The sequence below is a fragment of the Electrophorus electricus genome, chromosome 22 (assembly GCF_013358815.1).
Source record: "Electrophorus electricus isolate fEleEle1 chromosome 22, fEleEle1.pri, whole genome shotgun sequence".
Classification (NCBI taxonomy): Eukaryota; Metazoa; Chordata; class Actinopteri; order Gymnotiformes; family Gymnotidae; genus Electrophorus; species Electrophorus electricus.
Genome location: NC_049556.1, coordinates 714,268 through 785,021, shown reverse-complemented (window position 1 = coordinate 785,021; position 70,754 = coordinate 714,268). Strand labels below are relative to the sequence as shown.

The 70,754-nt window shown below is 41.9% G+C and overlaps 3 protein-coding genes, 1 long non-coding RNA gene and 1 other non-coding gene across 5 annotated transcripts; 2 read left to right on the top strand and 3 right to left on the bottom strand.

The window, feature by feature from the left end:
• Nucleotides 1-14,140: 14,140 nt before the first annotated feature.
• LOC113568811 (basement membrane-specific heparan sulfate proteoglycan core protein-like) lies at nt 14,141-21,893 on the top strand (the record flags this gene model as incomplete). Its single annotated transcript, XM_035521508.1, has 11 exons — nt 14,141-14,411; nt 14,515-14,853; nt 15,144-15,422; nt 15,811-16,059; nt 17,600-17,878; nt 18,802-18,924; nt 19,030-19,104; nt 19,411-19,473; nt 20,647-20,724; nt 20,939-21,033; nt 21,522-21,893. Coding segments are annotated over 11 exons (1,953 nt in total), but the record flags the coding sequence as incomplete, so codon positions are not given.
• A 13,274-nt stretch (nt 21,894-35,167) lies between these two features.
• On the bottom strand, nt 35,168-37,525 carry LOC113568329. The gene is made up of 3 exons (XR_003409578.2): nt 37,244-37,525; nt 35,892-35,955; nt 35,168-35,300 (listed from the first exon to the last, which is right to left on the bottom strand). It is a non-coding gene; the product is annotated as an uncharacterized LOC113568329 (long non-coding RNA).
• A 501-nt stretch (nt 37,526-38,026) lies between these two features.
• Nucleotides 38,027-44,651, bottom strand: nars1 (asparaginyl-tRNA synthetase 1). The gene is made up of 15 exons (XM_026996518.2): nt 44,478-44,651; nt 43,954-44,036; nt 43,694-43,759; nt 43,410-43,502; nt 43,231-43,320; nt 42,706-42,784; nt 42,354-42,424; nt 42,015-42,101; nt 40,574-40,795; nt 40,059-40,258; nt 39,663-39,798; nt 39,414-39,527; nt 39,005-39,136; nt 38,534-38,665; nt 38,027-38,371 (listed from the first exon to the last, which is right to left on the bottom strand). The coding sequence occupies exons 1-15, from the start codon at nt 44,518-44,520 to the stop codon at nt 38,240-38,242; spliced, it is 1,680 nt and encodes a 559-aa protein (XP_026852319.1). The 5' UTR covers nt 44,521-44,651; the 3' UTR covers nt 38,027-38,239.
• Nucleotides 44,652-58,959: 14,308 nt separating this feature from the next.
• trnaa-ugc lies at nt 58,960-59,031 on the bottom strand. Its single transcript has one exon. It is a non-coding gene; the product is annotated as a tRNA-Ala (tRNA).
• A 3,579-nt stretch (nt 59,032-62,610) lies between these two features.
• On the top strand, nt 62,611-67,237 carry LOC118240594. The gene is made up of 5 exons (XM_035521506.1): nt 62,611-62,669; nt 65,186-65,221; nt 65,536-65,811; nt 65,915-66,202; nt 66,858-67,237. The coding sequence occupies exons 1-5, from the start codon at nt 62,639-62,641 to the stop codon at nt 67,004-67,006; spliced, it is 780 nt and encodes a 259-aa protein (XP_035377399.1). The 5' UTR covers nt 62,611-62,638; the 3' UTR covers nt 67,007-67,237.
• Nucleotides 67,238-70,754: the final 3,517 nt, after the last annotated feature.

Sequence of the window (70,754 nt, the reverse complement as noted above, 5' to 3'; positions counted from 1 at the left end):
GTTGGAAGGTTGCTGGTTCAAGCCCTGCCAAGTTGCTGCTGTTGGGCTCCTGAGCAAGACTAACTCCCTGCTCTCAATTGCCCAGTTGTACATAATTGTAAGTTGCTTTGGATAAAAGTGTCAGGTAAATGAAAGACTGTTGGTATTTACATCACCAAAACACATCTGCTTTTTAAACACCTATAATTGTTGATTGTAACCAATAATATCAATTTTACAGTCTCATTGGAAATGTGCTAGCTACCTAAACGATGACCTTCGCTTGTGTTGTTTAATGTTAACAATTATCTGTTTATTCGACTCCAGATACCACATGAATAATCTTACTTTCATTTATCAATAACAGCAGGTGAAATAAAGTATGTGAATCACCGTCTGTACGCTAATACACCATTCGATGTTCAACACATAATCCACCCCTCCCCCACTGAATCTCCATAGTCAGACATACAGTGAACTCCCCATAACTCCACACAAATATTAGTGACAGTAACACTACATACACCAGGAGAGGGCGCTGTTGCTGCTCATTCAAGAATTTATTTACATCAGTGATTCTCAAACTGTGGCACCTCAAACCTTGAAGAATTGCTGTATGCAGGTACTGAGAAAACAAAACAACAACAAATGAAACATTACAAATAATAAAAATATATGTTTTATCTTTAAAAGTGTTATGTTAAATGTTCTACCCTGGTCTTGGTGAAGAGGAGACTGAATTCAGGGTCTGGGCTGAAGGGTTGGGAGGAGAGTTGGAGTGGAGCTGGAGCAGAGCTGGTGGACTGAGGTTGGAGAAACCTCTCCCTGGGGCTGTCCCTCTACCTCTCTCTCTCTCTCTCTGTTTATTTGTTGAGCAGTGGTAGCTTGGTGGTTAATGTACTTGACTTGTAATGGGAAGGTTACTGGTTTAAGCCCCCCTATCAAATTTCCACTGTTGTGCTCAAGGTCCTTAACCCGTAAGTTGCTTTGGATAAAAGCATCCGCTAAATAATTTTAATGTAAACCTGCTGGGTGGAACACATGTGAAATAGAAAATGATAGCAGAACACAAACATATACAAGCCCACAGCAAGGTGGCAGTTACAGAAGCAGCACACAGAGAGCACAAGACACTGTCAGGACAATGACCAACAAAGGAGATGTTTAACCCAGGGATTTAAATACAAGCAAGAGGCAGGTGTGTGTACATGGAAGCACATGACACCTCAAACACAGGAACAACAACACAGCCACATGGTGGGCTGTACCATCTAGAGGAGAGTGGAGCAGACCATTACAGCTGAGTGGTAAACCTCTGACAGAGCAGGTGTCTTAGCATTAACAAACTTTATAAAGGTAATTACACATATTCTCATGACACTGGGCTACACAATAGAATTTACTATAATACCTTTGTAATAGTAATTTGTAGTCAGATACATGTATTAAATTTTACACACTTTACACACATTAATGAGACATAGAGTGATAATGTCAGTGTGTGTAAGAGAAAGATATACACTTACAGTGTGTGTGTGTGTGTGTGTGTGTGTGTGAGGGACAGAGAGAAAGAAGTGTGTGATAGGTTTTTATGGTGTATTTGATGGTCACTGCCTGTAGTCAATGGAAAGGCAGTACAAAAACACTTAAGAAGCACTTTAGGATTAATGAGTGGGTCTGCTAACACCTTAAATAGTGATTAGGGCACATGATATATTAATTACAAAGGGGTCTATGTAATGGCTCGAGTACCACAAGGTGAGAAGCAGGACACACAGGCTCGCTTGACATAGACAGACATTTATTATACATACACGAAGGATGAATATATTGGCACTGACAGAAAACCAGGTAGGTGAACATGTACAACAGGTTACAAACATAACACACAATACTACCGTGACCTGAATAAAGACAATTCTGCACTCTCCTGCAACAGTGTAAATACATACAGACATTATGTATGCCGGTGCAGGTGTGCAAACATGGGTGTGGTTACAAACGTGGTTACATACAACGTGACCAGTGAGACTGGGAGCAGTCTGTGACAGTTCAGGAAACACTTACAAATTAACAAATGACTTTACAATAGAGTTAATGATGTGCTGATCCCAGCACAGTAATATGTCTATGAATGAATATACTCACTCAGATTTTCTGGATGCTGTGACCACTCGCAGCAGTCTCAGTAGACATTCCTCTGATGGGTCATATTTATCCAGGTCAAACACATCCAGCTCCTCTTCTGAGTTCAGCAGTACAAACACCAGAGCTGACCACTGAGCAGGCGAGAGCCTGACTCCATCTAGATGACAGTAACCTCCTCTGATCATATACATTTGGACTTCATGCACTAGGGAATGATCATTCATTTCATTCAGACAGTGGAAAAGATTGATGGATTTCTCTGGAGAGGGATTCTTCCTGATCTTCTTCTTGATGTACTTGACTGTTTTCTCTTTGCTGTGAGAGCTGCTTCCTGTCTGTGTCAGTAGGCACAGAGTCTGTGCCTGTAAAAGAGTCTGACTGGACTCCAGTGAGAGACCCAGAAGGAAGTGGAGGAAAAGGTCCAGGTGTCCATTCTTTCTCTGTAAGGCCTTGTCCACTGTATTCATAAGGAATACAGACATTGTTGATCTTTTCAAGATTTATTTTTCTGGTCCAACACATTTGTGTTGTTGGAGATGAAGGAGAGAAATGTGTATAAAGCATCCAGAAACTCCTGAAAGCTCAGATGCACAAAGCTAAACATTTTCCCCAGGTGCAGCCCAGACTCCTTTCTGAAGATTTGGGTACACACTCCTGAGTACACTGACACCTCTGTAACTTCAATGCCACACTCTCTCAGGTCTTCCTCATGGAAGATCAGGTTGCCCTTTTCCAGTTGTTGGAAAGCCAGTTTTCCCAGTGCCAGAACAATATTTCTAGTCTGCAGAAAATCAGTGTCAGTTTTGCCATGGTACTTTCTGTCCTTGTGTTTGATCTGAAAGATCAAGAATTTTATGAACATTTGAGTCTTGGGGATCTCTACACTCTCTGCATCACACATCATTGTCTCTAGAACAGTGGCTGCAATCCAACAGAAGAATGTGGCACAAGATGTAGAGGCTTCTTGATGACTTCATTTGTGTGATGATTCTATTGGCCAGGCTCTGATCACTGATTCTCTTCCTGAAGTACTCCTCTTTCTGAGGGTCACTGAACCCTTGTACCTCTGTTACCTTTTCAACACACTCAGGAGGGATCTGACTGTTTGCTGCTGGTTGAGAGGTTATCCAAAGGAGAGCAGAAGGAAGCAGATTCCCCTCGATGAGGTTTGTTAGTAACACATCCACTGAGGTCGACTCTGTTACATCCGATAAGCTCACATGGTTGTGGAAGTCTAGAGGAGTTTCACACTCATCCACACCATCAAAGATGAAAATGACTTTGTAAGCATCACAGTCTATTAACTGTAATTGTGTATGTTTCTGGGAAAACGTCATGAAGCAGATCCATCAGACTGAACTTTTTCTCCTTCATCAAATTCAGCTCTCTAAAAGGAAGTGGAAATATAAAGACGACATCCTGATTTGCTCTTCCTTCAGCCCAGTCCAGAATGAATTTCTGCACAGACACGGTTTTTCCAATTGCAGCAACTCTCTTAGTCAGCACTCTTCTGATGGGTTTGTCTTTAAAGAGGCTTTATCATGTCCTGGTAAGGGTCTAAAGAGGTCGTTGCATTTGATGGGTGTCTCCTGTGGTGCTGGTCTCCTGGATGCTGTCTCAATCTGTCTCACCTCATGTTCATTATTGACCTCTCTACTCCCTCCCTCTGTGATGTAGAGTTCTGTGTAGATCTCATTCAGAAGGACTGAGCTTCCATGATGTGAGATTCCTTCATTAATTTCTTGTATTTCTTCTCCAGTTTGGATTTGCGGAGTTTAAATTTTTCATACACAATTTCTAATAAGAAAACAGAAAACAACACATAGCATATTAATTTCAATTGCTATAATCAGTCAAGTGTATCTACCAGTAAAATCTGGTACAGTATACAGTAGTGTTGCACCATGTCTGGTTCCTAATCCATGAACTTGTATTCATGTTACACATGCTACCCACCCTTGGATATGTGTATGAATATCTTAATTTTCTCTTGGTGACATACTGAGGAGTCATAAGGTAAATCAGTATATGCTATATGGTTATAAGCATCTTAACAAATGTGTTTTTAATAGGTAAGTAAACTATGAAAAATGTATTGTTTGTGTATTGTTCCTCAGTTAGATAATACAAACTAATCAGACTATGTAAGGTGTGTTGTCACCAGTGTTATTACATTTGTTTGAGCAGATTTAATGAGGTGTTAAACGAAACAAAGTGTGAAACTAAACTTGTTTGATACATGTAACAGCGTAGTCCTGGCTATGCCATCTTTGGCCACCAGAGGGAGATACAGAGTGTACTCATAATAAACAGAGGCAATCAATTACACCTGTCATTCAGCCTACTTGAGAGGTGCTCACAGACACCCTGATGCTCAGTCTTTGTTCAGAGTTCTGGTAAATGATAAAGTAGGTCTGTTGGGTCTGAAGTTCTCCCTATCTTTCCTTGGTTGAGAAGGTTGTTTTAAGCAGTTTTAAGTGTGCCAGACCTTTCCCCTAACAGCCCTAGTTGTCGAAGTTTTCTGTGCTGCTAGCACACTGGCTTGGGCACCCTGAGGATGGTGGTTCGTTCCCCTCCATGGGTGTTTTGGACTTCTTCTTTTGGGAGGCTCGTCTAATCCTCCCCAAGACCCAGTAGCTGTGAGCTCCCCAGTGGGTCTGGTGTCTCCTCTAATCCTCCCCCAGACCCAGTAGCTGTGAGCTCCCCAGTGGGTCTGGTGTCTCCTCTAATCCTCCCCCAGACCCAGTAGGTGTGAGCTCCCCCGTGGGTCTGGTCTCCTCTAATCCTCCCCCAGACGCAGTAAGATTGAGCTCTCCAGTGGGTCTGGAGTCTTAGTTCCTTGCTGGCTGCTCACTCAGTTTTCTGGGATCTGTTGGAGTCACTCCTCCATCTTAGGGGTCACAGCCCCAAGTGCCCCCATCACCACTGGGACAACCTTGAGTGCCTCAGTCATACAGAACATACATACACACTATTGCTTACACAAGGTTCTATATTGTCACAGTACGTCCCCATTTGTGTGTGTGTGTGTGTGTGTGTGTGTGTGTGTGTGTGTGTGTGTGCGCGTGTGTGTGTGTGTGTGTGTGTGTGTGTGTGTGTGTGTGTGTGTGTGTGTGTGTGCGTGCATGCGTTCATCTGTATGGCCTTGCCCTCTCTGTGTTTCACACCTGATCCTCATTTTTTATCTGTTGTTTTTATGTTGCACCATGGTCCTGGAGGAACATTGTCTTGTTTTTGTTGTGTACTTGTATATAGCTGAAATGACAAGAAAACCTCTTGAACTTGAACTTGAACTAATGTGCATGTATAAGTCTTGTGTTTTGAATGTAAATGTTGTCTATGTTTGAACCTGGTTAGCCTGCTAGCCAAATTTACATTTACATTTACATTTACGGCATTTAGAGTGACTTACAAAAGTGCTTTGTTATTTACTCATAGAATATATCCAAGTACAGTACAGTAGGTTAGAATTAAACATACCAATGAACTAGAATACTGTAGAATACAGGGATGAATGCTGAAACCTAGAAGTGCAAAATACATAAGGTATTTTGGAACACGCCTGACTACATCGCTCAGTGGCGTTTATGAGGTATAAAATTAAATTACATAAGAACACCAGCACACAAAATGCCCAGTGCACCTTACATCCAGGCTCACTCCAGCAGCTTTTAAAAGGTTTCTTCTTATTGCAGCTTGTTCCTCGAGCGTGGTCTCCACGGCCCTGAACTGCTAGAGTAGCAGCGAGGAGAGGAGAACCACTCTGGCCTCCCACACACACACACACACACACACACACACACACACACACACACACACACACACTAACACTCACACACACACACACACACACACACTCACACACACACTCACACACACACACACACACACACACACACACACACACTATCACACACACACACACACACTCACACTCACACACACACACACACACACACACACACACACACACACACACACACACTATAAGTGTGACTATAAGTGCTATAAACAATAAGTGCTAGAATTTGTTAAAAAGCATAAATAGTGCCCTACAATAAGTATTAAATTAGTCAGTCAATAAGAGAGCAGTGTCAGTTGTCCTTTAAATATTCTGCAAATAGATGGGTCTTCAGTCTGCATTTGAAGACTGCAAGGGACTCTGCTGTCTGGACAGTAAGCGAGAGTTCATTCCACCATCTTGGAGCCAGGGCAGAATGCTCGATGCTTGCCGTACATGAGACCTGAAGCAAGGTATTTCATGTCGAGCCATACTTGAGATTCCAAGTATTCGAGGTACAGATCGGGCTTTGACCATTGACCTCATGTATGAAGGGACTGGTCCATTTTTGGCTTTGTAGGCAAGCATCAAGGTTTTAAGTCTGATGCATGCAGCTACAGGGAGCCAATGAAGGGAGCGCAGCAGTGGAGTAACATGTCTGAACTTTGGAAGATTGAAGACCAGTCGTGCTGCTGCATTCTGGACAAGTTGATGGCTCTTAGAGGAAGACCAGCAAGTAGCGAGTTGGCAGTAGTCTAGCTTTGAGATCAAAAGAGACTGCGCAAGCACCTGGATAGCTTCCTGCGAAAGAAAGGGTCAAATCCTTTTTATGTTACAATGGAGGAATCTGCAAGACCGGGTAAGATTAGAAACATGAGTTGAGAACGACGACTGGTTGTCCAAAGTTACGCCCAGGCTACGGGCAGCTTCGGATGGTAATACCAGGGAGTTCTCAAAGGAAACAGTGAGGTCATGGTAAGGGTTGGGAGTACCTGGGATGAACAGAAGCTCAGTTTTACTGGGGTTGAGCTTCAAGTGGTGGGCTGTCATCCATGACGCGATGTCAGTCAAGCATGCCGAGATACGCCTGGAGACCTGCATGTCAGAAGGTGGAAAAGAAAGAAATAATTGAGTCTCATCGGCATAGCAGTGGTAAAAGAAACCATGAGAAGATATTACATCACCAAGAGAACGAGTATACAAAGAGAAGAGAAGGAGGCCCAATACTGAGCCTTGTGGAACACCAGTGGAGAGTCTACACGGTTTGGATGTGGATCCTCTCCATGTCACCTGATAGGACCGTCCCTCCAGATAGGACTGAAACCATCTCCAAGCAGAGCCAGTCACACCAAGCCTGTAAAGAACAGAGAGAAGAATGTTGTGGTTCACTGTGTCAAAGGCACAGTGTCAGATGACCAAACAGTCATCTGTGTCAGATGACTGTTTGGCAGCTTTAGTGGCATGAAGTTTCTCAGTCACCGCTATGAGGGCCATTTCTGTAGAATGTGCCGGTTTGTAGCCAGACTGATTGGGATCATGCAGCTGGTTCTGGGTGAGAAAATGAGACAATTGATTATAAACTGATCGTTCAAGGGCTTTTGAGAGGAAAGAGAGAAGTGATACTGGTCTGTAGTTGGTAATGCTGGAGCTGTCAAGTGTGGCCTTCTTGAGGATTTGTACCACCCTGGCAGTTTTGAATGCAGTAGGTACGTATCCAGAAGATAAGGAGTTGTTGATGATGACAGAGATGAAAGGAAGCAGATCTCTTGCAATTGTTTGGAACAGAGCAAAAGGAATCGGATCCAGCGGACAAGTAGTCGGATTGCTGGAAGTCAGGAGTTGAAGGATTTCATCTGTGGAGAGAGGAGAAAAAGAAGTCAGAGAGTTGGATGCTGGGGAATGTACATTAGTTGGAGGAGTGGGAACAGAGGAAAAGGACTGGCGGATTGATTGCTGCAACCTTCTCAAAGAAGGTGATAAAATCTTCCGGAGTAAGAGATGAGGAGGTGGGGGCGGGGGAGGATTAAGGAGAGAAGAAAAAATAGTGAACAGCTTGCGTGGATCAGATGATGATGATTCGAATTTCTCCCTGTAGTAGGATGTCTTTGCAGATGTTACTTCCAGTGAGAACTTGGAAAGGAGAGACTGGTATGAGCTGAGGTCTGAATCTACGTGAGATTTCCTCCACCACCTCTCTGCAGCCCTTCATTCTCTCCTGTGGCAGCGAAGTGTTTCTGTTAGCCAGGGGGCAGGTGGGGAGAACTTAGTGGGTCTAGAGGAGAGAGGGACAGAAGATTCATTGATGAGTGTAGAAATGAAAGAATTTGTAACTGCATCCAAAGAGAGAGAGGATAGCGAGTCAGGGTGAGGAAGGGTGGACAAAATAGTAGAAGTAAGGGAAGAGGGAGTTATGGAGTGCAGATTGCGATGGAGGGAGGAGGACCATGTTGGGGAGGACTGGATGGAAAGAGAAGGAAGGGAGAGAGAGAAGGAGAGACAGTGATGGTCCGAGAGGTGGAGGGGGGTGACTGCAATGTCTGATGTTGTGGTGGCACGGGTGAAGATCAGGTCCAGAACCAGAACAACATCAAATCAAAAGAACACAATTATTTATCATTTAAATTTTAAATGAATGTCTGAGCATGTATGTTAAACCAGTGCACCACAGTACTTTAATCACAGGACACATGATCCATAGGAAGGGTTTGCTGTCTCATCATAAGACACAGTTCTGTTATAGTACCTAGTCCTGAGCTGGTACACTGTTCTGAAGTCAGAGTTTCTCCATGTAATTGTAATGTAGATCAGAGATTAGACTTACTCTGTGTGCACAGGACCATCTCATAGCTTTACATGAACATGTGGAATGAAATGTGGCCTCACTGAGTGTGTGTGATGGCTGTCAGACACATAGAGCAGCTGCAGGGGGCGCTCAAGACTCAGGACACTGTGATCAAACAAATGAGGTACAGCAGCACCAATCAGGACAGAGGAGAGCAGTCCAGTCCCGCCCACAACCACACCCCACCCTCATCACTCAGAGAGAGGCTGACGTGTGTGATAAGAACGTACTTCTAAAAACTGATATTTTTGATTCAAGAACATGTATATATATCTAAGTCTTGTAGGCATAACATTTGAACATATATTACAAACACATTATTGTGCTTTTAAAACAAAAGTGTGAAGAGGACAAGAAAAAAGTCACAGGGGTCAATGGGGTCAACAATCTGAACTGGAACAATACCTGTACCAGATACTCTCCTCAGCTTTTTAACCCATGACTCCTGTCTGAACTCTGACCCTGCAGGAGGAAGTGTCTGAGCTCCAGTCTCTGAATGACCTGCTCCACAGTTGTGAGGACACCATGCAGGTAGGAGCTCTAACAGAACATATACCAACTCCACTAATGTCCTCTACATACCACAGTGGGCAGTAGTGAGTAACACTACACTATTACTGTAAATAACAGTCCCCATCATGTATACTGCTAATTAAAGACCCATTATTTGGAGCTTCTCTTGTGTTTCTATCAGTACTGGATCTGTGTTTGCTGAAGGTTCTCAGACTGTAACAGAGACTGGAGGAGGAGGAGGAGGAGGAACCAGGACCTGTACACATGTTAACTGTTAATAAAAGTCCCCATTAACCTTACTGGTAATAAAAGTACCCATTAACCTTACTGGTAATAAAAGTCTCTATTAAGCTTACTGGTAATAAAAGTGATGGGCATATCAGGGTAAGTAGAGACGCGGCTGAAGTGATGTACCCATCATGCCTAGTGCCTACCGTACAAGCCTGTGGGGGCAGTGCTATGATCTGGGGTTGCTGCAGTTGGTTAGGTCTAGGTTCAGCAACATTATGTGCCCACAGAATGAGGTCAGCTGACTACCTGATATACTGAACGACCAGGTTATTCCATCAATGGATTTTTTCTTCCCTGATGGCACGGGCATATTCCAAGATGACAATGCCAGGATTAATCAGGCTCAAATTGTGAAAGAGTGGTTCAGGGAGCATGAGACATCATTTTCAAACATTGACTGGCCACCACAGAGTCCACACCTGAACCCCATTGAGAATTTTTGGGATATGCTGGAGAAGACTTTGCGCAGTGGTCCAAATCTTCCATTATCAATACAAGATCTTGGGGAAAAAGTAATGCAACTCTGGACAGAAATAAATGTGACACTGCAGAAGCTTGTGGAAACGATGCCACAGTGAATGCGTGCAATAATTAAAGCTAAAGGCAGTCCAAAGAAATATTAGTTTGTGACCTTTTTTTTGGCCAGGCAGTGTATAAAAGTGTAATTATGTAATTAAGAGCTGTTTGATATGTTGTATTCTAAGTTTTGTGAAGGGTAAATAGAAGGCTATAAAATGTAGTACCACTGAGAGCCACAAGAGGCATCTCACCACAGTGAGTTCAAGAGTAAATGGGGCTTCAAACAAGTGTCCAAATACTTATCTACTATCTTTAACATCGACCCTGCAGTTACCATCCATCACTCATCTTTATGTACCTCTGTGTCTCAAAAACAAGAACAAATACAATAGATTATTAATACCCCACAACATCACCTGGACACACACACACACACACACACACACACACACACACACATACACACACACACACACACACACACACACACACACACACACACATTAATAAAATGGAGGCATAAGATCAGAGGGAGGTGAGTGTTGTGGTTTCTCATCTATTTTAGCTGTGTAGCAGAGGGAGGAAGTGCAGGGTGGTGGGTGTTATGGACTCTTAGAGGTGATAAATAGTGACCTGCTCTCTACTTCATGTTACTGATACTCAGTGGTGTTTAATAATATTCATTTAAAGTGTGCAGAATCAGACTTAATTCTCTCTTCTTTCACCTGCACATTCTCTTTTCTACTCTCCACAAACTTTGTGTTGAGTTTGCATGGATCTGGTGTTAAAGTGTTTAGAGTGTGATCATCTTACTGTGGTGTCTGAGTGATGAGGGCTTGATACTAGAACACGTGTGTCTGTCCCTGTGTGACACCCTGAGGAATTCTCTAGTGCTCTTCCTCTGACTGCTACCCTTGTGTGCTGGAGCAGGACAAACTGCTCCAGGGGAGAGAAGTGGATCAGCGCTGCCTCCTGTTCCCTCCCCCAGCATGGAGGTCCTGCAAATGTGTATTCAACACATTTACATTAAATAAATGAGTTCAAATTAATAATATTATTTATAATAATTATGATGAAGAGTTGGCCTCACTGTGTCCTACATACACAGTAGAGACATTTAATATAAAATGGAAACCGTGGCCTCCTCTCTCTCTCTCTCTCTCTCTCTCTCTCTCTCTCTCTCTCTCTCTCTCTCTCTCTCTCTCTCTCTCTCCCCTTTGCTTTGACTATGAGAACACAGGACTTGGCCTCCCTGTGTCTAGCACACACACACCACAGACAGTCAAGGCACTTAAAACAATAACGCACTTTAATTCTGAGAACACAGGAAGTGATGTGGCTTTAACACACACAGTCACTCAGTCAGTCCGTCATTACTGGGACAGCATGGCGCTCAGTCCACTCCCTGTGGTGCTCTGTGAGTAAATGTTCTCTTTATGTCTTCATTAGAGTCAGAGGTGCTGTATTAAGTTGGTAATGTGCAGTCTGAGGAGCCTGACTGATGAGATTATGTGAGTTAGTTGTGTAGTTCCTTCAGAAGGGAGGATCAGAGTTTCACTTCCATGTGCTCAGGTGTTCTCACTGTATCCAGATGTGTTATGGAAAGGGTTCTCTTTGATGTACAGGGCTGGAGAGAAGGAGGAGACGTTCTTGTACATATTTGTGCTCAATATGGGAACAGACCAGTTACGAGTGTACTTCTACACATCAGTGTATCTGATGAAACACGGAAGTGATATGGAGGCTTACGACTCTAGCAGATGAGTTTGTCAGAGTTTAACAGTAAGACCAGTGAAGAGAGGATTACAATGGTCAACACTAGAGCTACTGAAACCATGGAGTAGAGTTTTAGAGGAGAAATAAACAGATTTAGTGAGTGATCTAACATGAGGTTCAAATGAAAGTGTGGGGTGAAGAAGAACCCCAAGACTCCTAACTACCTACACAGGGTTGACAGACATGACATCACTATCACTATAGAAACTTGACAGTCTGTATATTTGGGATTTGGATCATACCAACATAATTTAGGAATTGAGAAGTCCGTAGAGTACAACAAACCCAAAGAATGACCACAGATATGAGTGGGAAAACCTACATGCTGTGTGGTGTTGAAACAGTTCAGTACAGACTACAAACAAACCCTGTAGAAAATCAGCAGATAACATCCACTGCTTGGACTGTTTTGTGTGTTTGTGTAAATTAATAACTACAACAGTGTGATGGAACAATGTAACCTACTGTGTATATTAAGATTTTAACAGACTAAATGTGTAAAAATACTGTAACTTCAACAAATGTAATGTGAGTAAACAATAAAGGAAGGTGACGATCAACAGGAAATGACCAAGACAAACATTATTAACCGTTTGCTTTTTGTAATATAAATGAAAACACTTATATTAAGAGGCGGAAGAATGATCTTGACCAACATAGTCTGGCTGTAATCAGCCTGACACAAGAGAGACTCTTCATTTTATAGATATGAAAGGAAACACTGTGACATGAACCTCAACACACAGAACTCCACTGGATTCTTTTTCAGAGCTTCATGTTATCAGCAGAAATGGGGAGATGGAGAACAACAGTTCTACAGTCATGGAACATCTCACAAACACTTTTATTTTGTCCCATTAATACTGCATGACTATTTAACAATTAATCCTATACACGAATCTCAGAAACAAATTCACAAATTCAGCAGATTTGTGAATCAGTGTTACGATCCCGAGCGTCGCTGCATTCACCTGCTTTCAGTTTCTGTTTCCATCCTGATTTTCATTTCCATGTGATTTCCATGGATTTCATTTCCATATGTGATTCCTTGTTTTGGTTTCGTTAGTTCAGCCCCTCGTTTAGTTCTCTGGCCTTCATTAGTTTCCCCTGTTCCTCGTTTCTACCTTGTTAGGTTGTGTTTTTAAACCCAGTGTTTTCCTCAGTGTCTTGCTGGTGGTTGTTCTAGCCGTTATCTGCTCATTGTGTTTGTACTAAGCTGTTGTCTGAGCTCTTGTCTTGTTTTCGTTTATTCAGTCAGTGTTCTGGGTTCTGCCTTGTTGTCTGTGTATCTGTACCCTGTTTTCTCTCGGTTTGCCTGTTGATTTATTTTCCAGATTTTGTACTTTTTGTTTAATATATTTCCTGGATCTGTTCGTATCAGTGCTATGACCCTGGACTGTCTTAATGACCCAGATTCTGGATTTGCCCTTAATAAATCTCGCTCTTCTCAGTGTCTGCATCCAGCTCTCTATCGCTCCACGTTACACAGTGTGTTCATTCTTCATAAACCCTCTAAACACTTAGAGAATGCTGGATAGGATGTCCATAAGTAACAGACATTGTGGAACTGTGAAACAGCAGTAGTGAATCTGCTCATACCACAGCACACACCACTGTCCACAGAAACATAAATCACTGACGCCCCCTTGTGTTCAAAATCTTCAGCACTCTAAACTACACTAAATGTGTTTTATCGTGAAAGATTCGTTTCTTTCTCTATTTTGGTCACTTTCTCCACTCCCTTTGAGTTTAAATGAAAATTTATTAAAAGTTATCTAGCATGTTAAAGTGTCTTGTTTTGTTTTTTTATTTAAATGAACAGTTGTACATACTTTTATTTTTACTGTTTTTAAAATGTGTTTTTTTTAATTGTGTTTTTTAATAAATTAATGATTTCATTGTTCATATTCATATGTTCCCTCTTTTATGTTTATAGTGCTGATTTCATTTGTTCAAGCTGGACTTGCTCAAGGTGATTTATATTTTGTTTATATATTATTTAAAACCCAAACTGCCATTACTAACTCTATTCAACTATTAGATGAAACATGGTATGATGGAATGATGTAATGAGACATTTATGAAAAAATGCTATTTTAAATGTATTAATTTACACATTTAGCATTTTAGTGTATGTATTTTATAATTAATGAATTTATTTAGTATTAAAACATGTGCAGGACCAGACAGCACTGACTGGTGTGGTAGATTTAGATTTAGATCTGTGTAATTTATTTGTTTTCAAAGTAACTGAATGAAGAATTCAAATGTTTAATGTTTCTGCAGGTCATGTTAAAGCTGTTGTGAGTGTAAGTCCTGATAATCACGTGTTCAGAGGAGAGACTGTGACTCTCAGATGTGACATACGGCTAGAAGGAGACACTGGGTGGACATACAGCTGGTATAAGGATGGCAACAGTATCTACCCATACGTCACATCCAATACATACACATTCAACTTTGTTGTACAGTATGACAGTGGTACATACACCTGCAGAGGGTACAGGGGAAGAGACTCTCAGAGCTCAGAGATCAGTAATGCTATTACATTAACTGTGTCAGGTGAGTTTGGACTGTGAATTCAGCCAATAGACATTCATAGCAAGGTTGCTATTGTGTGTGAGTGATTTTAAACACCCAATAACTTGTATTTGCTGTGTTACAGTGATACCCCAGGCAGTACTGAGTGTGTCTCCCCAGATCTGGCTGACTGAAGGAGACTCAGTGAGTCTAAGCTGTGAGGTCAGAGACTCCTCTACAGGCTGGACATTCAGCTGGTACAGAGCTGTTCCCTACAGAGAATGTGTAACTCCAGTAACAGACATTCATGACTCTGTGAGGTATTGTGTTGAGCTCCTCTCAGACAGCATCAGAGGAGCTGGAGGCTCCTACACTCTCAGTCCTGCTGCTCTACATCACACAGGAGTTTATGTGTGCAGAGCAGAGAGAGGAGAACCAGCCTATCAGACACAGTACAGTAACACACAGCCACTATGGATCACTGGTGAGGACAAACAACAGCAGTGTGTGTGTGTGTGTGTGTGTGTGTGTGTGTGTGTGTGTGTGTGTGTGTGTGTGTGTGTGTGTGTGTGTGTGTTTGTGAAACATCAATCACTGTCATAAACACAATCAAGAGCTTAGTCATATGTTATTAACTAGATGTCATTAGTAGTTTTCAATCATCAAAGGAGGCATCAAACTGGTTGTAATCTTTCCATGTTAAATGTGTTCACTACACTTCTGCTATGATAAGACAATAATAATAACACGTGATGTATAATTTCTGTTTCTAAGGTCTGTCTCCTCCAGACTCTCTGATCATCAGTCCCAGCAGAACTCAACACTTTAGTGGTGACTCTCTCTCACTGAGCTGTGAGGGACAGAGTGACTCTCCTGGATGGAGAGTGAGACGATACACACACAGTGGGAATGTGTCAGATTGTTCATCACTCTGGGGATCAGTTACAGGATCTACATGCACCATCGGATACCTCTACACATCCCACACTGGAGTGTACTGGTGTCAGTCTGAATCTGGAGGGAGCAGCAATCCTGTTAACATCACAGTGCACAGTGAGTCTGCATGTATGCACTCACTATTTAAGGAGAAAAGGAAATGTTTGATAACTATATTATAGTTCACAATATATAGAACTATCAGTTACTGACTAAGAAAACTGTTAAGTAGAGTTAATAAGAAAATCTGTTAATTTAACATATTCTGGGTGAAATGTGTGTGTGTGTGTGTGTGTGTGTGTGTGTGTGTGTGTGTGTGTGTGTGTGTGTGTGTGTGTGTGTGTGAGAGAGAGAGAGAGAGAGAGAGAGAGAGAGAGAGAGAGAGAGAGATTCTACTTTCTACTTTATTGTGTTAATGTTCTGTGTCCCTGTTATGTATTACTCAGTATTCATGCTGGAATCCTTCTCTCTGTAAAAGATGAGTAAAGTGATTTCTCTGTTCTAGATGGTGATGTGATTCTGGAGAGTTCTGTCCATCCTGTGACTGAGGGAGATCCTCTGACTCTACACTGTTTACTTCACCCCAATATCACATCACACCTCAGAGCTGATTTATATAAAGATGGATCACTCATCCAGACCCAGACTGCAGGAGAAATCACCATCCATACTGTCTCAAAGTCAGATGAGGGTGTCTACTACTGTAAACACCCAGAGAGAGGAGAGTCACCACACAGCTGGGTCTCAGTCAGAGGTCAGAATCTAAAGATTTCACATCTTTATTATTACACTAATTTAACCAGAGCTTCAAATTTAACCAGAGCTTCAAATGTATGTTAGCAAGAAAATCATTTTATAATTCTGAATCTTGGAGCAGTAATCCTGTGAACATCACAGTGCAGGGTGAGACTCGATGTAATGAATTTACGCTTGTACTGAGTTTACTCTGAACACCATGAACACCATGTCCTGTCCCTGACTGAACTCTCTTCAGTTTATATATTTGTATTTTCATATGCATTTGAGTATTTCAGCCTATGGATATACATTACTTACATTTAGTCATTCAAGCCATGTAAAGTTACTGTTACCCATCATTTTCTAAGAGACAGAATAGATGTTTTTTATATAGTCTATCCACAGCAGAAATAGGAAATCAAACAGCCCCATCTTGTGGTGTGAATCAGTATTTACATAAATGCAACAAAGTGTTCACATGGAATCCAGTTACATTAATTAAGGCTTAAATCTACATGTAATACACTCATTTATTTTAGAGAAATAAAATGCTATTACACTGCTGGGTGTATTGATACATTTAACTGTGTTCAAGTAGATAACTGGTCCCAAAGGCGTAGAACCTATTTGTAAACTAGGGGCCATTTTAATACTAGGACTGTCAGGGAATGTTTTGGACAATAAACATTTTTGTGTTCATTTCTGTTTACCATCACCACCATTACTCCTACTGTACCTTCACCACCATTACTCCTACTGTACTGTCACCACATTACTCCTACTGTACCTTCACCACATTACTCCTACTGTACCATCACCACATTACTCCTACTGTACCTTCATTACTCCTACCAGATGTGGTTCAGCTGAGCTGCATGTGAAGTAATACATTCCATTTATTTATTCCTTCAAGTTCACTTCTTGTATCAAAACTATTAGATGTTTTCAAAAAGCTTTCAAAGGTTTAATAAGCTTCCAACACATGATCTTATAGAGAGGTGAACATAAAAGCAGAATTTAAGTACTGTGTGATTTCTACAATGGAGCCTGAGCTGGGTCTGACTGTGCAATCTAAATGGACACAAATATTGAGTAGAGAGACCATCACACTCACATGTGAATGAGTAGGAGTGTAATCCTGACCCCAACCCCATCTCAAAGTCCAGTTAAAATCCAGTTACAGAATGTTAACAGCATGTCTATAACAGCTTGTTGAGTATGCTAAGATGGTATGTATTATACCTGTTACATGTTCAGTGACTTCTCAGGTTAACATCTACAGATAAGAACTTGGACACCCAAATAAAGTGAAAAACAACTGAATTCATCAGATTATAAACAAATCTGATATAAACAGTTAATTAAAAGTCTGTTGATTAATCTACTGCTTCACTACTGCTACACCATGTTACTGAGAGTCTATTGTTCTTATTTTAAAATGTTTAAAATACTCTTATACTTCATCTATTTTTAATCTAAGAATGTTACTCATTTCATAGATATCTCTATGCACTCTGCCATTGCATATCTTGAACTGTGTGTTTCATCTCCATCAGCAGTTAAACCTACACCTAAACTCACATCAAGCCTTAAAGGAGCTGCACTGGTGGGAAACCCAGTGACTCTGCACTGTAAGCTGGACCAGCCTGCTGGATGGAGCTTTTACTGGTCCAGACGCACACAGAACCCTGAGAATGAGACCAACACTGCAACAAACTCCTACACCATCAGCTCAGTGGCGCCCTCTGATGGAGGCCAGTACTGGTGCAGAGCTGGCAGAGGAAACCCAGTCTACTACACAAACTACAGTGATGTACTCTGGGTAAATGTTACTGGTGAGGAACCGTTTGCATTCTATAACTAAAAATATAAAAAAAATAGAAATTAAATTGATCAATTACATATTCAGCAAAAATATGAAATATCAGTACTTATCAACCCTTAGTAAAAGTTGGCACAATATTAAAGTGTCACTACATGTACTGGGGAGTCTTGGACATGTGCATACTTTGGCCACTAGAGAGGAGAAGTCAATAACATTTTAGTAGAAAAATGACAAAGCAGATCAGAAAATGTTTGATTTCCTGAATAACAGGAAGCTGTCATGTCTGCTACAGGACATGATTTATGTGCTTCTGAATTAATGGGTTTATTCAGTATTAAAACATCTGCAGGACCACACAGCAGTGACTTGTGTGATAGATTTAGATTTAGTTCTGTGTACTAGTGAGTAACAGTTTACAGTGTATAATTATAGAAAACATTGTGTTGGTTATCTGTGTGATAGATTTAGGTCTGTACAGTAACTCTGTTTACCTGACTGTACATGGTAAGATCACAGTCATTTCATGAGTTTAACATCTATTTTACTCATTTAAACTCTTTGTAGACAGTAGCAGAACACACTCAGTCCACATGTATTGTGTTTACTTATTAAGGGTAAAAAATATACTGTAACTGTACTTTTATTCCAGTAATACTGCATGGTATTATAACTGTGAAATGCAATCTTACTTCATTTCTTGTTATTATCATTACCAACTTATAATGGATCTTAAAAATGATACACAGGACTGTTGTTTTGGCACCCCTGATTTAAAAGCATTTGTTTCCGCCATACACTACAAGACCCGATCTCACTAATAGTGCCCCCTACTGTGTTGAAGAAGAGAGTACACAGTGAGCTCACATAGTCTGGAGCAGAGACGTGTAACAAATCATTTTGATTCATGTGATGTTTTGGTTCCTATGAGTTCAGCTGGTGATTCCTCCTCTCTTGGCCTGTTTGGTTTGGCTGTGGGACCGAGTTTGGTTGTGTTCTTCATCTTACTGACCCTGCTGTGGTCCCACAAAAACAACAAAGGTCTGAGATCAGCTGCAGGTAATTTATGAATAGTTTAAATATTATATGTTTTTATGATACACATCATGAAACCTGTTTACAGTATTAAACACTTTTCTTTTATTTCCATGTTGCCTGGTGCAGAATCTCTGTGTCGCTGTCCTGGGAGTCAGTCAGACATCAATCAGACATCAGATCAGACCCAGAGAGAGTCAGGAGGTGAGGGGTGTCAGTCACACCACTGCACACTGCTCAGACCATGAGACAACAACAACTTTCCTTATTAACAATTAAACAGTAAAGCCCAGAAACCTTTTGTAGTAATAAACACAGTTTACTCTGTGATAAACACACTGCACTCTGTGATAAACACACTGCACTCTGTGATAAACACACTGTACTCTGTGATAAACACACTGCACTCTGTGATAAACACACTGTACTCTGTGATAAACACACTGTACTCTGTTATTATGAACACACTGTACTCTGTGATAAACACAATGCACTCTGATGAACCTGCAGATGACCTCAGTGATGTCACTTATGCTCAGGTCATGAAACACAACAAGAAAAGCAGGAATAAAGGTACAGCCACATCACCCTCACACTGGGATTTAATTCAAACCTCACACACACACAACATCACTCTACTATACATATAAGTAACAGGCTCTGTATAACTACACACTGGAGAATACAGTCTGATCTACATCACTCTATTATACATATAAGTAACAGGTTCTGTTTAACTACACACTGGAGAACACAGTCTGATCTACATAACTCTAATATACATAAAATAACAGGTATTATATAATTACACACTGGAGAATACAGTCTGATCCACATCACTCTATTATACATATAAGTAACAGGTTCTGTTTAAGTACACACTGGAGAACACAGTCTGATCTACATAACTCTATTATACATAAAATAACAGGTATTATATAATTACACACTGGAGAATACAGTCTGATCCACATCACTCTATTATACATATAAGTAACAGGTTCTGTTTAACTACACACTGGAGAACACAGTCTGATCTACATAACTCTATTATACATAAAATAACAGGTATTATATAACGACACACTGGAGAATACAGTCTGATCTACATCACTATTATATATATATATATATAAGTAACAGGTATTATATAACTACACACTGGAGAATACAGTCTGATCTACATCACTATTATATATATATAAGTAACAGGTTCTGTATAACTACACACTGGAGAATACAGTCTGATCTACATCACTCTATTATACATATAAATAACAGGTATATAATTACACACTGGAGAATACAGTCTGATCTACATCACTCTATTTTATATATATATATATATATATATAAGTAACAGGTTCTGTATAACTACACACTGGTGAATATAGTCTGATCTACATCACTCTATTTTATATATATATATATATATATATATATATATATATATATATATATATATATATATATATATATATATATAGTAACAGGTTCTGTATAACTACACACTGGTGAATATAGTCTGATCTACATCACTCTACTGTATATATACTACTATATATATCTACTATATAATCATCACATGAGACAAAGGAAACACATGCTGGTCTCCAAAAGCAGCAGCAGTGCATTGTGGGAATGAAGCATGTATGATGAGATGTTATTGACTGGTGGGTTAGAATGCTAAAGGTCAGTGAGAGGTCACGCCTGTGTTTTCTTTGGTTTTGTTCTCTGTTACTGCAGACACTGGTGCTGGACCCAGTGAAGTCACTTATGCTGAGATCAAACTGAAACCGAAACAGAAAGCAAAGAAAAAAGAAGGTACATGAAAAGGAGAAACTTTAGTCACCTACAGCAGTGACACACCAAAATACAGCTGACCTGAAGAACTCTTAAGATTCTATGTTTTGATTCACTGCTTAGTAACTGTGTGCTTAGATACCCACTGTAGGTTATTCGGGTCATGTTGTGTTTAATCATTTGGAGGGTTGTAGTTCTTCCTGTGGTCTAATTCTGGCTCTTTTGTCCCTACTAGAGAAGAGCAGTGTGGGGGCAGACACTGTGTACTCAGAGCTGAGGCAGGACTCACACAAAGGTCAGAGCTCCAAGATCTATGGCATCATTTCAGAGGTACCAGGCTGTACCTAGCCACTACTGGACCCAAAGACCTAAAGGAACACTATAACAGGCCATAAGAAGAGCTTAAACCAGTCCTTCAAAACCAGCTAACACTAAAGGAAACAGACCTGAAGCCAGTTAGCAGATATCACTCCATAGAGTGCTCACTGATCTCCACTCCATTCATTACTGTCAGTAGCAGCTGCTGTGCATGGAGGATTTTTAATTAACATGACTTGGTGAAAAAGAAGCCAGTGTTCATTTTAAACCTTGTTTCAAGTGAAACTGAATAACAATGCAAAGTGACTTCTGCTCAGGTTTATATTAATTAATAAACAATCATGAAACATGTAAGAGCCCTTCACTGTTTATGTGCATAGGACTGAACCTACCAGCTTTGTTAAATATAGGACAGGTAGTGTGGAGCTGAACTGACAGTGATTCTATGTACAGAAATAATGACTGATCCTAATGAATGTTTCTGAATCATCTTTGTGAAGGTTGTTGAGGAACAGCACAGACTGCTGGGAAACAGAGTTCATCCTCCTATGTTACTCGCTAAAGCCAAATACTCACGTCTACAACAGGAAGGTGTTTTATAACAGATGGAGATGTAACAGGTTGGCGGTAAAATATCTTACAGTGAAAGTGTAGTTTCACCAAAATTAACATACTAGTCTCACTCTTAGTGTAGAAATGCTTGATAACATTATAATTGTTTTGTTTGTTTGTTTTGTCATGTGAATCCAAATATGATGTGTGCTGGTTGTAGCATAAACATTCCAGGAGAATCAGATTCAGTGGTGTTGGAGTTCCTTCTCTGTAGAGGAGATAAGTGTGTGAGTTCTGTGGGGCTTCACAGCCAACAGACCTTGTGTCTTTTCAGCAGTTCTGAAGCTTGTGATTGAGTGACTGTTTATCTTTGTGTGTTTGTTACTAGAATCACTCAGAAAGACACAATATGCTCCACTTTTTAATGTTTGACCCAAGAATTTTTGCAGTGGTTTTTTGCAGTGTTATGTAACTGCAGCACTTTGTAAATTAAAGACCTGGATATTCCTGGTGATCTACTGTAGTGACCCTCACTAGGGTTTAACCCTAACCCTAATCCTGGTGATCTTCTGTTGTGAGCCTCATTAGGGTTTAACCCTAACCTTAATCCTGGTGATCTTCTGTAGTGAGCCTCACTAGGGTGAAGGAATCAATATGTATTTTTTTTTATTTTGTGATTATTTTTGATTAAGTTTTATATTATGTTTATATTTCTGTACTTTTCTAAATGTCTCTGTAACTTCTCTGTGCTGTGGTGTCTGTATGTGAGGTATCAAGGTCAGGAGGTGATGACTCTCAGGAGGTGATGACTCTCAGGCCTCGTCCACACCTCTCTCTATCTATCATCCTCCTCTCTCCTCCTCCTGTCTCTCTCTCTCTCTGTCTATCCTACTTCTTCATCTCCTCCTGATCTCACTTCTGTGTTGTTGTATTAACTACTCATTGTTAGATTAGCACCCTTCTTTTTGATGAAGAAAAATCTGATCTGAAGTTTTTAAATGTGCACAAATAAACATCAGGACTCTGAGGATCAGTACAATCTCATGACTCTTCATTGCTGAATTTCTAATCCTAATCCTAATCTTAATCCTAATACTGATGATTGTCATGATCAGTCCCTCCCATCTTCCTCGTTCCATGTTTTCCTTGTCTTGTGTATTTTATTTCCATGTCATAGTTTCGTTTTCTCCGCCCCTCGTTTGATTGCTTACACCTCTCCCTCGTTTCTCCCTTGTTAAATTCATGTATTTAAACCCTGTTGTGTTCCTGGTATTAATGCTGTTCATTGCATGTTTATCTGAGTGGTTGTGTTTCTTAGTCTTTGTTATAGCCTGTTTGCCTTCTTGTGTTATATTTGTTTAATCGTTTCTCTCCATGTTGGTAATATGACCCTGGACTGCTACAACGACTCAACAATGACGGAACACGGAAGCTGGGAGGGACTAATCATGACTGATGTTCTCTAGTGGGCATCCCCAGTGAGACTCAACACTACAGACTGAAGGATATGAAATACGTATCACAGACCTGAACTGTTCCACTGGTTCAGGAGGACACTACCTCTGGTCACCAGGGATCAGCCCCACTGCAGTATTGAGCTCCTCCCCCTTGTCAATCACTCCATCATGTTGCCCACTTGTTTGCAGATTAGTATTAGCATGCTTAAGCTTCTCTTGTTGTATAGCTTAGTTGGGGAGTCTTGCTGCTACTTTGTAATCTGCAATCCCGAAGCGTTCTTTAAGTCTTTATCGGTCTGACAGGTTTTTGAGCTTAATTTTTTCTGTTACTGTTGCTTTGTCTCCCTGGCTATTTTGTTACTTATTAGGGCAGTGGTAGCTCAGTGTTGAAGTACTTGAGTTGTAATTGGAAGGTTGTGGGGTCAAGTCCCATCACTGCCCAATTGCCACTGTTGGGCCCCTGAACAAGGCCCTCAATTGCTCACTTGGGTTAAACTTTGGTTCCTCACATGTTTTCCGGTCTCGTGTGTGTGTGTGTGTGGACGTCACTTTCCTCTTTTCATGTTTAATTATTTACCGTGAATGCAAAAGGCAAAGATGTGCTTTATGTACCTTGACCAGATGCGAACCTTCTGTAAAGCAACGTTCATGAACTTGATAAAATTGTTAAACACTTATTTACTTGGGGCCCCTTTCATATACAATGCAATATTTCATGTGCCATTTCACATAAATATTTAACACATATAGTTCTTATACTGTATAACGTATGACAGTGCACTTTAGTCAAATAGGTAAAGAAATGTCATTTGAACTTAGTGATATGCTCTCCTATATATGGAGAATTACCCATCAGCCACCATTTAGACAAGTGGTGTTCTCCTACTTTAGCACAGTGCAAATTCAGTCATCAAGCTCATTATTTTCCACTGATTTCTGTAGCTGTATAATCAAACACGTTGTGGTTTTGGTTATGCTTACTTCATGATCAGTTTCATCACAGACATGACAATGGTTTTATTTCTTGATACCAGTCGAGCATAAAGTCAAATTGCCATTGGTGTCTTGTCATGTGATTCATAGCAGAGGCTTTAATTTCCCCCTGAACTTTAAAAAATTGCTCTGATTTAGAACGAGCAAATGTGTAGTCTCACGCAGACTGTCCTCGTGCACAGATTGGTAATGGTTATAGACGTCGGCATTCCTGTCAACGCTTTTCTGAAGTAGGACAACTCGGGATATAGTACTGACCAGAATCACTGGATATTCTAATAACTATCAGACATAAGCCTCAATATTATTGGAATTAACAAGTGTTATTACATTTACTGAATAATGTTTAAAAATACTTTAAAATACTTAATATTAACCCATCCTCTTGATTTAGGAAGGATTGTGAAACTGAGAATTGCCTCCAATATAAACTTCAAAATGCTGCAGTGCTAACTAAAGAGCAAGTGCCTCTTTCTCGGTGGTGCTGTTACTTGATGTTTTAGAAATGTCTTTAAGAAATAACACACAGGGTGTTCTAAGCCTTAGGTATCCTCCTGTATGATGACAGCACCAGCACCTACACTACTAACATCAACCTCCAATATAAAGGGATGCGAGAAGTCGGGCGTGGCCAGAACAGGTGTATGGCATAACGATGCTTTAATAGCATCAAAAGCATCCTGGCACATAGGGGACCACTCAAAGGGAACTTTCTCATGGAGTAAGCTTGTTAAGGGTGTCACAATTACAGAAAAAAAACCCTGTAAAAACCAGCCGTACCCAGAAAACGTCAGAGACTCTGTTTGTTGTCCAGGACAGGGAAGGACAGAAGGGCCTTGACTTTGGCATCCAAAGGACGAACCATACCATAGCCAACTAGTTTGCCCAAGTATGCTACCTCACCCTTACCAAAACCACATTTGTCTAGATTCAAAACAAGCGAAGCTTCCTGCAACTTTCCAAAAAACATTTCTAATGTTTGCAGGTGTTGATACCACGTACGAGTATAAACAACTACATCATCCAGGTAGGCTTCACAATTCAGGACATCACCTAACAACATTCATAAGTTGCTGAAAGGTTGAAGGTGCATTTTTGAGACCAAAATGCATAAAGGTGTACTACGGGAATTTATCAGGGGTGGCAAAAGCTGAAATGTTTGAGGTGTGAGGAGTAAGTGGCACCTGCCAATAACCCTTTAGGAGGTCGAGCTTACTCACGAAATTGGCAGATCCTATTCTGTCAACAATGAATCCTACGCTATAATATCATTCACTTTACGATAATCTGTGCAAAAGTGAAAGGTACCGTCAGGTTTCGTAACCAGAAGATGGGGGAACACCAAGGGCTGTTACTATGGATGGCTAAACCATTATCAAGCAGATATGTTGTTTCCTGTTCCAACAAAGCACATTTACGGGGGTTTACTTGATAGAGATGTTGTTTAATCGGAGGGTGTGAGCCTACATCTATATCATGCTGAACAACAGGAGTACACAAAGGGGTATCAGAAAATAATGATTGGTATCTCTGTCAGAGCAAGGAGGTCATCCCTAGCTGAGGGTGACAAGTCTGACAGCTTCTCTGGGAGACATCGTAGGGGTTCTGAGTTGGGTAGACGTGCACACAGTAGACAGTTGCGAGCGAGGCGTAACCCGTCTTGTTCAGGGGAATACTCAGCAGCAACCGTAACTGTAGCCAGGGTACGAGGGATTGATGAAGAGGAAACCACATCTCGATCCACATAGGGCTTTAGCAAATTGATATGATACATACGTGTCATTCGTCTACGATCAGGAGTAGCCAAACCATAATTGGTAGGGGACAATCTTTTGTCTATGACATTGGGACCTGCAAAGCATGCAATTAAGGAAGATCCCAACATAGGAAAAATAACTAATACCTTGTCACCAACCTCAAATGAACAACCACCAGCTTTTCGGTCATAAATTGCCTTCATAGCTGCTGGAGAGATTAAGATTGCATTTGGCTAGTTGTTGAATAAAGTGCAATCGATTATATAATTTGGCAGCGAAATCACAAAGGAGGACACTATTGGGAACTGGATGACAACCATCGGTCATATAAAACCTTCAATGGACCACGCACCGTGCGTCCAAAAAGTAATGCATTAGGGCTGAACCCCAAAGACTCTTGAACTGTGTCACGGATAGCAGAAAGGAACAATGGAACACCTTCATCCCAATCTTTATCATACTCAGCACAGTAATACCTCATCATATCTGATGGAACCTTTCCAATGCACCCTGAGACTCGGGGTGATATGCACTGAAGAAGTGGTGTTGGATATTTAACTCACGTGTTACTTGGGTGAATAGGTTTGAGGTGAAATTAGTCCCTCTGTCAGACTGGATGTATTTAGGTAGGTCAAACGTAGTACAGAACTTAATCAATGCTTTACTCACAGCTTTAGATTTAAGTGACCGAAGGGGTATCGCTTCTGGGTACCTACTGGTGGTGCACGTTAAAGTCAACAAGTAACGATGTTCTGCCCGTGTCTTTGGCAGGGGACCTACACAATCTATGACAACTTGTTCAAAGGGTTCACCCACCACAGGAATTGGAACCAAAGGTGCAGGGGGAAATTACCCGATTTGGTTTCCCAACCAGTTGGCATGTATTACAAGACCGATAGCAATTCACAATGTCTTTTCAGATTGATGGCCAAAAGAAATGTAACAAAATCCGCTGTGCGGTCTTTCGCACACCCAGATGACCTGACAAAGGGTGATCATGTGCTAAAAACAAGATATGGGCACAGTATTTAGCTGGTACCACTATTTGCATCAGTGTGTTCCACTCTTCACTAGGGTCAGTCGAAGATCACTTCTGCATTAGCACTTCGTTTTCAAGGTAATTCTCACTCGTATATCCTGTAGCTTTTTTTCCTTGTTTATCTATAAGGGTGAAGCAATGTAAAAGGGTGCTGTCTGCTCTCTGAGCCACAGCCAGTTCCTTTTGTGACATGAGATCTGGCGTCTCAGTCTCAGGAACAATGGGCACTATTTTTTCTTTAGGCGGTGCAAACACAGGTGCATCACCTACTGGCACATCACACATGAATGTTCCTTTCAGGGGAACCACATCACAGAGTTTCCATGCCTGAGCACCGGTCAAAACACAAGCAGGAAATGTGCTTTATGCTTCTTGTGCAGACTCACTAACCTCCACAGGATTCTCTATTACCTCGGGCACAGGGAACACCATACCATCAGCTATGTCGTTAGCTAAAATAAATGATACACCACAGACGGGCAGTTCAGATTGTACCGCCATTTTAGCTGGCCCTGAATACCCACTTGTGTGTAGGCACAGATTACGTACAGGGAGCCTCATAATACTTAGTCCTACACCCTTCACCAACACATCGTTACCACTGTATATGTATGTGTCTGATGACAATGGCAACATACTTCCCAATATCAGGGATACAGCAGCACCAGTATCCCTTAATCCCATGATTGGCCGTTGTCCCTCATCATCATCAGTGAGAGAGACAGAACCTTGGAAAATAAAGGGCTGAAAAGCAGTTTCTACACATCCAATTGTATCTGAGGGTAGAACACTCATTGCATTTATTTTCTTAGCTGATCTTGCTGCTTTGCGCTGTATGGCCAGACAAGATGCAATGATGTGCCTTTTTTCATGACAATAAAAACGCTTCCTTGTTTCCACTGTGGGAGAGGAAACAGTTGCTCAGAGTGGGCGATCTTGGCAGGTCTGGTTTTGGTACCAGGGTACTGCCATTAGCCAAGCCATCTGGCATAGGGGAGGAGAACTTTCTGGGCCAAGGAATAGGACCCTCTGGACCCATGCTCTGCCTCCGGATCGCTGCCTCCTCATCTGCCTTTTCAACCTCAAGCTGTAAGACCCGCACCCTCAGTAGCTCTGTCTCATGCTCCTGCCTCTTGATTTCCAGCTCCACTTCCTTTAGCTTCAAAGCCAGTATTGGGTCACCACCAGGAAACTGGATGACCTGAGGCTCTGTGCATGAGCCGACCACAGAGTCATCTCTGGTTTCCACCATTGACACGCCCTGCATCAGGTTCACCTCATTCTGGCAAAGTTCCCTCTCGTACTAAGCAGGCCTCTGAGACTTCCTTGATTTCCCGTTTTGTGGCTGAACGGGTCACCACAACATCAAAGAAATTTGCTAGTAGTAACAGGTCTTCCTTTCTACACAGGTCAAACTGCACCAGGGTAGGACAGAGTAAAACCAGACAAATCAAAACTCCTAAGAAAATCCCTCCCAACATACTGTGGCAAAACCGAAACTGCACACAACACACACAGCCACCCCACCCACAAGAGAAAACCACCACCTAGCACAGGGAAAAAAACAACAAAAAAAACACCCAAAAGGGGCAAAGAAAAAAAGAGAATCCCGGACGAGCCCCCAATTATGTTACGACCCTGTCTAGGCTGGGAGGCTGTAACATGGGGGTTTTGAACAGTACAACAGTAGAAATGAGTAATGGAATGAATAACCAGACAAAGTTGACAGCAAAGATCTCGTGTATTACAAGTTTTTGGTGTTTAAAGACAAGAAACTGGTGCAATCACTTCAGGAGTGACCAAGGCCAACACAACAAACAAAACCACACTAGAAACAAAACGATGACTAACTAAGCTAACAAAAGAAACTTACAATGACTACACTGTTAGAACAAAGATAAACCCACACGCAAACACAATGGCAGCCACTCTCTCCCACCAGTGTGTAACGATATACAGGACAATACATACAAGAAACATATATTATCCAGTAATCAAACAAGGGGCAAAACAAACCATAAATCATGGGGCAAATACAAATTCATACACAAAGTCTAGCAAACACAAGCTCAAACTGTAGCAACAAGTCTAAACCAACAACCACGAACTCTTCTCCAGTGAGCCCTAAGACAGCCCTTTGTCTCTTTTATTTTGTGCTCTGTTCACTGGAAAACCTCATGTAGATCAGGATGGGGGACACCAGAGAGGAAGAGGCAAAACCTGGAACACAGAATGCAGACATACAGGCGGACATAACATGTGAAACAGCAGTAGTGAATCTGCTCATACCACAGCACACACCACTGCATAAATGGTGCATAAATTACTGACGCCCCCCTGTGTTCACAACCTCTATAGTACTGTAAAGATGTTTTATCATGACAGATTTGTTTCTTTCTCTATTTTCGAACTTTGTGAAAACAGAAGTCAGCTTCCCTACTCCCTTTGAAGCAGAGTTTAGATGAACATTTACACAAAGTGTTACATATCATGTTAAGGTGTTTATGGTTAAATGAACAATTATACATAGTGGTAACCAGCATGTTAAGGTGTTTTTATTAAATGAACAATGATACATACTTTTATTTTAAATGTGTCTGAAATGTTTTGTTGTCATGTGTTTTCTTTAATAAATTAATGATTTCATTGTTCATATTCATATGTTCCCTCTTTTATGTTTATAGTGCTGATTTCATTTGTTCAAGTTGGACTTGCTCAAGGTGATTTATATTCTGTTTATATATTATTTAAAACCCAAACTGCCATTACTAACTCTATTCAGCTATTGGATGAAACATGAAATGATGGAATGATGTCATTAGACATTTATGAAAATTTGCTATTTTAAATGTATTAATTTACACATTTAGCATTTTAGTGTATGTATTTTATAATTAATGAATTTATATAGTATTAAAACATGTGCAGGACCAGACAGCACTGACTGGTGTGGTAGATTTAGATTTAGATCTGTGTAATTTATTTGTTTTCAAAGTAACTGAATGAAGAATTCAAATGTTTAATGTTTCTGCAGGTCATGTTAAAGCTGTTGTGAGTGTAAGTCCTGATAATCATGTGTTCAGAGGAGAGACTGTGACTCTCAGATGTGACATACAGGGAGAAGGAGACACTGGGTGGACATACAGCTGGTATAAGAATAACTACAGTCTCTACCCACACACCACATACAATCCATACATGATCAGCTCTGTTACACAGTATGACAGTGGTACATACACCTGCAGAGGGTACAGGGGAAGAGACTCTCAGAGCTCAGAGATCAGTAATGCTGTTACATTAACTGTGTCAGATGAGTTTGGACTGTGAATTCAGCCAATAGGCATTCATAGCAAGGTTGTTATTGTGTGTGAGTGATTTTAAACACAGAGCATTTTATATTTGCTGTGTTCCAGAGAGACCCCAGGCAGTACTGAGTGTGTCTCCACAGAGTTGGCTGACTGATATTAATCCTGTTAATATCACAGTGTACAGTGAGACTACATGTAATGCACTAATTTATTATAGAAAATATAAATAATAGATACATTGCTGGATATGGGGTGATATTTAATCAGTATGTTTAAGTAGATAACTGGACCCAGTGGTGTAGTACCTTTTGTAAACTAGGGGCCATTTCAAAAATAGGGCTGTCTGGGGACATGTTGAACAGTCAAAATGTTGGGTTTCATATAGGAATTTAAGAATTTAAGTACTGTAGAGCCTGAGCTGGTTTTGACTGTGCAGTCTAATTGTACACAAATATTGAGTAGAGAGACCATCACACTCACATGTGAGTGAGCAGGAGAGAGTGCAACTGCCTGGGCATATTACTGACACAGGGGGGCAGTAGAGTTCACTCCTCTTATCAAAACTTTTATAAGTGACATAAAAGAGCATCACAGTCCTAATTACAAGTGTCCCATTACTGGACAAAGTGTCTAAGGTGTTACTGGATGGAATGATTAAGTGACTCACACTCATGGGTTAACGTTTTACCCTCCAATCACAATCAGATCCCCACATAATCTCCAGATAATCTCCAAAAAACACAATGAGTAACAAATTAGAATGCAGCATCATGGGTCTAACCTGTATCTTATAATATATGTAAATACAGAGTGACTCCAGGAAGACACTGGGGGTCAGTCAGCTGTAACATGCAGTGTTCTCCATCTCTTTCCACAGATTTACCCACAACTACACTGACTGTGGAGTCTCAGAGTCCTGTGTTCACTGGAGAGTCAGTCACTCTGGTCGGAAACACAGTGACTCTGCACTGTAAGATGGACCAGTCTGCTGGATGGAGCTTTTACTGGTCCAGACACACACAGAACCATGAGAATGAGACCAACACTGCAACAAACTCCTACACCATCAGCTCAGTGGCGCCCTCTGATGGAGGCCAGTACTGGTGCAGAGCTGGCAGAGGAAACCCAGTCTACTACACACACTACAGTGATGCACTCTGGTTAAACGTTACTGGTGAGGAACAGTTTACAGTCTATAACTACTGTTTATCAATTACATATTCAGGAAACATGTGAAATGTCTAGTCTTAATCAACCCATATTAAAAGTTACTTCACAAATAGATTAAAAGCGTCCGTATATGTATTGTGGAGTCTTGGCCTTGTGCACAGATTGGCCACTAGATGGCAGCAGGTGATAGGTTTTAGTAGAAGGAAGACGAAGCAGCTCACAAAATGTCTGATTTCCTAAATAACAGGAAGCTGTCATATCTGCTACAGGACATGCTTTATGTGCTCCTGAATGAATGGATTTATTCAACATTAAAACATGTACTGGACCAGACAGCAGTGACTTGTGTGGTAGATTTAGGTCTGTATACCGGTGAGTATCAGTTGACAGACTATAATAATAGAAAACATGGTGTTGGTAATCTGTGAGATCTGAGTTGATATAATTATGCCTGACTGGATATTTTACTATATGAATTGTTATTATTCAGTCATGAAAGTGTTAAGCTTCCATCATTGTTGTGTGATTCCCTTTTCTAGAAAACCTGCTCCTACAAACTCTTTGGATTTGCTGCTCAGTTTAGTTTTAACTGTAGCAGAGCAAATATGCAGCAGCACATAAATAACTCCTCTCACTCACACACAGCCTTTTTATTATTACCCAGTTAAAATAAACAATGCAGCAGATTCTGTGTAGTGTTGATATTATAATTTTTGTAAAGTGGTTGGGTGGCTACCACATGAATAAATGAATGAATTAAGTTATACAGCTTGTTTGCAATGAGTGTCACTTTTATTTGGTTTTTATTTTTATTTTAGTTTAATTGTATTTTTTATCATTCCATTCCATTATGTTCACTTCCATGTTTCGTCATTTCACTTCTCATTTGTAGCTGTTCGTGTTTTTCATCTGTTTAAAATAAACGTCTTTGTTCACACGGCTCACGTTGGTATCCCATCCCTCACCCTCAATGCTCCCCAGAGTCACAGAAGCACTGTAGCTCTTCAGCTGTGATTAATTCTGTGTGTGTGTGTGTGTGTGTGTGTGTGTGTGTGTGTGTGTGTGTGTGATCAGCTCTATCCCATTCAGAAGCTCCATTCTCCATCCTCAGTCTGCTCAGTAGTCTACTGGCAGTCTCTCCATATCTGCTAGTGTCCATCGTGCTGGGGGTCAAATGCTACAGAGCTCACGGTAAGAACTCTTCCTCTTAGACACACATTACACACACTGGAAGAAAAGAGATGATCATCTTACATTTGTTTGAATCTGAAAGCGCATCGTAAGGTTGGTCTTTCTTCTCTGTGTTTTTATGACTTTCACCACTCTGTCATGACTCTTAATACTGCTAAGACAAGCAGGACACAGGACAGTAAAGTGTCTGTTATGTGTAATCCATAAAAATCATGGTTTATAAAAGCAGCACATGGTCATGAAACCAGTAGTTAAAAACAAGAGTGAAGAGAACAATGACTGGAACCAGAAAATGTTACTTTAGGCAAGACAGCAAATACTAAAAGAAACATGAGTGTAAATACACACACTAACTAGAGCCAAACAACACACAGTCACGACAGAGCAGAGAGATGAATGAAAACAAAACAGTACAGGTTACCATGAGAACCACAACCACCAACAACTTAAAGGTTTTATACATGAGAGAGAGAGAGAGAGAGAGAGAGAGAGAGAGAGAGAGAGAGAGAGAGAGAGAGAGAGAGAGAAAATATACTAGTATATACTGTCAAAATGATTTATTGCTTGAGTTGATTGATTGATTTGACAGCTGTCATCCCCTCCCCCCGCATATTTATATATTATATTATTATTATTGTTATTATATGATATATGATATGATGTGACAATATTATATGAAAATAAAATAAAACACAATGAGGGATCCTCAAAATAGTTTTATTAACTTAAAAAAAAAATGTTTATTTATTTCAGAAATAATCAAGTGATTAAAGTAAATAAAAGTTATGAATCCAACCACGAGTTTCTAACCCGCTCGAGCAAGCTAAGCAGAGCAATCTTGAGATCCTGGCAAGTGATAGTATGGAACTGGTGATTCAGACAGTGCACCCCCCAAAGGCAGTGTTAGGAGTAAAATAGCACACCTCTTCAAATCAGACGTTTTCTGAAAGAAGATGAGACATCTGTATGTTTTTTACAACACTAACAGCAATCCATGTTTTACCTTATGCGTTGCACAGCTTTTGAATCCTCAGGAAACACCCCAATACATTAAAAATGCTGCTAGTCAGATGCAGCGGGGTGTAGGATTATCCGATAATGATACGGTTAGTTTTAACGATATAAACCGATTTGAGAAGTTATTGAATTGTAAAATTGTTGTTGTATCAGACGTTCAACAAAAGCGGTTAATCTTTTTTTGAAACTAGCAGGACACTCACGGAACACGAGTTTCGTTTGTGGCCACGCCTGCACCTCGTTTGTCTGTGTATCTAAACTCACGTCAGGTTGTGCGGCGTTGTTGTAAAGTCTGAATGTAACGTGTTTGTGTTAGAGGTATTCTTGTGTATTGCGTTTGTTTAAATGTCAAATCGTTTCATGTTTGTCGTTTGTAATAAGTGTGAGTGCCGCTGTCATTTATGTAATAAATGTTCGTCCCTGTCGAGGAAGTCTGTGGGTCCTGCACCTCGCCCTGCGGCACTCGGGCCGACACGCGTTACAGACGCCCCATGAGAAAATCTTACACGACAACCATTAATACGGTGTTAAAAATATTGAGGGTCGTCTCGGGTTTCATTACGTCTCTCGTTTTTGTTACAAAGGGTTCACAAGTATGAGAAAACACATGCGAATACTACTGTCTTGATCCTGAATGTTATAGTTATACTCGGAATACGTTACAGTGTTCAGATCGTCTAAGACTAGGTCAGATTACTGCTACGAAAAACACGAAGAGATGCGAAACATATTCGCTATGCAAAATAGGATTCTACTGCCCCAAATGCGGAACGGTAGAACATCTGAGCCCCTTTAGCACAGGTAAAAAATAACATAAATGTGTTCAGCCTTGGTGCAAAATTTGTAGTGAAAAAACAGAATCGGAGGTCAAACACGAATGTTTCATACAACCGTTAAAGGCGGAGATGGCGGATGAACGTTACATATTTTATGATATAGAGTTCAGACAGGAAATGGGCGTATATGTAGATAATTTTATATGCTGCATGGAGTTTAATGAGGGTGTGTGGATGGCTGAAGGGGATGGGTGCATCGAAGCCTTTTTAAAAATGTTCCGTCATAGAAAATTTGAAGGATACACATTTGTAGCACATAATGCAAGGGGTTATAATTCCTATCTTTTGTTTAATTATCTGGTGAAATAAGGGGTCCTTCCTACTATCATAGCACAAGGGGGGGGGGGGGGGGGGGGGGGAAATGTTGTGCTTTGAAGACACTGCTTATCAACAGAGATTTATAGACAGTCTCTCATTCCTACCTATGAAACTTAGCGCCATTTCAAAAGCCATTGGGGTTTACAAATGCTAAAAAGGAACATTCCCACACTTGTACAACACCCTAGAGAATCAGAACTATGTGGGGTCGTACCTGACAGGTGCTTGGTGCAATATGGAGCTGATGACGGCCCTACAGAAGGGGTACAGAGGGATGAAAGTATTTTAGATCTGGCACTTTCCTAATAGAACAAATGAGCTGTTTTCAGACTACATTAAAATATTTTTGAAAACCAAACAAAAGAGCTCAGGTTATTGTCGTGTCCGTTGATGCAGGAAAGAAGAGACAGGAACCAGTGCGTTACCTTGTGGCCTTTTATTAATACAGAGCTCTGGAGATGTCACTTCACAACGCAGTGCGAGTGAGATCTAAAGCATAACTTTGCAACAGACAGGCTTATAGTTTCTCACTTCTGCTTTTGTGTTTTTCCATCTCAGCCGTCACCTCTGTTTGACCGTCTCGTACACGTGTCTTCTTGCGTAATCACACATATGCACGTCTAGGGCATTTCCTTTTATGTCTGGACATACAGTAATTATTTTATTAATTCAAGCATTAGTCCTATTCCATTCTGTGCATTATTCTCTATTAGTGTAAGCTTAGCATTCATTTAATTTATGAAACCCCACATTATCTTTCCTGGGTAGTTGATGAAACCACAAAAAGGGAGTATGTTCAAAAATATGAGGAGAATGAAAGGGTTAAGCTGGAGGAAGAGAAAATTTCAGTCAACCCAGCCAAGATATCCGTAGCTAAACTCACGCTGAATTCTTCGTGGGGTAAAATGTGTCAAAAACCAGACAGCTCAAACACGGTTTTGATCAGAGATCCTGATAAGTTTTTATAGTACATGTTCTCAAACCTGTACGATGTAAGTCATTTCTCTTTTTCTGAATGACAAGGTGGCAATGGTGCAGTGGCATCACAAGGACATCAAGTGCTATAACCAGGGTACGCTAACGTGTTCATAGGTATTTTTACGACCGCGTATGCTAGGCTCAAGCTGTACAATTTGATAGATCGTTTACAAGACTGTTGCTTGTACACAGACATGGATAGCATCATCTTCAAAAGTTGTGAAGGTGATTGGATACCGCCTTTGGGTGATTACCTGGGGGGTCTTACAAGTGAGTTGGACTCTAATGACGAGATTGTAGAATTTGTCAGCTCAGGACCTGAAACATACGGGTATATGACTCAAAGGTAAAATAACAATGAAAGCCAAGGGTATCACTTTAAACTCTTCAAATTTTAAACTCGTAAACCTGAAATCTCTGACAGAACTGCTAGACGAATGTGTGAAAAACGGTGATCACACTAGAGTACTTACGACCACTCACAATCAAATCGTAAGAGATAAAAAGGGCTTTCTCTTGTTCAGGATTGTTTATGACAAACGTGTTTTGTTGCCCGATTTCAGGACTCTGCTGTATGGGTATTAAGAATCTGATTGTTTATAAGATTTGTATTTTTTTAGTGTTATTGTAAAATGTCTGTAACTCATTGTTTTGATGCTAGAATGCAAGTACCATTTTCATGTATCGTTTGTGGTCCTAGCAATAGGAGAAAATATTTTTTCATCAAAACATTACTTGAAAATTGTAGTGAGACATTGTCTAAAGTTCCTGACAACATTGTATGATGTTATACATGTTGGCAACCTGTGTATGATGAGCTGATGCACAAAATAAACATTCGTTTGGCTCAGGGAATACCAGAATCTTTGTGTGATGATGAACTGTTTCCCCGCAGCAAGACTAACCTTCTAATTCTAGACGATTTGATGAATAATGCCAGTAAGAACGAAGAAGTAGAAAAGGCTTTTACAAAATATACTTATCACAGGAACCTGAATGTGTTGTATTTGGTACAAAATCTGTTTCTTCATGGAAAAACCAGCAGAACTATTAACCTTAACGCAAACTACATGATTTTATTTAAGAACCCCAGAGACAAGTCACAGGTCAGCGTATTGGCTCGTCAGATATATCCGTGTAATGCCAAACATTTTGTTGAATGTTTTCAAGACGCTACCTCTAGACCTTACAGGTATTTATTTGTAGACTTGAAAGCTCAAACGCCAGAAGACCTTTGTCTTAGGTCAAGTGCGTTTTCCTTGGAGACCCCTGCGGTGTACGCTCATTAAAAAAAAAAAAAAAAAAAAAAAAACTCTAAAATATTGAAAAAAAAAATATCTACGACTAAAGTCAAATCTAACGATGCTGAATACCCTTTATAAGTCATCGCCCGAGCAGAGGAAGGTTATATTACGCAAGGCGTCAGCGGATCTCAGTTTCCATTTGCGAATTGGCTTTTAACCTGCTCTGTGGTAACATCCTCTAACGGCTCGTCAGTATCGGCTTTTGAAAAGACAGAAAAAGTGGATAAAACTGTTTGATAATAAAAGATCGTCTATAGATACAAAGAGAAAAGCTATTAATCAGTCCGGAGGTTTCCTCTTACCCTTGCTTAGCGTTGCTGACCCCTTTATAAGCAGTTTGGTAGCATCGCGCAAAGATTAAAATGTATATTGCAGAGAAGATGTATTTGAAACCGCATCATCAGATGGAAAAACGTAAACCTCGCGTCCGATAAAACAAATTTAAGACAGACCGTGGCAAACGACCTAGACGAAATGATGCGACACATTTTAAGCAGGTCTAACTTGGACCCTTATGAAAAGGCTAAACTTTACGCATTAGCGTTGCAAACAGATGACTAGACAGCTGTGTAGAGGGAACATCTCCAAAAGGGGAAATTCCAACACACCCACTCTAGTATTCACACAATATGTGTGTGATTAGAAGAACTAATATCTGCAAGGCTGTAGATCTCCAGGAGGTCAAAATATAATATATAAAGAACATCCTTTTTGTATAACCAAAAAGAATACATCACATATCTACAACTAATATTCACTGCTAAAGCAAGAAAAATTGTTTTCGTTTTCTGCCTACAACTCTGTCCCATTTTTGGCTGGGATACTTTTGAATCTTCTATCATGTAAGACTAAAGCCTAGTACCCTTGTTTAACGTGGGCAGGGCTGGAGATTGATTGAGCTACACAGGCTCCTTTATGTCCACTAACGACTCTCCCAACGTGCTGTGCAGTGACAGGGCGTTTACAAACCTGTGCTAATACAAACAGCACCACCTGAACTGGACTTGGGCCCAAATAGTCAAACAGCGCCACTTGGAGAGCTTTTCTTTAAAGACACTCTAGAGGAATTAACAGGAATAGCACACTGACACACACAACCATCACGTCTTTATTACTCCACAGAAACTGTCTCACCGTGTCTACACAGTATTCATATAGTATAGTTCAATGCTTCATACTGTGGTCTGATAACTGTTAGTACTGTTGCTGTAGTAAATAATCTGTCTTGCTTGTGAGGTCTTGCAGAACAGCACAGGCAGATTGGATGTGGCAGGAGGGAGGTGGGTGTGCGTGTGTGTTCAGGGTCTGCAGCGCTGGATAAAGCGTGGGTAGAGGCACACATCACGGATGTGGTTACGGTTGAGTAGCCAGGTGAGGAAACGCTCCAGACCCAGACCATAACCTCCATGTGGACACGTCCCATACTTCCTCTGAAAAACACACCCACCCAACAGTAACACATTACATAAGTAAGGGCCAGGGCTACCCCCTGCACACACCTAGTCAGTGTACCAGTGGTAGGGGCAGAGCTACCCCTGCACACACATGGTCAGTGTACCAGTGGTAGGGGGCAGGGCTACACCTGCACATACCTGGTCAGTGTACCAGTAGTAGGGGGTGGGGTCAATGCCTTCTCTCTTGTAACCCTCCAGGAGCTCCTCAGCATCCCAGATACGCATGGAGCCCCCCACGATCTCCCCAACATTGGGCATCAGCACATCAACCTACACACATACACGAAATGAGAGAGAGAGAGAGCGCACGCTGTCTCATAACTGCAATGTTGAAGATCAGGGTCCTATCAATCACATGACTTTCAGCCACTCAGAGAGTGATTCAGCTCTACTGAACTCAGCACTATGAGAAGATTAACACTGACCAGCTGCATTCCCGACTAAACCCCGCAGTTGCAGCCCTGACTAAACCCCCAGTCACACCCCGGACTAAACCCTTCTGCTCAGTCTCACACCAGGACAGCTGTGTGTGTCTGTTTTAGCCCAGCTCTGGATTTCTGTTCACACAGCTGATCAGTGCAGCGGGGAAAGATGCTCCGTCTTACGGACCGACTCGGTGAGGCGGCGGTCGTCAGGGCAACGCTGCATGTAGAAGGACTTGATCTCAGCGGGGAAACGGCACAACAGGATGGTCTCGTTAATGGTGTCCGTCATCAGCCTCTCAGGGGCTTCTGGGATATCCTACAGGGTCAGGAAACACACACAGAAGGGGGAGAAAACAGAATTATTTAAAAACGCATGAACAATCACTAATTGTAATTTTGTTCAACTACACAATAATCTACGGCTACACCAGACTGGCAGTCAACACAAAAACAGACGCTTGTATCAGTATTCACACTCTTCACTTTATGCCCCAGCAGGGGCAGGTTAAGAGCACAAGGCATTCTGTCCCAGTGGGGGCAGGTTCACAGCATGGGGCATTATACCCCAGTGGGGGCAGGTTAAGGGCACGAACCTCCCCAAACTCATAGTGGGTTCCATCGTCCTTCCGGACGTCGTGTTCCTTCAGCCAGTCGATGGCCTCCGTGTAGTTCATCCTCTTAAACGGCCTCGTCGGGGGCTTGAAGTTCTGCAACAAAACGGGTCCCGTCAGGGTCCGCTCTGAACAGACCAGTAAATCTGTGTGTGTTTGTAAATCTGCCTGCTGTAGATCACCCTGGAGTTTAAACCTGCATGAGTTCATTTGGTAGTGACGGGGTCGTACGGGGTTGAGGTCGTAGAGCAGGGGGGCGATGGGGGATTTGAGAACGCGGTCCACCACGTCACACACCAGGTCCTCGAGCCTGGACAGCAGGTCCTCAAAGGTCATGAAGGGGCACTCCGCCTCGATGTGTGTGTACCTGGGGAGTATAATCACGTTAGACAGGTATGTGTGTGTGTATTCTCTCTCTTTCACTCACTCACTCAGGTGTGTGAAGCTGACAATGTTAGTGGCTTGCATGCATGCACGCACGCACGCATGTGACAGGTGTCGTGTGCGTGCGTGTGTGCGCTAACAGGTGTCTGCGTGTGCGGGATTGTTCTGTGCGATACGACTGAGCGAAACAGAAGGTAGGTAGGTAGGTGTGTGTGTGTGAGAAAGAGACAGAGATATACTCACTCTGACAGGTGTCTGCGTGTGCGGGACTGCTCTGCGCGGTACGACTGGGCGATACAAAAGGTGTCTCCAAGTGCGGGGATGCAGGTCTCCAGGTAGAGCTGGGACGACTGGGTCAGGTACGCCTGCTCACCAAAGTAGTTCAGGCTGAAGAGGGTGGAGCCGCCCTCCACCTGTGTCTGCACCAGCGTGGGCGGGGTGATCTGCACAACAGACGACCAGTCGGTCAGTCGGCGGCCAATCACAGCCACCGCAAGAAATATCACCGCCATCACACTTCTATTTCATTTTTGTTGTTTTATTTCTATGTGTCCACCATGCTGAGGAACACAGCTGCCCACCCTGATGTGGGTTATAACGAGGGTCTACAATGTGGCTACAACGTGTTTATAATGAGGGTCAACAACAAGTGTGTTCAGTATGTAAGCAGCGTGGTCACAGCACTGCACAGGTTAGTCTCTCTACCAACCTCCACTCTGGGTCAGACCTCGTGGGTTAGTGTCTGTTACGGCGCTGACCTCATAGTAGCCACGGCTGAAGAAGTGATCCCTGAAGCACTGCGTCAGGGTGGAGCGCACACGCAGGATCTTGGAGACGTTCTCGCCACGGATCATCATGTGCCTGTTGTTCAGCTGCACGTCCACGTCAGACTCCTCGTTCACCAGGTTGTCAGCGCCCCCTGCTGGAGCCAGGCCGATCAGCTCCCAGAAATCACAGTGCAGCTCATGCCCTCCAGGTGCCTACAGAGGAAACAGCAACAGCAATGCAGTATGAGACCTGTGTCCTGCTCACACACACACACACACACACACACACACACACACACTACTGGGGCGACTCTTCCTCGTAACCGGCCTAACCCATTACATAAACATGTCGATTTGCATAAATGTGTGCGCAGTTTGGATTCCCCCAGACATCCAGCACCAGCTAAAACCTACTCCTCACCTACGCTCACGTACGGTGTGGGAATGTTCTACAGACATCCAATAGCAGTGCTCCGTGAGCCCTGCAAGTCAGAAACGTCTCATCACAGCAGCACAACTATGAACGGACACTTGAAACAAAAGCATCACAGAATAAATTTAAGACTCCAGCAAGACGGCCTCATTAATCCAGCAAGACCGCCGCAGTAATCCAGTTTACTTTTTGTCACCACCCAAAATGGACACATTAGGACCATGAACATGCAGAACGTGTTTGTTAGTATTCACTAAAACTGACTTTCTGGTTGTTTCTTCATCAGTCCTGCTGTTATGATAATGTAACCTCACACTAGCTAACATTATGACACCACAGAATGACATTTCTGCTTCGCTAAAACAGCCGAGTGTGCATGCGAGTGTAAATGGCTTAAACTTACAATGACTCGTTTTTGTCTCTACATTTCACTTGAGTAAGGAAAATAACGGCAAGTTATAAAGATACAATACCAATGATTATATTAACTGCATATTACTCCAGTGATGGAAAAAAAAAATCATTTCATAAGCATTTTTGAGTTAAGTCAGGTACTTACGTACCTCTCATGTCACCACACCCCCTTCTTACATCCTCACCTGGGTTTCATTTCCCTAGTCGTGTGTGTGTGTGTGTGTGTGTGTGTGTGTGTGTGTGTGAGAGAGTGTGTACACATTCTCTTTGTTCCTCCTTTCGGCCACGTGCTTATGTCCACGTGCTTCAGTATTATGGGCGGCTTTGTCTGTTTTTACTTTCGGTTTTGTTTGAAATCCTCAACTTGCACTTCCTGCTTGTCCTCAGCACACTTTTTCTTGTAAATTTGTTTTTAAGAGATGATTGAGAAGTTGTTGATATTTATTTTTGATAAGTTGTTATATTAATTGAGTAAAACAAATAATCTTTAAAATAACTGATACATTAGTCGTTAGACTAACCGACTAAACAGAAAAATAATTTTGTTAACAGTTAATGTAATGATAACACATACACCCCCCTTACCTGCTTCCCCTTGGGGACTGTCTTGATGGTCCCATACAGAGCCACTGTACTCTCTGTGGACAGCACCAGTCCATTATAGCACTGACACTGCAACACAGTGAGGGAACAGTTAACCTGGACACTACGGACACGGACACCTTCACACACCCACCCACAACACAGTGAGGGAACACCGATAACCTGGACACTACACAGACAAACAAACAAAACTCTCCTTTAACAAACACACACACATACTGTTTTCAGACACACACATTAGCAGAGGATGTGAGAGAACAGCTCAGTCTGACAGAGAGACACATGCATGTCACATCATACAGATTAAATCAAATCACGTACCAGATTATCAGTGAGGACACACTGTAGGAAACCAGTTCCATCTCTCAACACGATGAACAGGAGGTTCTTCCCTATCACACACACACACACACACACACACACACACGTGGCCTTGACTCAGGACAACACAGAATCTCACACAGACACACACTGACTACAGTCTATTACTGTAGCCTTGTTACCAGGTCACACCGGGCCTACGCGAGACAAATCCAAACCACTGTGGTCACCTCCACCACACTGCACCTACATTCATGGCCCTTAACCCTGCTTACCTCCACTCGAGAGAAATGTGTGGCTGATATACCAAACACCTGCCACCTGCTCCAGGCGTGCGGGCGTGTTTACGTACCTTGGCGCCGTAACCTGTGGACCCAACCAAACACCTTCACTCTCTTCCCCCGAAGAGCCTCCAGCTGGTAGATCTTAGCCTGAGACAGAGAACCAGCACGTCAGTCCCGACACCAGCCGAATGACCCCCGTGCCACACTCGCACAGCCAACAGCAGAACACCGGGCATCCCCAGTGCCACCCCAACCCAGCACACCTTTAATAACAGGACAATAATGGGATAACAAAACAGCCTTGACTGAGTGGGACAGCCTGTCTCATTCTCCGATCTCTGCTCTGTGTTGCTTTGGAGCGAGAATTTAATGACCGAAGCTTAGCGTGAGCCTTGATGCAGTGCTTCTCAGCTCACGTTGGACACATGTTGGACACAGAGCCTCCGTTAACAGAGTCTCTGTCAGTTAGATGCTCGTTAACAGCCTCTATAAGTGGCCCATCTCTGGATCAGCTGGCCTTTCGCCATGGTTACGGAAACGTATGGCCTGTTAACACAGCTAGCTGTGAGAAGCAGAGGAGAGCTCTGGCTTACAGTCTGGGGATCTGGTAGGCTGGGGTTGTTCTCAATAACAATCTTCTTGGCATCCTCCAGATTCTTCTCTCTCCTCTCTGCATCTTCTGCCTGTCCGTGAGCACACGACACACACCGTTAGCAACACACGTGCTGACTTGTTGATTACACGTGTGGCACGGGTTCTCCTTGGCAGACACCTCCTTCATGTCTTTAGCATCAGTCTTCTGCTGCCCCCTGTGGAAGAGCTTTTTCGTATTCTTCATCTGGGTTTTGGAGATCACAGCCCACCGCTGACATGCAGACACAGAGAGAGAGAGAGAGAGAGAGAGAGAGAGAGAGAGAGAGAGAGAGAGAGAGAGAGAGAGTGAGTGTGAGACTGATCATGGAAACAGACTTGGTCTGATGGAACTACCATGTCAAGGACAGCTTGTGAACAAACTTCATTTCCGGCTCAGTCAACAAACAAAAGCCCCAGACTCACCTCTCCATCTTTCTGGGCATCCACGTAGATAGTTGGCCATGGTTCTTTACCAGCAAACAGCAGAGCCTGCAACACAGTGTGGACAAAATAATCATCCTTACTCAACTTTACAACCTGCAGAGCTCAAAGGACACAAACGCTGCAAATCAAACCAATGACACCATATTAGTCTGGTTATTTTACAGGAATGCTGAATCAAATGTCCATTAAGAAGATTTTAGGGGGTCCTCAGAAAGATAAGGAAGATTAAGCAGGCTCACCTTTAAGGGAGTTTTGAACGGCTTGTGTTCCGTCCCATCTCCGCTCTCATCACTGCCATGTTTATCAGACACGTACACCTCCCCTGTCACACAGTCCATAAACCAGGACTCAGGACTCCAGACGAGTGCATTTGCTCAGTGCATCCGTCATGAAAAGCCTCAGACAAGCCAGCTAGCAGCTGCCAAGAAAATCCACTCTGGCGTTTTCTGCTGAAGTTCACCCCGGAATCTGCCGCCCATGTGTTTGTCATCCGTATGGCTGGGAAGCTAGCTAGCTAACAACATAGCTACGTTTAGTTAACTCAAGACATTTCACCAGAGAACACATCAGCTGAAGCGAAACTACCTGTCTGATCTGTGATCAGCCGTCATCTCTCAAAACACACGGCGAAATGAGACCTTAGCTGAAGGAGAACCAACGATAACGCTAATGCTAACACTAACGCAAGTCTTAGTCGAGCTGATGCAACACTCTGCGCAATTCACTGCGGTCGTGATTTCGCGACTGCAGGCGTCACACTTACTCAGAGACATGTTGTGCGTGATTTGGATGACTTCGTCGGCCATATCCACACCGCGTCCGCCCGCTGTGTAAAGGAAAGCCTGCGCTTGTGGACAGAAACGCTGCAGTTTGTTCAAGGGTCGAGCTGCCGACACCGATCAACCCTCACACCGCCCTGCCGATGAATGAAGGAAGCCAGCGCAGCCTGGTAGTCCGTGACGTCTCAGCTCGGGGTTGGCCTATTTGGCTGAAAATACTTGTTCAAGCCGTTGATTGGTGGGTCTGGGAAATCCGAAGGCGGGAGTTTCCAGTAAAGCTATCAGCGGTTGGACGTCGCCCTTTCTGTCGGGGTGTCCCACTGAAAACGAGGTAATTGATTAAACATCGGATCTATTCGATATTGTACAAGAAATAGGACGTTAGGTTTGATGCGTCAGAAATTAGATTTGATTTTATTATGAATTTGTATTATAACTCCATTATGTCATATTTAAATTAAGTTTGGATGGAGCAATCTAAAATATGAAAATGAGTAAATTCAAAACTAAGTACTAATCATATAACTAATATAATCCATTTCCAAAAAGCATGAAATCTTAGGAGCATTTTCAATTTTAAAATAACGTCTGGGAACATGGAACCAGACATTCACACCTCACATCACTAGCCATAGAAAACCACAAACAAGAGTTTACAATCTTATCCACAGCGACTTAAATATTTATTAGTATGACAGAACATGTGTTCCCATGGAAACCCAGTGGTGGTGGTAGCACCTTAAAAACATAAAAACACTACAATATACATCACACACTAAAATATACAACAGAGAACTTACAGAGTAAAGGTATAAAGCTGTTACCATTAACCTTGCTGCCTAAGGATTAGTAGCATAGTAGTTTAAAATTTCAGTAATGTTTACATAACGATATATGGTGCACAGTTTCCATCCATTCATCCACACATCCCTGCCCCATCTATCCATCCACCCAAAAAACAAAGGTTATTTGTACAACTGTGAATGTCACACCTCTCATAGACATTAGTAAATATGTAAGTATTTAATGTTAAACATGTGTTTGTGTGTGTGTGTGTGTGTGTGTGCGTGCTTGTGTTTGTTTGTGCGCGCATGAGTGTGCGTGTGTGTGCGTGCACAGGCACGCGTATGCGTGTGTGTGCGCGTGCATGCGTGTGTGTAATGACAGACAACCCTTTCCAGGAACCCCACTGCCAGCTGTTTGAGAGCGGGGTTGTGTATCTGCTGGGATTTGCTCCAGTTCTGCACACCCTCCACAAGAGAGGACAAAACACGCTGTGGTGTGAAAGACACTGTGACGTGTGGACAAACACTGTGACATGTGGTGTCAACAAACAACTGTAGACATGGAAACTTTCTGAACTTTAAGGGCTTCATATCTTAATCACTCCGAGGGTCCATGTCGTTTAGTTTCTCCTCCTTCTCTTCCTCCTCATCCTCCTCCTCTTCCTCCTCCTCCAACCTCTGGGTCTGTATGGCCCATTTCTTCCACCTGTTATACAGCTGAAGTAAAGAGACATAAAGTAAGAATCACATCATTCAAGTTTATGAGCTATTAAACTATATAATGTATTAATTCACTGCAGTCATCTGTGATGGGTTTACTGGTTCACTACAGTCATCTGTGATGGGTTTACTGGTGTTTTGTGGACCTACAATCTCCCAGCATGGTAGATGGAGAACACCGTAGAGCAACACCAGGCAGAAGAGGATGGTCTCTATGTAAACAGTGGTCTCAAAAAGCACCTTATACTTCAATGGCATTTCATCGTAATACTGAAAGCAAGAGTATGTCACCTTAATACTGAAGAGTATTTGACCTTAATGCTGAAAGACAAAGAGTATTTCACCATAATACTGAAGAGAATTTCACCTTAATACTGAAAGAGTATTTCACAGAACTTACATCTAATGCTCTCCCCTTAAAAGCAATTTGAAGAAAGGAAGGGAACTTTGTGAACTTCTTTGATTTGTCATTTTCATGGTGTTTGTCTGATTTGTCATTTTCATGGTGTTTGTCATTTTTGACAGGGTCATCCATGTTTTCCTCAGCATCCCCTACCAAATCAACAAAAGAAGAGTAACTATAGAGGGATAAACTGGTTTATGTGAGATGAGATTATAGTTTCATGTGTATATCCCCAAACTTTCCTCTGTTACATTAACCACTAACTAAAGTTTAATGTTGCAATGGGCAGACATTTTGTTAAAAAAGCAGCCTCACAAACCACTTAGACTCCAGTCACCTACAGATGACTGTCCTGGTTATTAACTTTAAACAAAACATTTATAACCAAGAAAAAAATAAAAAATAAATAAGAAAGCCATACGCCACATTCAGTCACACATACGAGCCATACAGCCACCTGCCTATTAAAAGTGTTTGTAGTGTACTGGCCTGTTTTTGCGTCTACTACCCTGACTGGTAGTTAGCTAGGCTAGGCTCGGCGAATAAACAGCCAGCTAACATTATTTTAAAGGGTCTTTGTTGTTGTTGTTTTTTTAACAGTAATGTTTTAACATTAATTAAAAATTACCCTTTTGTTAATAATTTATTGATTGATACTTGTTAACGTAACAAACGTTGGCGTTAACTAGCTAGCCTAGTCAGTAATGTTACTGCATTCTCACCAGCATCAGTGACCTGCAGGTCCACCATGACCAGTGAACAGGAAAGTAGTGCTGCTATTAAAAGACAAATCTCAGCTGAGTCCATACTCTCTCTACTGGACAACTCTCAGATGAGTCCACACTGTTTCTGTTGGACAACTCTCAGATGAGTCCACACTGTCTCTGTTGGACAACTCTCAGATGAGTCCACACTGTCTCTGCTGGACAACAAACCGCTCAGTCCAAACGCCAACCGTTACGCACGCACCTGTGCTGAGAGTCGGACGGCCGTTAACTCTTATGCAAAGCCAAAGTGGTCAAAATTCGCCTCGACCCAAACGAGTTTTATTTGTAAAACGGAGAAAAAAAGCGAACCAGAGGTAGCCTAGAATGATATTGTCATGTGATAGGGGCATGGGAAAAAAACTGAATGGTTTCAGAATGAAACAACCTTATCTGGAATACCACGGGAACCGTCTGAAGGGGAACTAAACCCTTCCCAATGCGCTGGCCGTTTAGGGAATGTGCATGCAATGGTGGGTCCACGGCTATGGTGGCTATATGCAACCTATCAATTATTCATGAGTCTATGAAGTTTCCGGCAGCACCAGAGATGACGAGGGCAGTAAAGGCTTCTGAACTCCCTCCCCATGATACTTGTGAAGGTAAGGTAAGCTGGTTATGTCTAGAAAATATTGTTGAGGAAATCCTGTCGGAGTTATGGCTTTTCTCCTTTTGTGTCGTCTTGGATACTGTACGCAAAAATGGCCCTCGCCGCCACAGTAGAGGCAGAGACCAAGGGAGATACGTTATCTTTGTTCGTCCGCTGATAAGATAGAGCAGTCCACCTGCGTGTGCGTTGCCTCCTCTGCGTGTGCATGGTTCAGGAATGCCTGCATCGGTAATTCTCTCTCATGCACCATTCGAATGTCATGGCCAGGACGGTGGGTGCGTTGCAGATTATCAATGGTAATGGTCAACTGAATGACACTCTAAAGGTCTGTAGATTCTCCTTTCAGACGAGCTCGGCTTGTAAATATCTCAGTAAACCTCTCCTAAACACGGTTCGCAAAGCCGTATCCCTCCAGACGGTTGACATAGATTTCCAGACATAGATTTCAACTTTTGACTCATTGTTTTGCCACAATAAATGCGCCTCAAAGTAACCTGTGCACTGAAAAGGGATTTGTCTTGGGCATATACATAGAATTTATTTTTGGTTGCATTCAGTTTATGCTGGCCTGCAAACATTCTGCGATACTATTTTTCTTTTTGTGACACAAAGTTTCATCCACCTCCAGTATGTAGGACCATTTTCAGGTTCTGTCCATTCACTTTAATAGTTTCTTTGCCCTCTGGATCTATCGAATAGACAAATTCCTCTGAATCCGCTGATGACTCGTTCAAGGCCCTTACTGGTTTCTCGCTAGTTTTTGTCTTGACTTTTGGTCTGTTTCCTTTGTACTTCCCTTGTGCATTGTTTGTTTGTTTGTTTGTTTGTTTGTTTGTTTTTGACATACACATGCATAATGTCCAGTTTGCTTACAAAAAAGGCATTTTGCCCTTTTCCCTGCACATTTAGTTGCTGTATGTGTGGCAAGTCTATGACTATGACACTTAGTAGCACCATTACACTCTTCCTTTACGGAGTCGTAGGCTCCAGTTCACGCTTTGTCTGGCAAGTTCGATTTCAGATGGCCTAAATTTCTTGCACTTTTCGTATAATTTACATAAATATCTTTGGTCTTACCATTATCAGACAGCAGTTTTGATTCCATCTGAGCTGACTCTGAGCTGAATTCTAGCAATTGTGAGAGCCCTGTTTAATGTTAGTCGCTCTTCTTGTAAAAATCTGTCACGCAGTCTTTTAGGCGTACACTTTTCCACAAGCTGGTCCTTCAACATGTCTGATTCAAGCGTTCCAAACTCACGATTTAGCTAACTCTCAGCGTGTTTACACAGGCATCAACAGTCTCATCTGGCGTTTGCATTCTCCGTCTGAACTTATGTCTTTCCAACACTACGTTCTTTGGAGGTGTAAAATATGCCTTTAGTACGTTCACTGTTTGCGCATAAGTACTTTCTCTCCTGCTAGGTTAGAGAAAATCCTCTGAACAGGTGCTCCAATACAATTCAAAAATGTAACTCTTCGTACTACATCCAGAGCATGTACTATTCCACTGGCTATTTTGAAAAACTCCTGTGATTCCATCCACAGCACGAATTCAGTGCACAAATCTGACAGACCCAGGTTCATGGGTACGGGTGATGAGAATTGTGCATTGTGTATACTTCCTGCACCTGGATTTGACGCGGCTTCTGTAGTCGAACCCATCTTAATGCCACTAGCCCTGCACAACTACCGCATGGTGCAGCTTGTGTAAAACGAACGACACGTGAAACATCCTGGTCGTTATAAATGTTAAATAAAAAAACAGGCCATCCGGTTTCATTTACTTGATTTATTAACATGTAGGAACCATCATTTTTCCGCCAGCTCTTTTCCAAATCTCCCTCATTTCTAAATCTCATGATAACATAACTATACTACAGCTGCAGTGTATATTAAGATTTTAACAGACCAAATGGGTAAAAATACTGTAACCTCAATAAACAAAAAGGAAGGTGACGAGAAATAGGATATGACCCACACAATCTTTATTATCCCTTTTATTGTTCTAATATAAAAAAAACCTCCATCCTCTTACCAAATGAATATGTCCTAGTAGCAGAGAGACGCTGCACACACAACTCCATTGGATTCTTTTTCGGAGCTTCATGTTATCAGCAGAAATGGGGAGATGGAGAACAACAGTTCTACAGTCCTGGAACGACTCACAAACACTTTTATTTTCTCCCATTAATACTGCATGACTATTTAACAATTAATCCCATACAAGAATCTCAGAAACAGATTCACAAATTCAGCAGATTAGTGAATCAGTGTCACGATCCCATCACTGCATTCACTTGCTTTCTGTTTCTGTTTCCATCCTGGATTTCATCTCCATGCGATTCCTTGTTTTGGTTTCGTTAGTTCTCTGTCCTTCATTAGTTTCCCCTGTTCCTCGTTTCTACCTTGTTAGGTTGTGTTTTTAAACCCAGTGTTTTCCTCAGTGTCTTGCTGGTCGTTGTTCTAGCCGTTATCTGCTCATTGTGTTTGTAGTAAGCCGTTGTCTGAGCTCTTGTCTTGTTTCACGTTTATTCAGTCAGTGTTCTGGGTTCTGCCTTGTTGTCTGTGTATCTGTACCCTGTCTTCTCTTTGTTTGTCTGTTGATTTATTTTGCCGATTTTCGTGTTTTGCTTTCTGTTTAATATATTTCCTGGATCTGTTCGTATCGGTGCTATGACCCTGGACTGTCTTAATGACCCAGATTCTGGATTTGCCCTTAATAAATCTCGCTCTTCTCAGCGTCTGCGTCCAGCTCTCTATCACTCCACGTTACACAGTGTGTGTTCATTCTTCATAAACCTTCTAAACACTTAGAGAATGCTGGATAGGATGTCCATAAGTAACAGACACTGTGGAATTGTGAAACAGCAGTAGTGAATCTGCTCATACCACAGCACACACCACTGCCCACAGAAACATAAATCACTGACACCCCCTTGTGTTCACAACCTTCAGCGCTCTAAAGTTCTCTAAAGTTGTTTTATCGTGAAAGATTCATTTATTTCCCTTTTGTTTAATTAGGACATTTGTGAAAACAGCAGTTTCCCCACTCCTTGTGAACCTGTTATGACCCTGTCTAGGTGGTGAGGTCGCAACAGTAATGTGATAAGAATGGTAGCAGGATGGTATGTGGAATGACTAATCAGTGGACTGGCCTGGTAGATGAGGTGAAACTTGTGTATTGAATGGTGAACACACACACACGTGTGAGTGTGTGTGTGTGTATGTATATGTGTATGTGTATATATATATATATATATATATATATATATATATATATATATATATATATATATATATATATATATATATATATATATACATACACATACATATATATATACACATACACTTTCACTGTAAGAGATTTTACCTCCAACCTGTTACATCTCCATCTGTTATAAAACACCTTCCTGTTGTAGATGTGAGTATCTGAAATGATCATTTAAAATGTGTTGAAACCAAATAAACCAAATAAATGAATGAACATTTGGATACAAGATGGTGCCGGTAAGGTCGGCTGCCGTCACGACTGCTCCGTCCACACCTCACACTTTTTTCGCTATCTTCTTCACTCTTTTCGCTTTTCCCGATACTCCTGATTTCTCCGCAGCCCTTCTCTCTACACCACGACGTATCTCATACAGCGGAGATGCTCTTATTTCTCTTAATCTACATAGCACTCACCTCAAGCCATCTCTAATCCCGGACCCAAGATGGCCGACGGAGATCCTGAGGGAGAACAAAGGATGCGACGCGAGGAAAAGGCCTCGAGGGAAGCGAGCCGGCGTCAGGAACAGGCTGAGGGCTCGGGCACACCGAGCTCCCTTACCTAGCACACCGGGACGCTGCACTTATCGTGATTTGGGATTTCAACAGTGCTAACCTCAAGCGTGCAGCGCCCAACTTTTATCAGCTCATAACCTACCCCACCAGGGGAAATAGAACACTCGACCACTGCTACACCCCATACAAAGACAGCTATGAGGCACTAGCTCATCCACCGTTTGGTAAATCGGACCACGCCGCCATCTTCCTCATACCAAAATATAATCCAGAGCGGCCACCAATTGTTGACGCAGACTGGGACATGTTCCGCCACAGCACTGATGATGTCAGCGAGTTTACGGAGGCAGTAGTGGTGTTTATTGGGAAACTGGTGGACAACATGATTCCAAGAACCACCATCAAGTTTCCCAACCAGAATCCCTGGGTGGACAAAACCATCCGCGAGCCTCTGAACTCTCGCACTGCTGCATACATCGCAGGGATCATCAGCGGGAACATGGACGAGTACAAGTCTGCGGCATACGGAGAGCGCAGGGCGGTGAGGGAGGCGAAGAGGCGCTACAGGAGGAAACTAGAGACACAATTCCAGCAGAGTGGCTCTAGATCCCTGTGGCAGGGACTACAGATGATCATGGACTACAGGAGCTCACCCTCCAGACTGATGAGTGCGGATGAGTCTCTGGCGAACGAGCTGAACACATACTTCACTCGCTTGGAGGCTACATCTAGTAGCGCTAATGCTAGCAGCGCTAATGCTAACAGCGCTAGTGCTAATGGTACTATCGGTGCAGGCAACGGCGCATGCGCAGAGCCCACCATAGAACAACACCCTGTTATCATCACGGAGAGTGACGTGAGGAGAGTGTTCAAAAGGGTGAATACCAGGAAGACGATATCTGCGGGAGAGTCCTCAAAGCCTGCATAGACCAGCTAGCCCCGGTATTCACCAACATCTTCAATCTCTCCCTGACGCTCAGTATCGTCCCAACCGGGTTCAAGCGACCCACCATCGTACCCGTCCCGAAGAAACCTCGACCCTCCGGCCTTGGAGTTCACATTTCACAGGACCTGTCCTGGTCCCGCCATACCAACTCCCTGGCAAAGAAGGCTTGTCAGCATCTTTAGCACCTCAGACGCCTAAGAGACTTCAGACTGCCCTCCAAGCTGCTGCGGAACTTCTACACCTGCACTATTGAGAACATCCTCACGGGGAACATCACAGGCTGGTTTGGGAACAGCAGCAAGCAGGACAGACAAGCAATCCAGAGGGTGGTGTGTTCAGCAGAGCGTATCATTCATACGGAACTTCCTGACCTGCAGACCATCAACTACTCCCTTCCTTCTCTTTCCATCCAGTCCTCTCCAACATGTTCCTCCTTCCTCCGTCACAGTCTGCACTCCAAAACTCCCTCTTCCCTTACTTCTACTATTTTGTCCACCCTTCCTCACCCTGACTCGCTATCCTCTCTCTCTTTGGATACAGTTACAAATACTTTCATTTCTACACTCTCCTCATCAATGACTCTTCTGTGCCCTCTCTCCTCTAGACCCACTAAGTTCTCCCCACCTGCCCCCTGGCTAACAGAAACACTTCGCTGCCACAGGAGAGAACTAAGGACTGCAGAGAGTTGGTGGAGGAAATCTTACGTAGATTCAGACCTTAGCTCATACAAGTCTCTCCTTTCCAAGTTCTCACTGGAAGTAACATCTGCAAAGTCATCCTACTACAGAGAGAAATTCGAATCATCATCATCTGATCCATGCAAGCTCTTCACTATTTTCTTCTTCTCTCCTTAATCCTCCCCCTCTTTCCTCATCTTTTACTCCGGAGGATTTTATAACCTTCTTTGAGGAGAAGGTTGCAGCAATCCACCCGTCCTTTTCCTCTGTTCCTACTCCTCCAACCAATGTGCATACTCCAACATCCAACTTTCTGACTTCTTCTTTTTCTCCTCTCTCCACAGATGAAATCCTTCAACTCCTGACTTCCAGCAATCCGACTACATGTCTGCTGGATCCGATTCCTTTTGCTCTGTTCCAGACAATCGCAAGAGATCTGCTTCCTTTCATCTCTGTCATCATCATCAACTCCTTATCTTCTGGATACATGCCTACTGCATTCAAAACCGCCAGGGTGGTACCAGTCTTCAAGAAGGCCACACTTGACAGCTCCAGCGTTACCAACTACAGACCGGTATCACTTCTCTCTTTCCTCTCAAAAGCCCTTGAACAAACAGTTTATAATCAATTGTCTCTTTTTCTCACCCAGAACCAGCTGCATGATCCCAATCAGTCTGGCTACAAACCGGCACATTCTACAGAAACGGCCCTCATAGCGGTGACTGAGAAACTTCATGCCGCTAAAGCTGCCAAACAGTCATCTGTTTTGATTCTTTGAGACCTTTCAGCAGCCTTTGACACAGTGAACCACAACATTCTTCTCTCTGTTCTTTCCAGGCTTGGTGTGACTGGCTCTGCTTGGAGATGGTTTCAGTGCTATCTGGATGGGCAGTCCTAACAGGTGACATGGAGAGGATCCACATCCAAACCGTGCAGACTCTCCACTGGTGTATCACAAGGCTTAGTATTGGGCCCCCTTCTCTTCTCTTTGTATACTCGTTCTCTTGGTGATGTAATATCTTCTCATGGTTTCTCCTACCATTGCTATGCCGATGACATTCAATTATTTCTCTTTTCCACCCTCCGACAAGCAGGTCTCTAGACGGATCTCGGCATGCTTGACTGACATTGTGTCATGGATAGCAGCCCACCACTTGAAGCTCAACCCCAGTAAAACTGAGCTTCTGTTCATCCCAGGTACTCCCAACCCTTACCATGACCTCACTGTTTCCTTTGAGAACTCCCTGGTATCACCATCCTAAGATGCCTGTAGCCTAGGCGTAACTTTGGACAACTAGTTGTCATTCTCAACTCATGTTTCTAATCTAATCCAGTCTTGCAGATTCCTCCTTTGTAACATATGAAGGATTCAACCCTTTCTTTCACAGGAAGCTACCCAGGTGCTTTTGCAGTCTCTTGTGATCTCAACGCTAGACTACTGCAACTCGCTACTTGCTGGTCTTCCTCTAAGAGCTATCAAACCTCTACAACTTGTCCAGAATGCAGCAGCATAACTGGTCTTCAATCTTCCAAAGTTCACAAGTTACTCCACTGCTTCGCTCCCTTCGTTGGCTCCTTGTAGCTGCATGCCAAAAATGGACCAGCCCACACGAGGTCAATCGTCAAAGCCCGATCCATACCTCGAGTACTTCGAACCTCAAGTACGGCTCGGCTTGAAATACCTTGCTTCAGGTCTCATGGACGACAAGCATTGAGACTCTTTTTCTGTCCTCACTTCCAGATGGTGGAATAAACTCCCACTTGCTGTCCGGACAGCAGAGTCCCTTGCAGTCTTCAAACGTAGACTGAAGGCCCATCTATTTGCAGAATATTTAAAGGACAACTGACACTGCTCCCTTATTGACTGACTAATTTAGTACTTTTTGTAGGGTATTGTTTATGTTGTTTAACAAACTCTAGCGCTTATTGTTTATAGCACTTATCATTGTTTAAAATAGACCGTATGTATTTTGTACTTCTAGGTATCAGCATTCATCCCTGTATTTTAGTTCATTGGTATGTCTGATTCTAATCTACTGTACTAGGATATATTCTATGAGTAAACGACAAAGCACTTTTGTAAGTCGCTCTAAATTCCATAAATGTAAAAACTTGCTTATTGCACCTTAAATGTTCTTCTTGTCCTTGCTGAACCAGAGCAACAGGAACGTGTGTGTCTTCCTCACCCAGGACAAGCTGGAGGTGGACGCCTTCATTGCCAAGCTTGACGCCCCGGGCGGGGGGGATGATGTCGTCGCCACGGCCACCAACCCGGCCTGGCAGAATGGTGAGGTTTGGTTTCTGCGGTGACATTGCAGGCCACTGTGTCTTGGCCTCACAGATGTGTCAGCTCCCATGGAAGGAGAATGAGCATGTGTCTCTTTGTCGAGGACGATGAGAAGATCTGTTCTAAGCATGTGTGTATGTGTTCCTCTGACCTCACCAACATCCATCATACTGTTCAAGTTCAAGTTTGGTTTATTTCTCACATACATAGTCATACACAGTATAACTCGCAGTGAAATGGTTGAGAGTGCTCTGTCCAAACTGAGGAAAAGAAAACAGGGGTGCATAGAGAAATATATATATTCTATGTATGTACAAATATATTAACAATGTATGTACAATATATGTATATTATGATTATATACACAATGTACAATGTATATGGTTGTGTATATATGTACACAATGTACAGAATGTACAGATCCATTTTGTAGAATAACATATTTACAGTTGTTGTGTTACAAGGTAATTGAATATATATATATATATATATATATATATATATATATATATATATATATATATATATATATCTCTACAGTTATACAGTTGTGTTACATGGTGGTGGTGGTCTTCAGTCTCTCTGTTTTGGTTTTCAGGGAGCGAAAGCACCTCCCTGACCTCAACAGAGAGAAGAGTCTACTGTTGGGATGGGTGGGGTCCTTCACAATCCTCCTGGCCTTGGGCTGGCACCGCTTGTAGTAGATGGTCTGCAGGTCAGGAAGTTCCGTGTGAGTGATGCGCTCTGCTGAACGCACTACCCTTTGGAGTGCTTGTTTGTCCTGCTTGGTGCTATTCCCAAACCAGACTGTGATGTTCCCCGTGAGGATGCTCTCCATAGTGCAGGTGTAGAAGTTCCGCAGTACCTTGGAGGGCAGTCTGAAGTCTCTTAGGCATCTGAGGTGGTAAAGACGCTGACGAGCCTTCTTTGCCAGGGAGTTGGTATGGCGGGACCAGGACAGGTCCTGCGAGATGTGAACATCAAGGTACATGAAACTATCTACTCTCTCCACCGTGGTTCCACTGATCCTCACAGGTTGGTAGTGCCACAACGGTGTCGTCAGCAAACTTGACAATGATGGTGGAGCTGGAAGTGGCTGTGCACTAAGCAGGGGGCTTAGGACACAACCCTGAGGAGCTCCAGTGCTGAGGGTGAGGGTGGATGAGGCGCAGTTGCCCACCCGTACTGATTGTGGTCTGTCTGTTAGGAAGTTGGAGATCCAGTCGCACAGGGATGTATGCAGTCCTAGATCCCCCAACTTAGTAGTGAGTAGGGAGGGGATGATAGTGTTAAATGTCGACAAACAGCATTTTAACATAATTTCCCCTCCCTTCGTCCAGGTGGGTCAGTGTAGTGTGGAGCAAATGTGCAATTGCATCGTCAGTGGAGCGGTTGTGGCAGTTATGCAAACTGCAGTGGGTCCATGGAGGCTGGCAGTGAAGATGTGATGAAGTCTCTGACTAGCTTTTCAAAGCACTTCATCCCGACTGATGTGAGGGCAACAGGGCGGTAGTCATTGAGGTCGGAGGGTCGAGGTTTCTTCGGGACGGGGACGATGGCGGATCGCTTGAAGCTGGACGGGACGATACCGAGCGTCAGGGAGAGATTGAAGATGTCGGTGAATACCGGGGCTAGCTGATCTGCCAGGCTTTGAGGACCCTCCCGCAGATACCGTCTGATCCCGCCGCCTTCCTGGTATTCACCCTTTTAAACACTCGCCTCACGTCACTCTCCGTGATGATGAGAGGGCGCTGTTCTATGGTGGGCTCTGCGCATGCGCCATTGGCTGTGCCGATAGTACCATTAGTACTAGCGCTGCTAGCATTAGCGCTACTAGATGTAGCCTCGAAGCGAGTGAAGAATGTGTTCAGCTCGTTTGCCAGAGACTCGTCCGCACTCATCAGTCCGGAGGGTGGGCTCCTGTACTCCGTGATCATCCGTAGTCCCTGCCACAGGGATCTAGAGCCACTCTGCTGGAACTGTGTCTCTAGTTTCCTCCCTCACCGCCCTGCGCTCTCCGTATGCCGCAGACTTGTACTCGTCCATGTTCCTGCTGATGATCCCTGTGGTGTAGGCAGCAGTGCGAGAGTTCAGAGCCTTGCGGATGGTTTTGTCCACCCAGGGCAAAGGGTGGATCATTTGTACTGTGGATCAAATGATCTGTGGATCATCTTCAGGGGTTTAGTGGGGTGTGCCTTCACAGTATATATATATATAATGTATGTATGTATGTATATATGTGTGTGTGTGTGTATATATATATATATATATATGTGTGTGTGTGTGTGTGTGTGTATATATATATATATATATATATATATATATATATATATATATATATATATATATATATATATATATAATTTGAATTTTTCTCCAATCTTCTTATTGCTTTTGAGCTTGTACCATTTACTTTACTGACTAAACCAAGCTCTGGCCTGTGTGTGTGTCCGTCCGTCTGTCCTCATCACTGTGTAGTTACGTTGTCATATATAGACACTGTTTCTGTACTCCAGCACACTAAATGTAAAATGAATCCACCATAACTGTTACCGTGCAGAACCTCAAGGGTATTTTCATCTAAACTGTCTGAACCCTACAGGAACCACACACCCTTAATTTTCTTGAGTTGTTTAAATCAAAATGGTGTGGCTGTCCGGCTGCTTGTACAGTAGTCTACACCATGTGCCCGTGTAATGTATGTGGAAGACATTAGGAAATAAATGATCTCTAGACACATTAACTCTTATTTACCGTCGCTTGTCTTGCTACTGACATGTCGGACGTCTCTCTACAGCAACATAACAGGGTTTTCTAACTCTGGAGGAATTATATAGTGACTGCTGTCCCTTTGAGGAACTTGGACTCAGTAGCGGACCAAAAGTCCATCGCACACAAACGACTTCATTTAAAAGCTTTTGACTGGTCACTTGTATTGTTTGTAATCAGTGTAATAAAAGCCAATACTATCACAGCCACTGCTACTGTTGTATAATGGAGTATGATTTCTATATAACTAACATAAATAGGTTCATGATCATATATTTAATTTTACAGTTTTTCTATTTCTTTGTTTTGTCATTCCAGAGATCTGAAGACTGAGCTAAAGTTGAGGGGAAACAGTCAGCCATTTAAAATCTACCACACTATTAATAATAAGACTTGGAATATTTAGCACACGCCTTTAACATTAACAACGATTATTATAAGAGAACCGAACACTGAGCGGTAAGACGTCAGTTCAACAGCATTTCGTGCGTTTGTTCAGCTAATCATGATGTTCTTTGGGTCGTGTAGCGCACTGTCTCCCTCTAGTGATAACAACATGGTATTACAAGCGAGACGAGACAAGGCGTCAGTGTACAAGAGGGATGTTTTTTCTTTTAAATCAGCTAAAGCTATTGAGTGTCTACAGTGTACCAACGTTACAGGCGTGATTAATTAAAAATACATTTTCAAAAAATAATGAACGATATAAAAAGACATTATGGAGATGCCGGGGATTGAACCCGGGGCCTCATACATGCAAAGCATGCGCTCTACCACTGAGCTACATCCCCTTCCGGGAAGCCTTTGTGGAGTGATGATAGTACCAAGCAAATCTATTAATGTTACACGCTGTCTAATAGGCTCCGCCAACAATAAGGTAACCTAGGTTAGGTTAGCTAGCGTTAACCTACTAATCTGTTGACCCATTGAATTTAAACATTAAAACATTAACATTTAAGTGCCTAATTAAGCCCTATTATATCATTTAAAGATGTACAGATGCAGCGCTCTGGGTTCAGAATGTGTATTCAAATATACATCAGATATAGAGGGGCAGTAGTGAGTAACACTGGGTCTGGGTGTGTTTGTGAGGCTGATTGCTGGTGCATAACCTGCCGGATGGAACTGGCTGAGAAAGACGCTTTACTGTTAACATTACTGTTAATAAAAGTCCCCATTAACATTACTGTTAATAAAAGTCCCCATTAACTCTATAATTAATAAAAATCACCATTAAATATACTGTTAATAAAAGTCCCCATTAACTAAACCATTAATAAAAGTCCCCATTAAGTATACTATTAATAAAAGTCTCGATTAACTATACTGTTAATAAAAGTCCCCCATTAACTATAATGTAAATAAAAGTGCCCATAAACATATGCTGTTAATAAAAGTCCCAAATAACTATGCTGTTCATTAAAGTCCCCATTATGTATACTGTTAATAAAAGCCCATTATAAGGAGCTTCTCTTGTGTTTCTATCAGCACTGGATCTGTGTTTGCTGAAGGTTCTCTGACTGTAACAGAGACTGGAGGAGGAGGAGGAGGAGGAGGAGGAGGAGGAGGAGGAGGAGGAGGAGGAGGAGGAACCAGGACCTGTACACATGTTAACTGTAAAAAAAAAAAAAAAGTCCCCATAAACATATACTGATAATAAAAGTCCCCATTAACCTTACTGGTAATAAAAGTCTCCATTAATCTTACTTATAATAAAATACCACATTAACTATACCATTAATAAAAGTCCCAATTAACTATACCATTTATAAATGTTCCCATTAACTACACTGGTAACAAAAGTCCCCCATTACCTATATTGTAAATAAAAGGCCCAATTACCTATACTTGTAATAAAAGTCCACCATGAATTATATTGTAAATAAAAGTACCCATTAACTATACTGTTAATAAAACTCCACATTAACTCTACTATTTATAACAGTCCCCATTAACTATATTGTAGATAAAGGTCCCCATTTACTAAACTGTTAATGAAATGTTAGGATTAACAGTCTGTTATTAAAGGAAACAGGACCTGTACACATGTCTACAGACCTCTGAGTGAAACACACACCAGCTCTACATCACGGGGAAACAGGACTTGCTCACCCGTACAACACACATGCAAATGCTAGTATCAACCAAATAATGTGTACGCGTAAGTTAGACATATTAATGACATGAAATGATTGTAAGGATTTAATTAAATAATTAATTTAATTAAATATAACTGTAATTATGTAATTAATTAAAATTTGCAGTTATACCTTCAGGAATATGTGATTTAAATAAACATTTTTCAGAAAACAGACATTCAGTACAAAAAAGACCGGTAGTGTCTTAATTAATATTGCTTTAATACGGTGCTCACACACTTGGACACTGTTTATTTTAGACAGTTTTGGTTCTGTCTCCTGTCACATCTCTTTTCTTAGCAGTGACATTAGCAATAGCAGTGACATTAGTAGGATGTTAGTAGTGATGTTGGGGCCTTATGTGAAATTATCCCAAAGATGCCTGCAGTGCACCTGTCAGAGAGAGAAGCTGGTCTCTGCCTCTGTCCAATGACGTCTAGATAGTCACATGACCCTGAGGGACTGTTGGACTGGCTTCTTCCAGTGTGAGCCAATCAGCTGAGAGGAGTGATGACGCAACACTTTCAGCTTTTATTACACATCTATACAGTGTCCAGGTCATGGAAGGTTTCATCTGTTTGTCCCTTAACAAAGATAACAGGGGCTGAAGAGTTAAAGGACTTTGGTCCAGTAGCCCTCACATCAGTACTGGCTACATGCATGGAGATGTGGTGGAGTGTACTGAAGTGTTTGTGGGTAGAGTGTGTACTCAATGAAAATGTCTGACCCAGAGTTCCTCTCCTCTCTGCTTGTGTTTATAGTGCATACCTGCATACACACACAAACACACACACATTTTAGAAATTTGTTTACAAAAAAAAAACTATTTGTATAAAAGAACGAATCGGTTTCTATAGAATAACGCTCATAGCTCTGTCGGGAATCAAATTACTAAGGTCTGTATGATAGAGGTGTACACCTGTAACACAGAGCTGTACACCTGTATGATAGAGCTGTAAACCTGTAACATAGAGCTGTACACCTCTAACATAGAGCTGTACACCTGTATGATAGAGTTGTACACCTGTATGATAGAGCTGTACACCTGTATGATAGAGTTGTATGATATGTTGTATTCTAAGTTTTGTGAAGGGTAAATAGAAGGATATAACATGTAGTACCACTGAGTGCCATGAGAGGCATCTCAGCACAGTGAGTTCAAGTGTAAATGGGGCCTCAAACAAGTGTCCAAATACTTATCTACTATCTTTAACATCAAACCTGCAGTTAACATCTATCATTCATCTTTACATACCTCCGTGTCACTCACATACAAACACAAACACACACATATACACACAAAAACACACACCCCTACACACACACAAACACACACACACACACACACACACACACGCGTACGCACATGCACATGCATGCACACATGCAAATACAATAATAAAACGGAGACATAAGATCAGAGGGAGGTGAGTGTTGTGGTTTCTGTTCTATTTCAGCTGTGTAGCAGAGGGAGGAAGTGCAGGGTGGTGGGTGTTATGGACTGTTAGAGGTGATAAATAGTGACCTGCTCTCTACTTCATGTTACTGATACTCAGTGGTGTTTAATAACATTCATTTAAAGTGTGCAGAATCAGACTTAATTCTCTCTTCTCTTACCTGCACATTCTCTTTTCTACTCTCCACAAACTTTGTGTTGAGTTTGCATGGATCTGGTGTTAAAGTGTTTAGAGTGTGATCATCTTACTGTGGTGTCTGAGTGATGAGGGCTTGATACTAGAACACGTGTGTCTGTCCCTGTGTGACACCCTGAGGAATTCTCTAGTGCTCTTCCTCTGACTGCTACCCTTGTGTGCTGGAGCAGGACAAACTGCTCCAGGGGAGAGAAGTGGATCAGCGCTGCCTCCTGTTCCCTCCCCCAGCATGGAGGTCCTGGAAATGTGTATTCAACACATTTACATTAAATAAATGAGTTCAAATGAATAATATTCTTTATAATAATTATGATGAATAATTATGACCTCACTGTGTCCTACATACACACCACACAGTAGAGACACTTGGCCTCTTCTCTCTAACTCTCTCTTGTTCTCTTCTTCTCACTCTCTCCCCTCTCTTTCTCTCTCTCTCTCTCTCTCTCCCTCTCTCTTTCTTTCTCAGAAATGTGCTAGCACACACACACCACATATAGTAAAGACACTTAAAATAACCTCATTATAATAACTTGCATTAATTCTGAGAACAGAGGAAGTGTTGAGGCTTTAACACAGTCACTCAGTCAGTCTGTGATTACTGGGACAGTATGGAGCTCAGTCCACTCCCTGTGGTGCTCTGTGAGTAAATGTTCTCTTTATCTCTTCATTAGAGTGAAAGGTGCTGTATGAAGTTGGTAATGTGCAGTCTGAGGATCCTGACTGATGAGATTATGTGTGTTAGTTGTGTCGTTCCCTCAGAAGGGAGGATCAGAGTTCCACTTCCATGTGCTCAGGTGTTCTCACTGTATCCAGATGTGTTATGGAAAGGGTTCTGTTTTATGTACTGGGTTGGAGAGCAGGAGGAGAAGTTCTTGTACATATGTGTACAAAGTATGGGAACAGACCAGTTACCAGTGTACTTCTGCACATCACTGTAGCTGATATGGACATGATATGGATGCTTACGACTCTAGCAGATGAGTTTGTGAGAGTTTAACAGTAAGACCAGTGACAAGAGGATTACAGTGATCAACACAAGAGCTACTGAAACCATGGAGTAGAGTTTTAGAGGTGAAATAAACAGATTTAGTGAGAGATCTGACATGAGGTTCAAGTGAAAGTGTGGGGTGAAGAAGAACCCCAAGATTCATAACTACCTACACAGGGTTGACAGCCATGACATCACTATCACTAAAGAAACTGGAGAGTCTGTATATTTGGGATTTGGGTCACAGCAACATAATTTAGGAATACAGAAGTCAGTAGAGTACAGCAAACCCAAAGAATGACCACAGATATAAGTGGGAAAACCTATATGCTGTGTGGTGTTGAAACAGTTCAGTACAGACTACAAACAAACCCTGTAGAAAATCAGCAGATAACATCCACTGCTTGGGCTGTTTTGTTTGTTGGGGTAAATTAATAACAACACCATTGTGATGGAACAATGTAACCTACTGTGTATATTAAGATTTTAACAGACTAAACGTGTAAAAATACTGTAACTTCAACAAATGTAATGTGAGTAAATAAAGGAAGGTGACGATCAACAGGAAATGACCAAGAGAAACATTATTAACCGTTTGCTTTTTGTAATATAAATGAAAACACTTATATTAAGAGAGGTGAAGAATGATCTCGACCAACACAGACTGGCTGTATTCAGCCTGACACAAGAGACTCTTCATTTTATAGATATGAAAGGAAACCCTGTAGCATGAACCACAACACACACAGTTGAACATTGACCCAGTCATTCAGCTTTAGCACCAACCTCAGTCTCCCTGCTGAGCACAAGCTCAATTCACAGACAAAACCTCCCCAAGAAAGGAGCCTCTCACACTCTCTCATCCAGGAAGACCAACACCTACCTCCCTAGCAAAGACACACTCGTCACACTCACTCAACCAGGAAGACTAAAACCTACCCCCTAACAAAGTCCCCACTACCACATGAATCTGTCGTAGTAGCAGAAAGACGGCGTGTACACAACAGGTCTACAGTCCTGGAACAGCTCACAAACTTTTATTTTCTCCCATTAATACTGCATGACTAATTAAAAATTAATCCCATACACTAATCTCAGAAACAGGTTCACAAATTCAGCAGATTAGTGAATCAGTGTCACGATCCCATCGCTGCATTCACCTGCTTTCAGTTTCTGTTTCCATCCTGGTTTTCATTTCCATGTGATTCCTTGTTTTGGTTTCGTTAGTTGAGCCCCTCGTTTAGTTCTCTGGCCTTCATTAGTTTCCCCTGTTCCTCGTTTCTACCTTGTTAGGTCGTGTTTTTAAACCCAGTGTTTTCCTCGGTGTCTTGCTGGTCGTTGTTGTAGCCGTTATCTCCTCATTGTGTTTGTACTAAGCCGTTGTCTGAGCTCTTGTCTTGTTTCACGTTTATTCAGTCAGTGTTCTGGGTTCTGCCTTCTTGTCTGTGTATCTGTACCCTGTTTTCTCTGAGTTTGCCTGTTGATTTACTTTCCGATTTTTGTGTTTTTCTTTCTGTTTAATATATTTCCTGGATCTGTTCGTATCGGTGCTTTGACTCTGGACTGTCTTAATGACCCAGATTCTGGATTTGCCCTTAATAAATCTCGCTCTTCTCAGCGTCTGCGTCCAGCTCTCTATCGCTCCACGTTACACAGTGTGTTCATTCTTCATAAACCTTCTAAACACTTAGAGAATGCTGGATAGGATGTCCATAAGTAAGAGACACTGTGGAACTGTGAAACAGCAGTAGTGAATCTGCTCATACCACAGCACACACCACTGCCCACAGAAACATAAATCACTGACGCCCCCTTGTGTTCACAACCTTCAGCGCTCTAAAGCACTCTAATGATGGTTTATCGTGACAGAGTCATGTCTTTCACTTTTGTTTAATTAGGGTGCTTGTGAAAACAGCAGTCATTTTCCCCACTCCGTTTGAAACAGATTTTAGATGTACATTTATTCAAACCGTTATCTAGCATGTTAAGGTGTTTTTATTAAATGAACAATTATACATAATTGTAACCAGCATGTTAAGGTGTTTATGGTTAAATTAACAATGATACTTTTATTTTAATTGTGTCTGAAAGGTTTTGTTGTCATGTGTTTTCTTTATTAAATTAATTAATTGTTCATATTCATATGTTCCCTCTTTTATGTTTATAGTGCTGATTTTATTGGTTCAAGCTGGACTTGCTCAAGGTGATTTATATTCTGTTTATATATTATTTAAAACCCAAACTGCCATTACTAACTCTATTCAGCTATTACATGAAACATGGAATGATGGAATGATGTCATTAGACATTTATGAAAATTTGCTATTTTAAATGTATTAATTTACACATTTAGCATTTTAGTGTATGTATTTTATAATTAATGAATTTATTTAGTATTAAAACATGTGCAGGACCAGACAGCACTGACTGGTGTGGTAGATTTAGATTTAGATCTGTGTAATTTATTTGTTTTCAAAGTAACTGAATGAAGAATTCAAATGTTTAATGTTTCTGCAGGTCGTCCTAAAGCTGTTGTGAGTGTAAGTCCTGATAATCACGTGTTCAGAGGAGAGACTGTGACTCTCAGATGTGACATACAGGGAGAAGGAGACACTGGGTGGACATACAGCTGGTATAAGAATAACTACAGTATCTACCCAAACGTCACATATAATCCATACATGATCAGCTCTGTTACACAGTATGACAGGGGTACATACACCTGCAGAGGGTACAGGGGAAGAGACTCTCAGAGCTCAGAGATCAGTAATGCTGTTACATTAACTGTGTCAGGTGAGTTTGGACTGTGAATTTAGCCAATAGATATTCATAGCAAGGTTGTTATTGTGTGTGCGTGATTTTAAACAGCCAGGATTTTATATTTGCTGTGTTACAAAGAGAGCCCAGGCAGTACTGAGTGTGTCTCCACAGAGCTGGCTGACTGAACGAGACTCAGTGAGTCTAAGCTGTGAGGTCAGAGACTCCTCTACAGGCTGGATATTCAGCTGGTACAGAGCTGTTCCCCATGTTGAGGTCCTCTCAGACAGCATCAGAGGAGCTGGAGGCTCCTACACTCTCAGTCCTGCTGCTCTACATCAAACAGGAGTTTATATGTGCAGAGCAGAGAGAGGAGAACCAGCCTATCAGACACAGTACAGCAACACACAGCCACTATGGATCACTGGTGAGGACATACAACAGCAGTGTGTGTGTGTGTGTGTGTTTGTGTGTGTGTGTGTGTGTGTATGAAACATTAGACATTCAGTGTCATAGTGTCATTCCTAAGTCCCCAATCAGCTACTCTTAAAGTTAAACATTCAAATATAAAATAAAGATGTTAGAGAATGTCTAAAAATCACACAAAGAAACACATTTTTATACATTGGTCAGAAGTAATTATGTATTCACCCCACCTTCTTTTACATACTAGCGTTGCATTCACCTTCATTACATCCAAACCAAACATTCATCAACATATGGTCATTCCTAGAGCTTCCTAAGTTCAAGACTGTTTACTCACTACACACTAAATAGAAATAAAGATGCAGACTCTGGAATTAATTGAAGAGAAGCGCTGGTCCCGTCTTTATTCTGAGCTCAATGTTATAAACGAGGCATTATCTGGAGAATGTCTAACAGTCTCAGGTGGGCTCACCTTTATACCTTTTCTTCAAGGACCCTTACATCACCATTTTTATTTTTTCATAATACTTGTCCAGGTTCCACTATTGTTCTCCACACCAAACATTATTCAATGTATGCAAATTGATATTCAAATCTTACACCAACCTGTTCTTGGTACCATTACATTCATCCTGAACTACTTCTACTTTTTAAAGGCGATCATATTCTATATCACCGGATGCCCATATTGGTTCTTCCAGTGATGTCCATATTGTTTCTTCCGGTGCTTGGACGGGCTGTCCCGTCCTTGAAGCAAGGCTCGCCCTCGACTGATGCCCCTAGAAGCCTGTCAGAGGCCTCCTGAGGATGTACACTGAAGCCTACAGAGGTCTTTCCAGCATGAAACCAGTCCCTATTTTTCTGCTTACAATATAATTTTATTACCTTGTTATGACCCCGTCTAGGCTGTGAGGCTGTAACAAGGAAAAAGAAGTGCAAATGTCTAATGTAACAGACGTTGTGGAAAAAAATGAACAGCAACAAAACAAACAGAAGCACAAATGGAAGGTTATTTTAGTGTATTGTACAGAGGTTATGATTTACAAATAATCTTACTGGTGCAATTCCTTCAGGAGTGACCCAGGCCAAAATAATAACCAAAACCCACACTCAGGAAATAAAACTATACCCTAACTAATCCTAATAACACAAGAAACATACAACAAACCTTTCTAACTTCCTGACACAAACAGACAAAACCCACACCCAACAAAAACTGCAGTCACTCCTTACAACCAGTGTCCAAAACCAATGTACCAAACAAACAATATTTACACTCTTTACACAATCTATATATATGTATGTATACACAGCTACCGAAGCAGGAGGGGCGAAGCCAAAGACGAAGTTCAAAAATGTGGAAAAACAAGGTGATACACAACACGCCACACAAATGTTCAATCACAGCCAAACAAACTCCAAGCTAACACACAGTCTCCTTACTCGCTGTCTTCCTCTTCCTCTATCGTGGGAGGGCCTTTTAAATAGCCGACACAGTTGGCTGGAAAACCCGGCAAGGAACGTGGCGGGTGGAAAACAGGGTGGAAATCCTGGCAGTGAATCTGGAACACACACACACACACACACACACACACACACATCTTTCCGTAACAACCTCAATATGCAAACTGATATTCAACACCCACACCAGGTGGAAGCTGTTACCGCTACATTCCAAGAGAAGGCTTCTCTTGACCTTGTCCTAAAGAAGATGTTTTTCTCTACAGTCCTGAGTCTGGTGGAGAGGTCGTATATCTTACCTTGAGTTCCACCAAAACCTACCCATGATCCTTTACTGAAGCCTGCAGAGGCCTCTACTAGGGCTCCGGCCTGTACTCCCTGATGGTTAATGTTATCATGTCTAATGCAATGTTCAGTCTCTTTTCCCTGTAAACACTCTTTTTATTACCTTCCCACTGATTACGTGGTATGGCCCGCTGTATGCAGTGGGAGTTTCTCGTCGACTATTTGTGACTCGTCCTATTTGTAACCACGGCCAGCTGTCAGCACACACCTGCATCTGGTTTAGTCTTGTTATGTTTGTAGTATTTAAACCCTTGTTGGTGTGTGCGTTGTTGTGAGTCTTTGCTCATGTTCACATTCACGTTTATGGTCACAGTGTTCATGGTGTCCATGTTAGCTGTAGCTGTATTCATGTTCACTGTTTATGTAATATGTGAGTGCCGTTGTCTTGATGGTGTGTTAATAAACGTGTGTCACCATCAAGGGAGTCTGTACGTACTGCTCCTTGCCCTGTGGTACTCGGGCTGTTATGTTACCTCAATAGACACAATCATGATCTTAGATAGATGTCACTACCTAGATATTATTAAACAGATTTTATTAAAATTATTTTCTATCATCAGACCAATCAACACAATGGTTGTAATCTTTCCATGTTAAATGTGTTCACTACACTTCTGCTATGATAAGACAATAATAATAACACGTGATGTATAATTTCTGTTTCTAAGGTCTGTCTCCTCCAGTCTCTCTGATCATCAGTCCCAGCAGAACTCAACACTTTAGAGGTGACTCTCTCTCACTGAGCTGTAAGGGACAGAGTGACTCTACTGGATGGAGAGTGAGAGGATACACACACAGTGGGAGGGTGTCAGATTGTTCATCATTCAGGGGATCAGTTACAGGATCTAGATGCACCATCGGATACCTCTACACATCCCACACTGGAGTGTACTGGTGTCAGTCTGAATCTGGAGGGAGCAGCAATCCTGTTAACATCACAGTGCACAGTGAGTCTACATGTATGCACTCGCTAGTTAAGGAGAAAAGGAAATGTTTGATAACAGGATATTATAGTTCACAATATATAGAACTATCAGTTACTGGCTAAGAAAACTGTTAACTAGAGTTAATAAGAAAAGCTGTTTAACATCTTCTCAGTGTGTGTGGGTGTGTGTGTGTGTGTGTGTGTGTGTGTGTGTGCGTGCGTGCATGTGTGCGTGTGTGTGTGTGCGTGCATGCGTGTGTGTGAGTGTGTGTGTGTGTGTGTGTGTGTGTATGAGAAAGACATTAGTTTGCTTTCCAATAATTGGGTGATTGTGTATGAGGTCAGAATTTAAAGATTTCACATCTTTATTATTCCACTAATTTAACCAGAGCTTCAAATTTAACCAGAGCTTCAAATGTATGTTCGCAAGAAAATCATTTTATAATTCTGAATCTTGGAGCAGTAATCCTGTGAACATCACAGTGCAGGGTGAGACTCCATGTAGTGAATTTATGCTTGTACTGAGTTTACTGTAAACACCATGAACACCATGTCCTGTCCCTGACTGAACTCTCTTCAGTTTATATATTTGTATTTTCATATGCATTGGAGTATTTGAGACTATGGATATACATTACTTACATTTAGTCATTCAAGCCATGTAACGTAACTGTTAGCCATCATTTTCTAAGAGACAGAATAGATGTTTTCTATATATTCTATCCACAGCAGAAATAGAAAATCAAATTACAGTAACCCAAGTACTCAAGGAAACATCCCCATCTTGTGGTGTGAATCAGTATTTACATAAATGTAACATAAAGCGTTCACATGGAATCCAGTTACATTAATTAAGGATTAAATTTATATGTAATACACTCATTTATTATAAAAAAAAATAAAATGCTATTACATTGCTGTATATATTGTAGATAACTGGTTCAAGTGGCGTTGTATCTGTTTGTGAACATAAAGAGGTGAACATGAAAGCAGAATTTAAGTACTGTGTGATTTCTACAATGGAACCTGAGCTGGTTCAGACTGTGCAGTCTAATTGGACACAAATATTGAGTAGAGAAACTCTCAGACTCACATGTGAATGAGCAGGACTGTAATCCTGACCCCAACCCCATCTCAAAGTCCAGCAAAAATCCAGTAACAATGTTAACAGCATGTGTATAACAGCTTGTTGAGTATGCTAAGATGGTATGTATTATACCTGTTACATGTTCAGAATCTTAGTCATTTCATAGATATCTCTGTGCACTCTGCCATTGCATATCTTGAACTGTGTGTTTCATCTCCATCAGCAGTTAAACCTACACCTGAACTCACATCAAGCCTTAAAGGAGCTGCACTGGTCGGAAACCCAATGACTCTGCACTGTAAGCTGGACCAGTCTGCTAGATGGAGCTTTTACTGGTCCAGACACACACAGAACCCTGAGAATGAGACCAACACTGCAGCAAACTCCTACAACATCAGTTCAGTGGCGCCCTCTGATGGAGGCCAGTACTGGTGCAGAGCTGGCAGAGGAAACCCAGTCTACTACACAAACTACAGTGATGCACTCTGGGTAAACGTTACTGGTGAGGAACAGTTTACAGTGTATAACTACTTTAGAAATTAAATCTATCAGTTAGATATTCAACAATATCAGTACTTGTCAACCCTCAGTAAAAGTTGGCAAAATATTAGATTACAAGTGTCACTACATGTACTGCGGAGTCTTGGACATGTGCACAGATTGGCCACTAGAGGGCAGCAGTCAATTACATTTTAGTAGAAATATGATGAAGCAGCTCACAAAATGTTTGATTTC

What these genes read in the sequence shown, in the direction of transcription:
- nars1 (XM_026996518.2), bottom strand. Translation starts at nt 44,520, where the DNA reads ATGGCCGACGAAGTCATCCAAATCACGCACAACATGTCTCTGA. An exon ending in GCCTACCAGATCCCCAGACT is followed by an intron (nt 42,785 to 43,230) that starts GTAAGCCAGAGC and finishes TCTCTGTCTCAG; the next exon opens with GCTAAGATCTACCAGCTGGA. An exon ending in GTGTCCTCACTGATAATCTG is followed by an intron (nt 42,102 to 42,353) that starts GTACGTGATTTG and finishes ACTGTGTTGCAG; the next exon opens with TGTCAGTGCTATAATGGACT.
- LOC118240594 (XM_035521506.1), top strand. Translation starts at nt 62,639, where the DNA reads ATGGAGCTCAGTCCACTCCCTGTGGTGCTCT. An exon ending in TCCACTCCCTGTGGTGCTCT is followed by an intron (nt 62,670 to 65,185) that starts GTGAGTAAATGT and finishes TTATGTTTATAG; the next exon opens with TGCTGATTTTATTGGTTCAA. An exon ending in TCAAGCTGGACTTGCTCAAG is followed by an intron (nt 65,222 to 65,535) that starts GTGATTTATATT and finishes ATGTTTCTGCAG; the next exon opens with GTCGTCCTAAAGCTGTTGTG.